Below are 72089 nucleotides of genomic sequence, written 5' to 3'. Positions count from 1 at the left end.
ATGCACCCATTAAGTAAATGACTGTAAAAACTGTTAAATCCCCGTGGATTGATGAGGAATTGGAAAATGATATGGTTGAGAGGAATGAGGCAAAAGGAACGGGAAATAAGACTGGCTGCACAACCGATTGGCAAACATATTGCAAACTGAATAAAAATAAGAAGAAACAACACTATGAAACAAGGATAAATTACATAAAGAATGATAGTAAAAAGCTTTGGAGCACCTTAAATGAAATTTTGGGAAAAAAGGCAAACTCAGCTCCATCATTCATTGAATCAGATGGCTCATTCATCACAAAACCAACTGATATTGCCAACTACTTTAATATTTTTTTCATTGGCAAGATTAGCAAACTTAGGCATGACATGCCAACAACAATTGTATATACATCCAAGTATATCTGACCAAATTATGAAAGACAAGCATTGTAATTTTGAATTCCGTAAAGTGAGGGTGGAAGAGGTAAACAAATGATTGTTGCCTATTAACAGTGACAAGCCACAGGGTCTGACAACTTGGATGGAAAATTGCTGAGGATAATAGCGGACGATATTGCCACTCCTATTTGCCATATTTTCAATTTAAGCCTACTAGAATGTGTGTGCCCCCAGGCTTGAAGGGAAGAAAAGGTAATTCTGCTACCTAAGAATAGTAAAGCCCCCTTTACCTGCTCAAACAGCCGACCAATTAGCCTGTTACCAACCCAAATTGTGTTTGACCAGATACAATGCTAATTTACTGTAAACAAACTGACAACAAACTTTCAGCATGCTCATAGAGAAGGACATTCAACAAGCACAGCACTTACACAAATGACTGATGATTGCCTGAGAGAAATTGATGATAAAAAGATTGTGGGGGCTGTTTTGTTAGACTTCAGTGCGGCTTTTGACATTATCGATCATAGTCTGCTGCTGGAAAAACGTATGTGTTATGGCTTTACATCCCCTGCTATAATGTGGATAAAGAGTTCAAATCAAATCAAATTTTATTGGCCACATGCGCCGAATACAACAGGTGCAGACATTACAGTGAAATGCTTACTTACAGCCCTTAACCAACAGTGCATTTCTTTTTAACAAAAAAAGTAAAAATAAAACAACAAAAAAAGTGTTGAGAAAAAAGGAGCAGAAGTAAAATAAAATAACAGTAGGGAGGCTATATATACAGGGGAGTACCGGTGCAGAGTCAATGTGCGGGGGCACCGGCTAGTTGAGGTAGTTGAAGTAATATGTACATGTGGGTAGAGTTAAAGTGACTATGCATAAATAATTAACAGAGTAGCAGCAGCGTAAAAGGATGGGGTGGGGGGGCAGTGCAAATAGTCCGGGTAGCCATGATTAGCTGTTCAGGAGTCTTATGGCTTGGGGGTAGAAGCAGTTACTTGTCTAACAGAACACAGAGGGTGTCACGCCCTGGCTCTGGGACTCTGTTATGTTGAGCCAGGGTGTGTAGTTTCCATGATTTTGTGTTCTAGGTTCATTATCTAGCTGATGTGTTTTCTATGTTGGCCGGTGTGGTTCTCAATCAGAGGCAACGTGAATCAGCTGTTGATTGTTGTCTCTGATTGGGAACCATACTTAGGCAGCCTGTTTTGCCACAGTGTTTGTGGGATCTTGTTCCGTGTATGGTTAGTGTTTGTAACCAAGGACGTCACGTTATCGTTTTGTTGTTTTGTTCGTTGTGGTGAATTAATAAAAAAGTATGTTCACTCATCACGCTGCGCCTTGGTCCACTGTGTTTGACGATCGTGACAGAAGATCCCACCATAACTGGACCAAGCAGCGTGTCCAGGAGCCAACGCCAGAGGTGAATCTAGCGGATATCCACCTCGACTGGGTCAAGCAGCGTGTCCAGGAGCCAACGCCAGAGAGGACTCTAGCGGATATCCACCTCGACTGGGTCAAGCAGCGTGAGGAGGAGAGAGGTTGGACGTGGGAGCAGAGGGGCGAGAGTCTGGCGAGAGCCATGGAGGCCTGGTCCACGGGGAGGAGAGACGGCCAGAAATTTTTTAGGGGGGGGCTCACGCCGTGGACGACGGGGCAGCAGGAGGTCGGGATAGAGTGGTTCAGCGGGTTGGCAAGGGAGGCCGCCAGGTTACTGGAGTCACTGGTCACCAGGGGGAAGGAGAATGTAGAGGCACGGTGAGAGGTACTGGGGTGTGTTGCCAGTCCGGTCCGGCCCGTTCCTGATCCCCGCGTAGGGCCAGGTGGTGCACATCGTCAGCCCGGTCCGGCTCGTTCTGCTCCCCGCACCAAGCCTGTGGTGCGCGTCGTCAGTCCGGCACAGCCCGTGCCTGGGTCACCGGTGCCTGGTCAGGTACCGGTCAGCTGCTCCACATCGGAGCCTAAGCAATCCGCTCCACCGATGTCCAGTCCAGCTCCAGCCAGCGGGGCCAGACCGGACCCGGGGCGCTACGGGGGGATTGTTGGAGGGTGGTGGTCAAGCCCGGAGCCGGAACCGCCTCCGAGGAGGAATGCCCACCCGGCCCTCCCCTGTTCGGTTTATGTTTGGCGTGGTCGCAGTCCGCGCCTTTGGGGGGGGTACTGTCACGCCCTGGCTCTGGGACTCTGTTATGTTGAGCCAGGGTGTGTAGTTTCCATGATTTTGTGTTCTAGGTTCATTATCTAGCTGATGTGTTTTCTATGTTGGCCGGTGTGGTTCTCAATCAGAGGCAACGTGAATCAGCTGTTGATTGTTGTCTCTGATTGGGAACCATACTTAGGCAGCCTGTTTTGCCACAGTGTTTGTGGGATCTTGTTCCGTGTATGGTTAGTGTTTGTAACCAAGGACGTCACGTTATCGTTTTGTTGTTTTGTTTGTTGTGGTGAATTAATAAAAAAGTATGTTCACTCATCACGCTGCGCCTTGGTCCACTGTGTTTGACGATCGTGACAGAGGGTGTTCTTTAATGGAAGCCTCTCAAATATAATCCAGGTAGAATCAGGAATTCCCCAGGGCAGCTGTCTAGGCCTCTTGCTTTTTTCCATCTTTACTAACGACATGCCACTGGCTTTGAGTAAAGCCATTGTGTCTATGTATGCGGATGACTCAACACTATACACGTCAGCTACTAAAGCAACTGAAATAACTGCAACAAAGAGTTGCAGTTAGTTTCGGAATGGGTGGCAAGGAATAAGTTAGTCCTGAATATTTCCAAAACTAAAAGCATTGTATTTGGGTCAAGTCATTCACTAAACCGTAAACCTCAACTACATCTCGTAATGAATAATGTGGAAATTGAGCAAGTTGAGGTGACTAAACTGCTTGGAGTAACCCTGGATTGTAGACAATAATGTGGAAATTGAGCAAGTTGAGGTGACTAAACTGCTTGGAGTAACCCTGGATTGTAGACTGTCATGGTCAAAGCATATTGATACAACAGTAGCTAAGATGGGGAGAAGTATGTCCATAGTTAAGCGCTGCTCTGCCTTCTTAACACACTATCAACAAGGCAGGTCCTACAGGCTCTAGTTTTGTCGCACCTAGAATACTATTCAGTAGTGTGGTCAGGTGCCACAAAGAGGGATTTGGGGAAATTGCAGTTGGCTCAGAACAGGGCAGCACGGCTGGCCCTTAAAAGTACACGGAGAGCTAACATTAATGACATGCATGTCAGTCCCCAAGTCCAGAACAGACGATGGGAGGCGCACAGTACTACATAGAGCCATGACTACATGGAACTCTATTCCACATCAGGTAACTGATGCAAGTAGTAGAATCAGATTTTAAAAAACAGGTAAAAATACACCTTATGGAACAGCGGGAACTGTGAAGCAACACAAACATAGACACATGCATAGAAACGCACGATAACATATGCACTATACACACGTACACATGGATTTGGTGTTATAGATATGTGGTAGTAGAGTAGAGGCCTGAGGGCATACACTTAATATGTTGTGAAATCTGTTATGAATGTATTGTAATGTTTTTAAAATGTATAACTGCCTTAATTTTGCTGGACCCCAGGAAGAGTAGCTGCTGCCTTGGCAGCAGCTAATGGGGATCCATAATAAACTACAAATACAAAAATACAAATACAAATATGTACAGTACATAGCTACCTCAATTACCTCGTATCCCTGCACATCGACTCGGTACTGGTACTCCCTGTATATAGCCATGCTATTTTCTACTCCCTATATACTGTATATAGCCATGCTATTTTTACTCATTATCTTTGTTTGTTATTCACTTTGTGTTTATTCCTCGTGTCACAGTATTATTATATATATTTTTCATCTTATCTTTAACTCTTCATTGTTGGAAATGGACCCGTAAGTAAGCATTTCACTGTTAGTCTACACATGTTGTCTACGAATCATGTGACAAATAACATTTGATTTGATTTGATTTTGAAGGGACCACAATGGAAATAAGTCCTTGACTTTATTGTGTTATCCCTGACAAGTTATTTTTTTAGTGTGTATATGTATTTTTTTAAACTGTCAAATAAAATCTATCTGTCCAACCCAGCTGTGAATATGGTACAAAGGGTGGTAGAGGGACAGTTTCACACCATTCCATACTGATTACATTTTTTGTCCAGCCTACTCATGAGAGTTCAACCAGTCTGTGAAGGCAGTGTCAGGTGCAACACCTGTAATTTCTCAATTTGTTTGTTAGACAATAACGGATTGCATGGCATGTCCCTTACAAATAAATATCAAAAATCACATGTGAAATAGATGTTTTCACATGTTGAGCTTAAATGTCACATGTGAAACCATATTTTCACATGTATACATTTTGAGTTCACATGTTAACGCCACCTTTTCACATGTGAGAAGAATAACATGTTTTCACCTCACATGTGAATTGCAGTTTCATGTGTGCAATTTGCCATTTCACATTTAAGAAAACTCCACATGGGAAAATCTCACTTTCACATGTGGAATTGCAAGTTCACGTGAAAAACAATCACATGAAAATTAAATTAGCAGTTTCACATGTAAGAAAACTCCAACTGTAAAAATCTCACTTTCACATGTGGAATTGCAGATTCACATGTGGGGTTGAAATAATGTTAATGGATTACGTTCAAATGGCGACATAGTTCTGCTGTCTGAAGGTCACTGCCTGTTAAAGGGGCAATCCTCAGTTACTACATCCATTTTTGGACTTATAAATTAATGATATGTATTGATTCTTGAAGAATATAACGTATAAATGCCTCATGAGCTTAATTCAACTGCCGTACCCCATCAGAACCCAAAACATAATCTTGTTTTACTCCAATGTTTGTCAAGAAAGTAAATATGAACAACCACTAAAACATGGTTAAAACTATAATTTTGATATCATGGATAGTCCTTGCATCCAGCGGAGTCTATAGATTTGAGAGTGATTGCATTTCTCCAGCCCCAGCCCCATCCCTCAGCTTTTTACTGAAACTGTGGCAGGGAATAATAGTTTAAGAGAGCCTGGCCTTTGCTTTCGCCAGTTGCATGTTTTGGCACATTTATTCAAGCAACATAGCACCCTGCATCCCACTGCTAGTTTGCATCTGAAGCTAAGCAGGGCCGGCCCTGGATGGGAGACCAGACGTAGCTGGAAGTGGTGAAAAATAAACATGTTAAAAATAAACATGTGTCCGAAAACCAGATGTGTTTTTTCACATGTTATTTTGTAAGGGTACCACTACCACTACCCTAAAAACTAACTTAGATACATTCACACACTCAATCACTTTTCTGGTAATGTATCCTCCCTCTTTTCTAATTTGACAAATGGTAAACAGAGAGAGAGAAAAGAAGGGGATGCGTTGTAGTAGGAGTGCAACAAGGGCCCTCATCCAGAACAGAAGACTAAAGACTGCGTCCCAAATGACACCCTATTCCCTATATACTGTAGTGCACTACTTTTGACCAGGGCCCATAGTGCACGATATAGGGAATAGGGTGCCATTTGGGACACAGTCTAAGAGCTAAAGTGGTGAAGTGGTGGAAATTGGTCTAGATGCCAGTGATGACTGTATCCTCCGGCATCTCTTCTTTTTACAGTAAACTGGTCTGGACCCCAAAGAGCAAGCAGGAGCAGAGGCAGACGCACAGTGGCCAGACTATTTGGCTCTAAGCTTTATGCTTTTGGTGTACCAGCGGCAAACTTTTCTGGAACCTGGAAGTGTTTTAATAAACCTTTCAATGACTCGTCAATACGTTGGCTCTAACAAAGTGATTGAACTCCAATTCCCATGAGTGTCAAATCAAATCAAAATGTATTTGTCACATACAAGTGTTTAGCAGATGTTATTGTGGGTGTAGCGAAATCCTTGTGCTTCTAGCTCCGACAGTGCAGTAATATCTAACAAGTAATATCTAACAATTTCACAACATATACCCAATACACATAAGTAAGGAATGGAATTTAAGAATATATACATATATGGACAAACAATGACAGAGTGGCATGGACTAAGATACAGTAGAATATTATAGAATACAGTATATACATATGAGATGAGTAATGCAAGATATGTAAACATTATTAAAGTGACTAGTGTTCCATGGCCAGTGATTTCAATAGGCAGCAGCAGCCTCTAATGTGCTAGTGATGGCAATTTAACAGTCTGATGGCCTTGAGATAGAAGCTGTTTTTCATTCTCTCGGTCCCAGCTTTGATGCACCTGTACTGACCTCGCCTTCTGGATGATAGTGGGGTGAACAGGCAGTGGCTCGGGTGGTTGATGTCCTTGATGATCTTTTTGGCCTTCCTGTGACATCGGGTGCTGTAGGTGTCCTGGAGGGCGAGTAGTTTGCCCCCGGTAATGCATTCGGCAGACCACAACACCCTCTAGAGAGCCCTGCGGTTGCGGGCGGTGCAGTTGCCGTACCAGGCGGTGATACAGCCAGACAGGATGCTCTCAATTGTGCATCTGTAAAAGTTTGTAAGGGTTTTAGTTTCCAAGCCACATTTCTTCAGCCTCCTGAGGTTGAAGAGGCTCTGTTGCACCTTCTTCACCACACTGTCTGCGTGGGTGGACCATTTCAGTTTGTCAGTGATGTGTATGCCAAGAAACTTGAAGCTTTTCACCTTCTCCACTGCGGTCCCATCGATGTGGATAGGGGGGTGCACCCTCTGCTGTTTCCTGAAGTCCACGATCATCTCCTTTGTTTTGTTTTGTTGATGTTGAGTGAGAGGTTATTTTCCTGGCATCACACTCCCAGAGCCCTCACCTCCTCCCAGTAGGCTGTCTCGTCTTTGTTGGTAATCAAGCCTACTACTGTTGTGTCGTCTGCAAACTTGATGATTGAGTTGGAGGCGTGCTAGGCCCCGCAGTCATGGGTGAACAGGAAGTACAGGAGGGAGCTGAGCACGCACTAGTGTGGGGCCCCAGTGTTGAGGATCAGCGAAGTGGAGATGTTGTTTCCTACCTTCACCACCTGGGGGCGGCACGTCAGGAAGTCCAGGACCCAGCTGCACAGGGCGGGGTTCAGACCTAGGGCCTCGAGCTTAATGATGAGCTTGGAGGGTACTATGGTGTTGAATGCTGAGCTATAGTCAATGAACAGCATTCTTACATAGGTATTCCTCTTGTCCAGATGGGATAGGGCAGTGTGCAGTGTGATGGCGATTGCATCGTCTGTGGATCTATTGGGGCGGTAAGCAAATTGAAGTGGGTATAGGGTGACAGGTAAGGTAGAGGTGATATGATCCTTGACTAGTCTCTCAAAGCACTTCATGACGACAGAGGTGAGTGCTACGGGGCGATAGTCATTTAGTTCAGTTACCTTTGATTTCTTGGGTACAGGAACAATGGTGGCCATCTTGAAGCATGTGGGGACAGTAGACTGGGATAGGGAGAGATTGAATATGTCCGTAAACACACAAGCCAGATGGTCTGCGCATGCTCTGAGGACGCGGCTAGGGATGCCATCTGGGCCGGCAGCCTTGCTGGGGTTAACATGCTTAAATGTCTTACTCACGTCGGCTACGGAGAAGCTTGTCTGGAAGCGAGACGTTGGTGTTGCACACACACACACACACACACACACACACACACACACACACACACACACACACACACACACACACACACACACACACACACACACACACACACACACACACACACACACACACACACACACACACACACACACACACACAGGCCCTGTTCACACACACAAGCTGCACTAGAGGATCAAACAAAAGCAAGCAATCACAATTAAGTCTGGCGAGTATGTGTGTGCGCTTTTCTCCTCTTTCCCCTCTTGGCATCCCTCATTCTGCCTGTCACATCTGACTTGACATGGCATTTCTTTCCTCTAACACAACTAGCGTGGAGAGTCACTGGCCCAGATTTCTGCTATGCTTGTCATTTCGGCTCTTTGCGTCTAACTGGAGATTTGGGAACTGGTGCGGACGGGTTCTAGAAGTATTTCTTGATATGATAATGGAGTCGCAGGGAGTTATTGTCAGTCAGTCCCCATGTTTCCTATATACAGCAATCTGGTGTTCCTTATGAATCTTTTTGTGTGTTTTCAACAAAGGCTTCCTGAAAGTGCACTGGCAGCAGATACTTTGAAGCCTCCTGGTCCACACACAGCTGTGGCATGGACAAAACCAGTTCAACTCTGTCCAGAGTTGAGAGTCAAGTGTAAATGTTTGCTGTGTGGTTAGGGGCCATTGATATTGTATATTTATCTAGTTGACCACTAAAGCAAACACGTCCTTGAGTAAAGATATCCTACACAGACAGACGTCAAGCCCAAAGTAACCATGGCCCAAAAAATGACCCCAAACACATTTCTTTACTCGTCTTTCTGCACCACAGTCACATGTCCTTTCTGCTAAGACATTTTATTAGGTGGCATGTTTTTATATATCACGGCAGGAGTGGGATATATATCACACAATCAATCAATAAATCAAATGTATTCATAAAGCCCATTTTACATTTTACACTTTTCAAGTGTTATTAGTTGTATGTACGGGATACACATGGTATACATTGTCCAGTTGTCACAACGTCCATTTACAGTCAACTGGTCTGGACCCCAAAGAGCAAGCAGGAGCAGAGGCAGACGCACAGTGGCCAGACTATTTGGCTCTAAGCTTTATGCTTTTGGTGTACTAGAGGCAAACTTTTCTGGAACCTGGAAGTGTTTTAATAAACCTTTCAATGACTCGTCAATACGTTGGCTCTAACAAAGTGATTGAACTCCAATTCCCATGAGCGTCATTGTTGCTAACCACAGTAACCATGGGTGGAATAGCAGGGCTGGTTTTAAGTGTTACAGAAACTTCCTGTTAGCAGTTCATTTACCCTGAACAGACTTCCAAACCCTGGTCCGTGTTGAGCAATAACACAGATGGAGTGCAAACACACACACACGCAAGCATGCACACACACACACACACACACACACACACACACACACACACACACACACACACACACACACACACACACACACACACACAGGCCCTGTTCACTCACACACAACCTGCACTAGAGGATCGAACAAAAGCAAGCAATCACAATTGAGTCTGGCGAGTGTGTGTGTGTGTGTGCGCTTTTCGACAGGGAGCAACTAAACGGGTCTAGAAGGTAAAATGGTCCCCTGGAGAGGTTAGACAAATATCCTGTGAATTAGGGGAAACATCAGTCAACCACTACTCATTATATGGCAAAGATTCATTGTTTCATAAATCTCCTCTCGCTTGGCCTGTGTGGGTAGACTGATCTGAATGACCGTGGATCGGGAGGGAGCAACTGTGAATACAATTACTTGTTAGTTTATATTGTAGCTCTGATTATCACTGAACCGGCAACCATGTACTCCCAAGATGGAGACAGCAACCATAGTGCAATTGTACAATTGTAAACTCTCTGGAACGTGTTCAGTATCCTGACCAAGGGCTAACAATGCCAAACAAAGCTGTCTTATAAGATACCAAGTGTTACCAAGAAGCTAAGGACTCAAGCATGTATCTGTTATACATGTTAGCTAAGATCGACAGATAGCTAGTGTAGCTGTATTGGGTCACTAAAATATCTTGAACTAGCCAGGGGGATACGGAAGGTGGGGGAAGAGGCCTCACACTTGCCCCTCTCAGGCCTCCCCTCAGGCTGGGAATTGGCCATGCTGCTGAGAGGGTAAGACATGGGAAAGGCAGACCAGACCTAGGTCTTCAGTTGACATGGAACACCCCCATGTATGAATTCCTCCAACAGGTGTCTGGCTGGTTAATGGATCGGTAACACTTTCTATGAGGCGCACACACATACCGCCTTAGTTTATTTATAATGCCGTATGATACACTTTTAGTGTATTATAACACAGGGGATGAGAAAGGCAGACCTGGGCTGTGTTGACATGGAACAACCCCCCCTTTATGAATCCTTACCAACAGGTGTCTGGCTAGTCTAGTGGATCCTCTAGTAAAACTAACACTGTACGACCGCAAACGCCACTTCCCCATCAACCTCTCCACACAACCCCCCGGTATCTCACTCTGTACTGGATGTGAATGGGCCCTGGCCGTAGTAATGTGAAAATTCACACTAACTCAGATCTATGGCTCCATCCCTCTTTTTTTCGGCCCCTTTGGCTTTTTGACCATGCCAGCTTTTCCCTGCGGATCGTAAAATAAAAAAACATTCCTTTCATGTTAGTGGGAAAGCTGAGATTGCTTGAGCCTCGGCTTTACTTCAGATCTGAGAAACAGATATCAAGTCAATGCTGGACGTTTTTTTTCCTCTCTAACTCCTTTCTCTCATGCTGTTGTCGAGGCCCCAAATCTCATTGTTGTTCTATGGAAGAGTTGTTTTTCTTCTCTTCTAGACCTTGTTGGTTTGAAATCTCTGGAAAGTGGATCACGAGTGTGTGTGTTTGTGCTGTGCATGACTGCAAGTGTGTGGTGTGTGCATGTGTGCGTGTCAGCATGCATACTGTATGTGCACAGTATACTGCATATGTGGAGTATATTATGGACTCCTATTCCAACCATAGTCCTACTATATGTTACTGGCTGACAGTCAGCTAGGGGTCTGTGCTGTCAGGCTACCCACAGTCAGGAGATTAAACTGTACACGGACCACAGTTTTATTTTCCTCTTTCCCTTTCTTTACTGAACAAACACAGAGCTGCTGTGGTGGTGGATGATGACAGACCTGCTCAGATTACTGCTCAGGCATTCATACACTACCGGTCAAAAGTTTTAGAACACCTACTCATTCAAGGGTTTTTCTTTATTTTTACTATTTTCTACATTGTAGAATAATAGTGAAGACTTCAAAACTATGAAATAACCCATATGGAATCATGTAGTAACCAAAAAAGTGTTAAACAAATCAAAATATATTTTATATTTGAGATTCTTCAAATAGCCACCCTTTGCCTTGATGACATCTTTGCACGCTCTTGGCATTCTCTCAACCAGCTTCACCTGGAATGCTTTTCCACATATGCTGAGCACTTGTTGACTGCTTTTCCTTCACTCTGCAGTCCGACTCATCCCAAACCATCTCAATTTTGTTGAGGTCGGGGGATTTTGGAGGCCAGGTCATCTGATGCAGCACTCCATCACTCTCCTTCTTGGTAAAATAGCCCTTCACAGCCTGGAGGTGTGTTGGGTCATTGTCCTGTTGAAAAACAAATGATAGTTCCACTAAGCCCAAACCAGATGGGATGGCGTATCGCTGCAGAATGCTGTGGTAGCCATGCTGGTTAAGTGTGCCTTGGGTCTTCCATTCCTGTGGTGGTCCTCATGAGAGCCAGTTTCATCATAACGCTTGGTAGTTTTTGCGACTGCAATTGAAGAAACTTTCAAAGTTCTTGAAATTGTCCGTATCGACTGACCTTTATGTCTTAAAGTAATGATGGACGTCCGTTTCTCTTTGCTTGTTTGAGCTGTTCTTGCCATAATATGGACTTGGTATTTTACCAAATAGGGCTGTCTTCTGTATACCCCCTCCTACCTTGTCACAACACAACTGATTGGCTGAAACGCATTAAGAAGGAAATAAATTCCACAAATTAACTTTTAAGAAGGCACACCTGTTAACACTTTTTTGGTTACTACATGATTCCATATGTGTTATTTCATAGTTTTGATGTCTTCACTATTATTCTACAATGTAGAAAATAGTAAAAATAAAGGAAAACCCTTGATTGAGTAGGTGTTCTAATACTTTTGACCGGTAGTGTATATCCAGGGGTGTTCTCTTTGGAAACAGTGATCCCTCTCTCTCTATCTCTCTCTCTTCTCCGGCAACCCCATGTTCTGGGTCAAAATAATACTGTACCTTATACCGTCTCTTCTTAGAGAATGCCTCAACTCATCCTGGTTACTGTAAAGAATTTAAGAGGCAACAGCTGGAGCATTAGGGGACTAGAGCATTATCCCCTCTCCTAAATCATTAGAAATTATACCCCATGTTGTTAAACAGTACAGGTCCCTGTCTTGTCTTGCCTGGTCCACTGTCAGCCAGTCAGTATTCTCTGGGGCTTTGGCTATTAGATTAATGGTTGGAATGGAAAGGAAATAAGATAGTTTGAACATGGACAAACTCAATGCATGATTTGAGCCACACTTACAGTGAGCACCATAATTCATTGGACAGTGACATTTCTTTTGTTATTTTGGTTCTGTACTCTAGCACTTTGAGTTTGAAAGGATACAATGACAATGAGGGTGAAGTGCAGACTGTCATCTTTAATTTGAGGGTATTTTCATACATATCGGATGAACTGTTTAGAAATTATAGAAGCTTTTGTACATGGTCCCCCCTATTTTCGGGCATCAAAAAACATTGGACAGTTTAACATAATGTAGAATAAAGTAATCATTGTTCATATTTGGTCGCATATCCTTTGCATGCAATGACTGCTTGAAGTCTGTGATGCATCGACATCACCAGATGCTGGGTATCTTCCCTGGTGATGCTCTGCCAGGCCTGTACTGCAGCCATCTTCAGTTCCTGCTTGTTTCGGGGACTTATTGCTTTCAGTCTCCTCTTCAGCATGTAAAATGGATGTTCAATTGGATTCAGATCTGGTGATTGACTCGGCCAGGCAAGGATTTTCCACTTTTTGGCCATCAAAAACCCCTTTGTTGCTCTAGCAGTATGTTTAGGGTCATTGTCTTCTTGCATTATGAAGTGCCATCCAATGAGTTTGGAGGCATTTGATTTTATCTGAGCAGATAAAATATTTCTGTAGACTTCAGAATTCATTGTTCTACTTCTGTCTGCAGTCACATCATCGATGAAGACAAGTGAGCCTGTTCCACTGGCAGCCATACAGGCCCAAGCCATAACACCCCCTCCACAATGTTTCACGGACGAGGTGGTATGCTTGGATCATGGGCATTTCTTTTTTTTCTCCACACTTTCGTCTTTCCATCACTCTGGTACATGTTAATCTTTGTCTCATCTGTCCACAATACTTTTTTCCAGAACTCTTAGGGCTCTTTTTAGGTGCTTTTTAGCAAACTGTAATCTCGCCTTTCTGTTCTTCAGGCTTATTAGTGGTTTGCATCTTGTAGTGTACCCTCTGTAGTCCTGCTGGTGTAGTCTTCTACGTATGGTAGACTTTGACACATCTACACCTGCATCCAGGAGAGTGTTTTTGATCTGTTGGGCTGTTGTCAGGGGGGTTTTCTTCTCCATAGAGAGTATTCTCCGGTCATCCACTACAGTGGTCTTCCTCGGTCTACCGGGTCTTTTGACATAATTGAGTTCACCGGTTGTTTTTTTCTTGTTAATGATGAACCAAACTGTTGACTTGGGCATGGCCAGCATTTTTGCAATGTTCCTGATTGATTGATTTTCATTTCTGAGCCTTATGACGGCCAGCTTCATTTGCATCGACACTGCTGTCTTCCTCATGTTGTCACACCCCAACAACAACCTCCAAAGGCAATAGCAAAGTCTAGAATCAATACTATTCGTCAACAGCTCTCCTGCATTCACTAACGACACAAATGAATACACCTGCCTAACAACACACATCTGTGAAGCCAATTTAACAAATACTTGTAGTACCTTAAAATGGGGGGACCATGTACAAAAGGTGCTGTCATTTCTAAACGGTTCTTCCGATATATATGAAAATACCCTCAAATTAAAGCTGACAGTCTGCACTTCACCCTCTTTGTCATTGTATCTTTTCAAACTCAAAGTGCTAGAGTACAGAACCAAAATAACAAAAAAATGGTCACTGTGCAAAGAATTATGGTGCTCACTGTATATACTCCATAGTTGTACCAAGATTGGTCCCATTTCTATTCAAGTCTATTGAGAAAATGGGCTGAAATTCTAAGCACAATAAATTCCATGGAAAATGTTCTAAGTCTCCAAATCTGAACTTTCAAATCATAAACGTATAATAGCAATGTTATTGGTAGTTGAATTGATACTGAGGCATATTATGAGGACACCCGCTACCATGTGTCCCCTTCCCTTCCTCATCCCTCACCCCCATCTGATCACTCCTCGCCTGTTGTCTCTCCTGACCCCAGCCCTCCCTGGGGCTCTATAGAGCACCAACCTCATCACAGGTCACACCAGGAGGGGGTCAGTGAAAGGGAAACTGAAAGGCAAGCTGGTGTGTGTGTGTGTGCTTGATGTCAGTGGGTGGGGGTTGGTTGTAGCTTAGCTGATACAGATACAGTGGTCTGGGGTAGAGGGGGTTGTGAGGGATAGAGAGGGATTTTGTTTGGTTGAGATTTGAGATAAAGTGAGAGCAGTGTGTGTGTGTGTTTTTTGCTTGAGTGTGTGTTTCTCCTAAGGGAGTCATGACTAAACCTGCCAGAGTGTGCCTTGCTATCACGCTGAAAGATAACATCTTAATAAAGCACTACCTGTCTACATAACATCAGAGGCCACTTGTATGTAAATTAGTATTTGTTGTGGTTCAGGGAACAACATGTCACAATGTGGGCCAACCCCAAGTCAACCAACCACCAACCCCCAACACTAAGGTGTACCCGTTTTTCCCCCAATTTTTTTCAAGACAGAGGGTAACATTTAAAAAACAACTGCAATGAAACCTGAATTTCTAGACAGTTATCATGGGTTCCTTATAAAAGTGGAACGAACAGAGAGTCAGGTCAGGGGTTCTTTAGTGCTGTGGTAACTGTGGTAACAATGATAGTGCCTGAATACATGTGTACGTACCACAGCTTTCCTAGAATAAGGAGAATCAACACAGATTGAAGAGATTGAGGCCATGGTTGTGTCCCAAATAGCACCCTATTCCCTATGTAGTGCATAATAAACCATGGTTGTGTCCCATAGGGCTCTGGTCAAAAGTAGTGCACTATATAGGGAATATGGTGCTATTTGGGATGCAGTAAGATAATCAACCCAGATTGAGCAGATTGAAGCCAGATAATAAACCAAGTCAGCTACTGTAACATTACTGTGTGACTCAGAGGTGATGACTCTATCGCATATGGAGCGTAGATTTTCCATTTCCCCTCCATCCATTCATACAAATCTATCTAGCACTGTTCCCCTAATATTTCACTTATTTGCTCCTCTTTTCAGGGGGGCTTAATGACAATACCAGCCATACGGTTTGTGCGACGGGGGCCTGGAGGTATTTTGTTTTTGAACAGGCACGAAGATCTCCGGTTGGTCGTCTCGACAGAAGGACAGACACTCAATGGGAAAGAGGTCTTCCTAAACCTCAATCCTAGTTCAATAAAGGTTAAGACACTCACCACAGTGTAGACCTTGCCGTCCTGGGCTGTGGGGATGAGCACCATCTGAGGCGGGGAAGCAGAGTGAAGGTAGAAGCCCTGGGCCACCACAGTGCTGCCTCCGCTATTGGGGACACAGAGAGAATACCAATAAATAATGACACAGTGTGATCTCTATGGGGAAAATGGCAGTTAGTGATTAGTCACTAGCTGCCTATAGGCCGTTATCAATAAAACGTCACAATAAGGTACAGAGCGTTCGATTTGCCTGCAGAAAACCTAAAACAATTTACAACTGCGTGACATTTTCAAGGGATTGTTAAATAAATGTTAACTATTTGGTTGTACCTCTTGAAAACATAGTCATAACTACAAATGTATTATTATTCCATGCAAAACAATTGCGCACATTTAGCTCAATCATCAGAGTTGTACAGCAAGTAACTGCATGCTTTTCATGATCAGTAAACATCAATTCATCCTGTAACATATGCCACCATTCATTGGATATTTGAGTGATATACAGTAAAATAAAAGTGAACTACTGTATAAGTGACAAGTAGGCTATGAGTGGTTTACGTTAATTTCCCATCCTTTGTGAGATCTGCCTGTCACGACTCCCGCCGAGGCTGCCCCCCCTCCTGGTTCGGGCAGGCTTCGGCGTTCGTCGTCACAGGAGTACTAGCTACTGCCGATCCCATTCTCATCACTCCACTTGTCAATTACACACACCTGGTGCTCATTCCCCTAATTAGTATGTGTATAAGTGTTCCCTCTGTTCCCCTTGTCTTTGTGAGTGATTGTTTTGTTGTGAGAGCGTGTAGCTCGGTTGAGCTACATTTCACTGTGTTATTGCCAAGGTGGATGTTTTCCCTTGTACAGTTTCGTTTGACGCTTGGGGTGTTTGATTTATGCAAATGAGTTAAACTCTGGACTTCTGTATTTTACCTCCTGCGCCTGACTCCTTCTTTCACACCTCGTCACAGGAGCATTTGCCGATATACTGCTAGCTGATAATGTTTACTTTGCAAGCTACTGATATAAACTGTAAAGGTTGGCTAAACATAAGAGGTAAGTAGACCTAATGTACTTTTTTCTCCAACCAACGTAGGCCTACTAATCAAGTTAGCTAACATTATCCCCTTTTCAACATTGTTTTTAAGAGTGTTTAATCACGATTGCTGCTGACAGACATGATAGGCTACATTTATTGATGGATCACTTCAATTTGGCTAACTAGCTAATAACAGGTCACGCCAATGTGGCTAGTTAACAAGCTAGAAGGCTATATCCAAATATTGTTTGATTTGCTTGCCATCTATAGTGGTGATGACAGTAATCCGACTGACAACGTTACTAAGCTGAGGACTTGCCGATGTCAAGCACTTTCCAAAAGCCTAATCTCTGATGAAGCAAGCTAAATGACACGTTGTTTGCTTAGCTAGCTACATGCCAAATGGATAGGCTACCCTCACGTATCTGAAAATACATGATCAATTTATGTTTTCTGATCATAAAAAGCATGCAGTTACTTGATGTATAACTCTGATGATAGATGTGGAATAATCGGAAATGTGTAGTTCTGACTATGCTCTTCAAGAGGTGATGATATTCAAACCAAATAGTTATGACATTTATTTAACAATACCTTGAAAACGGCACGTAGTTGTCAATGGTTTTAGCGGAGTAGGGGGTCTTCTTGCCCCCCAGCAGCCAAATCTATGTGTCCCTCTTCGCCCACTTATCCTTTATGAATGTCTCTCTCACTTTCTCCTCTCCTCTATATACCACACACTGCTACCAGTTCTTTCTCTCTGTGACTTCTCTGTTTTCATAAACTCCCCCTGCAATCTCTCATTCTTTCTCTGACACCTGTATCCTATGGAACCTCTTCCTATGGATAATAATAGTTATCTTTCCCTAGCTGCCTCTGTCAACACCTCCTTATTACACTCCTGTTATTGCTCTATGGCCTGCCTTCCTCCTAACTAACAAACTAACTAACTTATAAGTCATGTAGATGGGTGGCTCCTGGAGTAAGTAGTCATGCTGTACTTCGCTCCGCAGGTAATATGACACATTACATTACAATGGAACGATTTGATTAGTGTAATGTTAGCTAGCTACATAGTTGTCTTTGTATCAAAGATGAAGGTGTAGTATAGAGAAACTATCGAGGTTAGCTGGCCAGCTACATTCGTTCACAGCGATGCCGTTTTTACAAACAAAGTCAACACCGCAGCCATTGCAAGCTAGCCAACACTACCAGCTAGCAGTACTGTAGCAACTAAATATAATATCATTTTAGCCAGCTACATTCGTTCGCAGCGACGCCGTTTTTCAAACAAAGTCAACACCGCAGCCATTGCAAGCTAGCTAACACTATCAGCTAGCAGTACTGTAGCAACTAAATACAATATAATTGTAGTCAATGAGAATTTTGCAACACAAAGCTTCACTTTCTGAACATTCGAGATGTGTAGTCCACTTGTGTAGCTAGCATGACTGACTTTGTCCTAGCTCGCCAACATTTAATTATTTCTGCGTTATGAAAGGAACTAGACACGGACACGAATGATCTGTTTTAGTGTGTTAACACACTATTGGTAGTTTTTGTAACCAAGTATTGGTGCTAAACTGTGTGTTATTGGATCCTAGCATGCTAGTTAGCTATGGCGTCATAGGATACGGTGCCCTGGGCGGTTTTCACGGAAGAATACTGTACCAAGTTAGCTAGCTGAATAAACTAAGTTAGTCTATTCCTAGAAACATTGAACCGCTGTAGTTTACATCAATTATAATTTCTAAAGTGGAAGTTGGGAGAGTTATATTTGAGTGTTTCAGTGAATGGTAAGTGAGGGAGGCCCCGCTCTCTCGCTTTCCCAGATGTTTAGTTAATTTTATTCCGATCTCTTTTGCATTATTGTAGCCTTTTCTGTAGCCTGTCAACTATGTGTCTGTCTATCCCTGTTCTCTCCTCTCTGCACAGGCCATACAAACCGCGTGGCTGCTGCCACTCTAATCTGGTGGTCCCTGCGCGCACGACCCACGTGGAGTTCCAGGTCTCCGGCAGCCTCTGGAACTGCCATTCTGCGGCCAACAAGGCAGAGTTCATCTCAGCCTATGCTACCCTCCAGTCCCTCCACTTCTTGGCTCTGACAGAAACATGGATTACCACAGAAAACACTGCTACTCCTACTGCTCTTTCCTCGTCTGATCATGTGTTCTCGCATACCCCGAAAGCATCTGGTCAGCGCGGCGGTGGCACAGGAATCCTCATCTCTCCCAAGTGGACATTCTCTCTTATCCCCCTGACCCATCTGTCCATCTCCTCATATGAATTCCATGCTGTCACAGTCACTAGCCCATTCAAGCTTAACATCCTTATCATTTATCACCCTCCAGGTTCCCTTGGAGAGTTCATCAATGAGCTTGACGCCTTGATAAGTTTCTTTCCTGAGGATGGCTCACCCCTCACAGTTCTGGGTGACTTTAACCTAACTACGTCTGCCTTTGACTCATTTCTCTCTGCCTCCTTCTTTCCACTCCTTTCCTCTTTTGACCTCACCCTCTCACCGTCCCTCCCTACTCACAAGGCAGGCAATACGCTTGACCTCATCTTTACTAGATGCTGTTCTTCTACTAATCTCACTGCAACTCCCCTCCAAGTCTCTGACCACTACTTTGTATCCTTTTCTCTCTCACTCTCCTCCAACACTACTCACTCTGCCCCTACTCAAATGGTAATGTGCCGTCGCAACCTTCGCTCTCTCTCTCCTGCTACTCTCTCCTCTTCCATCCTATCATCTCTTCCCTCTGCTAAATCCTTCTCCCTCCATTCTCCTGATTCTGCCTCCTCAACCCTCCTCTCCTCCCTTTCTGCATCTTTTGACTCTCTGTCCCCTATCCTCCCGGCCGGCTCGGTCCTCCCCTCCTGCTCCGTGGCTTGACGACTCATTGCGAGCTCACAGAACAGGGCTCCGGGCAGCCGAGCGGAAATGTAGGAAAACTAGACTCCCTGCGGACCTGTCATCTTTTCACTCCCTCCTCTCTACATTTTCTTCCTCTGTTTCTGCTGCTAAAGCCACTTTCTACCACTCTACATTTCAAGCCTCTACCTCTAACCCTAGGAAGCTATTTGCCACCTTCTCCTCCCTGCTGAATCCTCCTCCTCCTCCCCCTCCCTCGTCCCTCTCTGTGGATGACTTCGTCAACCATTTTGAAAAGAAGGTTAACAACATCCAATCCTCATTTATTAAGTCAAATGACACCGCTGGTCCTGCTCACACTGCCCTACCCTATGCTTTGACTTCTTTCTCGCCTCTCTCTCCAGATGAAATCTTGCGACTTGTGACGGCCGGCCGCCCAACAACCTGCCCGCTTGACCCTATCCCCTCCTTTCTTCTGCAGACCATTTCCAGAGACCTTCTCCCTTACCTCACCTCGCTCATCAACTCATCCTTGACTGCTGGCTATGTCCCTTCCGTCTTCAAGAGAGTGAGAGTTGCACCCCTCCTCAAAAAACCTACACTCGATCCCTCCGATGTCAACAACTACAGACCAGTATCCCTTCTTTCTTTTCTCTCAACCTCTTGAGCGTGCCGTCTCTAGCCAACTCTCCTGCTATCTCTCTCAGAATTACCTTCTTGATCCAAACCAGTCAGGTTTCAAGACTGGTCATTCAACTGAGACAGCTCTTCTCTGTGTCATGGAGGCTCTCCACACTGCTAAAGCTAACTCTCTCTCCTCTGCTCTTATCCTTCTAGACATATCTGCTTCCTTTGATACTGTGAACCATCAGATTCTCCTCTCTACCCTCTCCAAGTTGGGCTTCTCCGGCCTGCTCATTCTTGGATTGCGTCCTACCTGACAGGTCGCTCCTACCTGGTGGCGTGGCGAGAATCTGTCTCCGCACCACGTGCTCTCACCACTGGTGTCCCCCAGGGTCAGTTCTAGGCCCTCTCCTATTCTCTCTATACACCAAGTCACTTGGCTCTGTCATATCCTCACATGCTCTCTCCTATCATTGCTACACAGACGACACACAACTAATTTTCTCCTTTCCCCCTTCTGATAACCAGGTGGCGAATCGAATCTCTGCATGTCTGGCAGACATATCAGTGTGGATGTCGGATCACCACCTCAAGCTGAACCTTGGCAAGACGGAGCTGCTCTTTCTCCCGGGTAAGGACTGCCCGCTCCATGATCTCGCCATCATGGTTGACAACACCATTGTGTCCTCCTCCCAGAGTGCAAAGAACCTTGGCGTGACCCTGGACAACACCCTGTTGTTCTCCGCTAACATCAAAGTGGTGGCCCGATCCTGCAGGTTCGTGCTCTACAACATTCGCAGAGTACGACACTACCTTACACAGAAAGCGGCACAGGTCCTAATCCAGGCACTTGTCATCTCCCGTCTGGATTACTGCAACTCGCTGTTGGCTGGGCACCCTGCCTGTGCCATTAAACCCCTACAACTTATCCAGAACGCTGCAGCCCGTCTGGTGTTGAACCTTCCCATGTTCTCTCATGTCACCCCGCTCCTCCGCACACTCCACTGGCTTCCAGTTGAAGCTCGCATCTACTACAAAACCATGGTGCTTGCCTACGGAGCTGTGAGGGGAACGGCACCTCCTTACCTTCAGGCTCTGATCAGACCCTACACCCAAACGAGGGCACTACGTTCATCTACCTGTGGCCTGCAAGGCCCCCTACCTCTACGGAAGCACAGTTCCCGCTCAGCCCAGTCAAAGCTATTCGCTTGTTCCACCCCAATGGTGGAACAAGCTCCCCCAGGACAGCGGAGTCACTGACCACCTTCCGGAGACACTTGAAACCCTACCTCTTTAAGGAATACCTGGAATAGTCTAACAGTAATCCTTCTACACCCCCCCCCCCCAGTGGTGGTTGTCCCACTGGCTATCCTAAGTTGAATGCACCAATTTGTAAGTCGCTCTGGATAAGAGCGTCTGCTAAATGACTTAAATGTTAAATGTAATATAAAGTACCTGATGAAGGATCGTGTGGGCTGGATGCTAGAGATGAGAGGGTCCTCGTTGTAGGTGAAGAGTACAGGAGCCTCCCGGACCACAAAGTCCACCCTCACACACACCGCCTGGAGGGACGGGGCCGACTGGGCAGGGGTCCTGCACATCAGCATAGTACCTGATACACTGGAGAAAGAGACAGAATACACACCGGCATATTAGTGAGAGTGCACACATACATATACACAATTCCTCACATATGGATAATAAACCAGACCGTTTAAATATTGTTCACATATACACACACAAGCATTTTTACTCAAAGCAGAAACATTAGGTACTCACCTCAGGATCTCACAGGTTGTGTTCCCCACAGTGACCTGTCTGGTGTTGCCACTGTCTAAGAAAGAGCCTCTGATGGTGAGCATGGTGCCTCCTGACTTAGGACCAAATGCAGGGAAGATCTCCCTGATTACTGGGTTCTATATGAGAGAGACAGGAGGGGAGTAGAAACCACTTCAAACCCAACAACAACCACAACTACAGTTTATATGCAAATCAGTCAGTTACTGTAAGTAATCAATCTGTCCATCCATCTGACATACTGTACCTACAGTGTATATGACAGTGGGCACCAACTGTAGTCGTGGAGAGCTACAGAGAGATAACCAAAGCCTGCATTTTAGCTCTCCAGGACCAGGGTTAATGACTACTGTCACTGAGTTCATATTGTGATTGTGAGTGGAGACAGCATTCGGTTCTTACCACAAAGGTGAATCCCTGTGTTTGGGCCATCTCCTTGCCACTGTGGACCTTCACCACACTACTAGCCAGAGACGAGTTCACAGGAGACGCCGGAACACACACCAACCTACACACACAGAGATGTGTACACACACACACAGGCACGCACACACACACACAATTCAATAAAACATGATTTATCCCACAAGAGAGGCACAAGAACACCAACAACAAACATTTTGTGCTCACTCTTGTTGGAGTAAGCAAGCAGTTAACCTAATTTGATGATAACTTTACTACGCAGCAGAAAAGCACAAAGAGGCCATCTTTCGGGGGGGGGGGGTTCAATCTTCTATACAATGAGTTGACTATAAGTGGGGGGATGTTTGGTAACAAGGGCTTTTGAGTTAAACGCTGCTATCTGGCATGGCCTCTTGGATTGGAAAGAGTGAAATTTTGTACGCAGCCATTCTCCCATCAATTTAACACTTAGTGAAGTCATGAGTAGAATGCAATGCGATGTAGGAATGCGCCCCGGCACTTGGAGTCCTCATTCTATGGCGCCATTTCCTTAACATTCTTCATTCAACTGTTTAGCCCTCTCACCCTTATCCCAATGCATGATTAAACAGTAAACACTTGCATGCATGCACACACAAACACAACCCCACACCACCCACCCACTGACTCACCCATAAGCATGCACGCACTAACACCCCCCCTCGCCCCTACCCTCCCGCATACACACACACCCCCATCCCAGTCTGTCCTCCCTAACCTGTTGCTGTTGCTCTCTCGTTTCAGTAGTTTACAGGGTGCTCCGGCCACGTCCAGGCTGATGAGTGTGTGGTCAAACCTCTCCGTCTTGTTGAAGCCAAAGTTCCTCCCACACACCGTCACCTTGGTGCCCCCTCCCAGGGGGCCGTTGGATGGGGAGATCTACACAAACACAATAACAACCCTAAGACAACCTTCAAACAACCTCCAAACTATCAGATAACAAAGAAAGAGAAAACCCTGTACTTCTAGTTCCAGGTGATGGTTTTGGCAGTAACAACTAGTATCCAAAAACAAGTGTAAAACCACACACTAGAAACGATAGGCGACCAGACAGACAACCTTTAAACTATCCTTAGACAACCTTTAAACAACAATGGCGTCGCTTACAAGCTCTCCAGTAAAAACATGACTGGCTTGTTCACAGCCAAATCCCACTGTGTCACTGTGTAATGTATCCAGGTTACTGGTGGGATCTTTGTTGCCATACTTGCCAAAAGGGTATATGGCATACAGTATACTGTACAATTAGCTACCGGTAACTGCCAAAATAATGGAAAAACTTGAGTAAATGAGAAATACAAAGTATATTGAAAGCAGGTGCTTCCACACAGGTGTGGTTCCTGAGTTAGTTAAGCAATTAACATCCCATAATGCTTAGGGTCATGTATAAAAATGCAAGGCAGGCCATTATCTTGGACATTATTTTGGCTACCATGGCTATGCCCCCATAGGATGACAATGCGCCCATCCACAGGGCACGAGTGGTCACTGAATGGTTTGATGAGCATGAAAACAATGTAAACCATATGCCATGACCGTCTCAGTCACCAGATCTCAACCAAATTGAACACTTATGGGAGATTCTGGAGCGACGCCTCAGACAGCGTTTTCTACTACCATCAACAGAACACCAAATGATGGAATTTATTGTGGAAGAATGGTGTCACATCCCTCCAATAGTGTTCCAAACATTTGTAGAATCTATGCCAATGTGCATTGAAGCTGTTCTGGCTCGTGGTGGCCCAACGCCCTGTTAAGACACTTTATGTTGGTGTTTCCTTTATTTTGACAGTTATCTGTATGGCCTCAGATGACTCTAGTCACTAGCAGCTTGTCTTTGTTTATGTAGACACTCACAGTATGGCGTATTGCAATAAAGACCAAAACAACAACACAGTCCCAGTGTTTGGGTCAGAGGGAGTGACATAGGGGTTGTTGTGAAATGTTGTGCTTGTGGACAATAAAGCTCTTTGAACTTGAACTGGCTAGTTACCGTGGTAATGACGGGAGGACAGGAGTCTTGGGTCCAGAGGGAGGTTGGGTGACACTGGGCTGACCTGGTGCAGCGGCCGTCACACCAGCCACATCCCATAAACCCTGGCGCCAGCAGGCAGGAACTACACATCCACTGCTGCTCACAGCCAGGACCAATCAGAGGGACCTTGGTGATCTGGGGGCACACACGACAGCCAATCAGAATACAGACTAAACAAAATCAAGTTTGTTTCGTACATAAGAATGCTGTGGGTTTGATTCCTGCATTGGTCACATACAGTAACTATGTGTCACTTTGGATAAAAGCATCTGCTAAGCTAAAATACCTTAACATTACTATTATAATATTATTGTGAGGAGGTGTGAATGACGGAGTCAGGCGCAGGAGGTAAAACACCGAAATCCAAAGTTTATTCAGTGTACACGGATACGCACCAGGTTGTACGCACTCCTGAGATCTAATTTAGTGAAGAAGCGCGCTCCATGCAATGACTCAACCACTGACGGAATGAGGGGGAGAGGATAACTAAATGTAATCGTCTCCTTGTTCAGTGGTCAATAGTAAATGCACGGGCGCAGACCGCCGTCTTTCTTCTTCACAAAAAATTAACTTGAGGAGGCGGGGGAAGTGGAGGGACGTATGTACCCCTGGCGCAGGGACTCGGTGACGTAAGTCTCCATAGCCTCCGTCGCCGCCTGCGACAGGGGATACACATGACTTCTGTGAGGTACAGCGTCTACCCGAAGGTTTATTGCGCAATCCCCCGCCCGATGAGGTGGCAATTTAGTTGCTTTATTCTTGGAGAAAACTTGTGCCAGATCATGGTATTCGGGGGGAATGCGCACGGTGGAGGTTGCACCAACGGAAACACCAAGACACCTACCCTGACACTCTCACGACCACCCCGTGAGAACCCTCTGCGGCCATGAGAAAGTGGGGTTGTGGAGTGCTAGCCACGGAATACCTAACACCACAGGGAAAGCAGGAGACTCAATGATGGAAAAAGTGACCTGCTCACAATGCGTCTCCTGTGTGATCATGGTGACTGGTACCGTGACTTCCTTTATCAACCCGGACCCTAATGGTCAACTATCAAGTGCTCTGATGGGGCGTGGAATGGATAGGGGAACTAATGAAATGCCCTGGCGGCGTGCGAAAGTTTTATCCATAATGTTCCCAGCTGCGCCTGAATCTACTAGCGCCTTACACTTGGGAACTCTCATGTAATCAGGGAAGTATATGGGTATGGTACAGTGCGCAGCAGAGGGCTCTGAACAAGTGTGGGTACTCAATACCTGGGGTGAAGCGAGAGTGCCCTGCCGGCCGCCTCCTGACCCAAAAGAGCGCTGACGACAACGTGTGGTGGAATGTCGCTTCGTGCCATCCAATTGGCACTGGCGCTGTCGTCCTCCGTGCTCTCGGTGCGCAGTACCACCCAGCTCCATGAGCTCTGGATCCGCGTTGGTCGGAGCGGGAACGGGCAGACCTCCTCCAGGACGTCCTCTGGTTGCCAGCAGGTTATCCAGAAGAATGGCCATGTCCACCAGTTCGGTAAAAGATAAACTGGTGTCACGGCAGGCTAGCTCCCGTCGGACGTCCTCCCATAGATGGCACCGGAACTGATTGATCAGGGCCCGCTCGTTCCACCCGGATCCTGCTGCCAGAATTCGGAACTCCAGCGTGAACTCCTGTACTGTCCTCGTCCCCTGCCTCAAGTGGACCAGCTGCTCACCCGCCTCTCGAAAACTACCATTCGGACGCTACAGACGTTTTCGTAAGAAGACCGATTTTCGGGATGTTTAATGGTCTGACAAACACCGCTGTAGCTCGGCCACCTTCCACCGCAGATGAGGAAGGCTGACATAAACGGATGCGGTGAATTGAGACGCAGCAATGCTTAAACTGACGGATTTTGATGGGGATTTTTTTAAATGTTACTTAGATTGACAAAATAATAGATTTAAACACTATTATTTCACACAGAGTGAGTCCATGCTACTTATTATGTGACTTGTTAAGCAAATGTTTACTCCTGAACGTATTTAGTCTTGCCATAACAAAGGCCAATACTTATTGACTCAAGACATTTCAGCTTTTCATTTTTTTTATTAATTTGGAAAAACTTTGGAAAAAAAATAATTCCACTGACATTGTGTGTAGGCCAGTGACAAAAAAATCTAAATTAAATCCATTTTAAATTCAGGCTGTAACACAACAAAATGTGAAAAAAGTAAACGGTTGCGAATACATTCTGAAGGCACTAAATGTACTGTCAGTATCCCGGTAGGTATTTCTCTGATCAATGTGGGCATACGGGAAAACTTTCATTTTGAACTGTTGGCTGGACTGTTGTAGGACATTGACATCAAGCTTTCAGGACATTGTTTCCAACAATCTGTTGGCTCTGGTCCATGTTGAACACTGTGTCTTAGTGCCAGGGGGCTGTTGTTTCCATCAAACCAGTAATGTAAAGAATGTCTGAGTTATGAATATAAAGTGTGTGTGTGTCGATACAGTGTGTGTGTGTGTATGTGTGTGTATGTGTCTTTGAGTGTATCATTACACACTGTGTGTCTTTGTGTGTGTGTGTGTTTCTTCATGTTTTTTGATACCCCCTCCCCTGTGTCTACTGTCTACCCACCTTATTTCCTGTCACCAACAATAGGGAGCCATCCTGGCTGCGCTGAGGGGAGCCGTCGTGGCGCTGGGGGGACAGGAGTGCCACCTCGGGGGACACGGGGTGCGAGTCGTCCAGACGGAAGTCCACATGGGGCGTGCTGCGTTTGGAACGAGAAACCACCACCTGGGAAAGACAGAGGCCAGGCCAGGTCAGTAAAACACAGAGTAAACCATCTAATCTAAAAAAAACACTGGAGATGCCGCACATACTGTAAGTATGTAGAGATAGTGGACCTATATATTTTTAAAGGTCCAATGCAGCCGTTTTTTTTCTAAATATCAAATCATTTCTGGGTAACAATTAAGTACCTTACTGTGATTGTTTTCAATTAAAATGTAAAAAAAATTAACAAACATATCTTCTTGGCAAAGAGCAATTTCGAAAGCAAGAATTTTGCTAGGACTGTCTGGGAGTGGTTTGAGTGGGGAGGGGAAAACTGAAAACTAGCTGTTATTGGCAGAGGTTTGGAACTCTCTTTCTTATTGGTCTATTAACTAATTTATCGCCTGGTGATGTCCCCAGGCAGGCTAAAACTCCAACCCACCAAAACAGGCAGAAATTTCAGGCGGTCTTTTCAAACAGCTCTTAAACTAAAAGGGCATTATCATATTAATTATTTTACAATTTCACAGTATTATTCCAACCTCATAGTGTGCAGATATATATAAAACTTATAATCACGATTTTAACAGCACTGGGCCTTTAAATAATATAATCTTAGATAACTAACAGTCACCAAAATAAAAGCTAGACAGTCAGGGAGCAAAAATGTATCTCAGCTCGATGGAGAAATTTGTTGAATTGCAGGAAATTGGCTTCAAAATGCAAAAATGTCTCTAAACCGCCAAGATAAGGGCCTCTAAACTTTTATCTGAAATTCAGCCACGCCGACAGGCCAACCGCGCCCCTACCACAGCCCCTGCAAAGCCCCCTGCCAAGCCAAACACCTAAGCCCCTTTTTGATCCAGAAAAAAACCTGACATGAACTGGGCATGGGGATTTCGTAGGACCTTTTAGTGCTGAGTCAATGTTCTGTTGTTTCTACTAATCGGTGCTGTACAAGATTGAAGGTTGCAATAGAATAGAATATGGTAACAAAGGGGTAACATCATGGAATCTTGTAGTGTAGACCAGGGTATCTAGTTGTGAGAAGGGACTATTAACACAGTAACACTGAATTATATTTTTTCCCATTGGCATTGTATGGGCCCTGCGGGCCACTCCCACTACTGTGTGCAGGGTAATAATGCTGCTATATTGCGAGTGAGATGACAGATTGGAAGATTAGAGCTAACCACCATGGAGGTGGTGGGAGCTACAGGGAGACGGCGGTACAAAAGACATCGCCCACAGGCAGAGAGCAGCAAGAGAGCACCTTGTCCCTGGACATGTCGGGAGGTGTTTCAGAAGTCTTATTCACACACACACATGCCCACGTAGGCACGCACGCATACACACATGCGTACGCACACACGCATACTAACACACACACACACATAAACACATGCACGTACATACACACTCCTACACACAGATACAGTGCAGCGCACACCTGGAGTTACATTCGTCATCGGTGCTTACGCTGCAATTACAGGCTTGGAACTCAGAACCGGTTGGTTGGGGTGAAACATAACAGCTGTAATAGAGTGTGGTTATGTCCTGGTTGACTTAGGAACACTTTGGTTACATCATCCACTCTATCACCCACCCACCCCTCCTCTCCTTCTATCGCCCCTTATCTCTTCATTGACTATGGCCCTAAGCCAGGTGTGTGACTGCATGGTGTGTACATGCGTGTCAGCTTTGCTCACTTTAAATGACCATTGCATTTCAGTGAGGAGACTGAGGGGGGCTGCTACCCTCTTAAGTCATTTCAGATAGTCAAATGTGGATATTAACGCCTGTTTCCAAGGTCCTTTGTTGACAAGGCACCTTGGAGCATTGAAACACTGAAGCTGAAAACAAATGTCTTCTTTGTGAGAGACTTTAGCCAGTCAATAAACTCCTTTCTCTGAGGGAACACTATTTTCTGCTCCACTCTTCAGCTACAACCAAAGACTGAATGGCCAAGTCTCTTTCTCCAGAGGTAATAGTGGTGTGAATTACAGCTTATTGTATTAGACAGGGGAAGTTAGCCTATAAACACAGCCACTGTGCTATTCCCACAGTGATATTGAACCATAGGGAGAGACTTCCTGAGCCAGAATGGAGAGACCACGGGGACACAGCACAACGTTGTCTTTCTTTCTCTCCGTCTCCTTCCCTCTCTCTTTCTTTCCCTCCCTTGGTGCTAAGAACATTTTTCTCTGGGAACAAAGGGTAAACAGAAAGAAAGGCAGTTGACACAGGCCTTTCCTAGGATTCTAATAAGCTAGAAGCAATCGTTCAACCTTTCAACCTTTCAACCGTTCAACCATGCAACCTCTCTCCCTCCCTCTTTTTTCCATCAGTCTTTCTCGCCATCCCGCTCTCTTTTTTCTACACTCGGTCCCGTCTTTCTCTCTCATGCTACAACTCTTCCATTCTACCAATCTTTCTCTACCTTCCCCTCTTCTCTTAAAGTATTTATCCTTTCTCATGCTCTTTGCCTCTTCATTCTCTCTCTCGCTCTTTCTCTCTCTCTCTGTCTCTCTATATCTCTCTCTCTCTCTCCCCATGGGGTCCTCTGCATCCCTCTCTCACGGCAGCTGGTCGCCTGCTCTCTCCTTCCCAGACCCCCATCCCGAGACAATGAGGTTAGAAATTTCACCAACAAAAAAACATGCCAACAGCTGCGGGCACTCGGTGGAGAGAGAGAGAAATGCTGTGCGAGGGAACGTGTCATCGAAGCTCGGCGCTCACCATTAACGGGCCGTTCGGCTCATAACCCTGCTTCCGCGCAGCTGTCGCCGCCTTTTCCCCCATTCCCATCGTTCCTCCGTGACTTTGTAACACTGTTTTTCTGACCGTACTCATAAAACAGCAGAGAGAGTTTTTGAGACCAAACAGAGCTTCCTTTACAGGGACATGCAAGACAGAGCAACACTCAAAAGCTCTTATCAGTCAGTGTTCCACTTCCACCTGACCTGACTCAACCTAGCCTGGTCCTAGATTTATTTGGACTGTCTTGCCAACTCCTATGGTCATTGTCACACCAATGCATTGTGCACGTACAGTGCATTCGGAAAGTATTCAGAACCCTTGACTTTTTCCACATTTTGTTACGTTACAGCCTTATTCTAAAATTGATTAAATGACATGTTTTCCTCATCAATCTACACACAATACCCCATTATGACAAAGCGAAAACAGTTTTTTTTTAAAAATGTTTGCTAATTAAAAAAATTAATAAACGTATTTAAATAAGTATTCAGACCCTTTGCTATGAGACTCGAAATTGAGCTCAGGTGCATCCTGATTCCATTGATCATCCCTGAGTTGTTTCTACAACTTGATTGGTGTCCACCTGTGGTAAATTCAATTGGTTGGACATGATTTGGAAAGGCACACACCTGTCTATATAAGGTCTCACAGTTGACAGTGCATGACAGAGCAAAACCAAGCCAGGAGGTTGAAGGAATTGTCCGTAGAGCTCAGAGACAGGATTGTGTCGAGGCACAGATCTGGGGAAGGGTACCAAATAACTTCTGCAGCATTGAAGGTCCCCAAGAACACAGTGGCCTCCATCATTCTTAAACGGAAGAAGTTTGGAACCACCAAGACTCTTCCTAGAACTGACCGCCCGGCCAAGCTGAGCAATCAGGGAGGTGACCAAGAACCTGATGGTCACTCTGACAGAGCTCCAGAGTTCCTATGTGGAGACGGGAGAACCTTCCAGAAGGACAACCATCTCTGCAGCACACCACCAATCAGGCCTTTATGGTAGAGTGGCCAGACGGAAACCAGTCCTCAGTAAAAGGCACATGACAGCCTGCTTGGAGTTTGCCAAAATGCATCTAAAGACTCTCAGACCATGAGAAAAAAGATGATCTGGTCTAATGGAACCAAGATTGAACTATTTGGCCTGAATGCGAAGTGTCACGTCTGGAGGAAACCTGGCACCATCCCTACCGTGAAGCATGGTGGTGGCAGCATCATGCTGTGAGGATGTTTTTCAGCGGCAGGGACTGGGAGACTAGTCAGGATCAAGGGAAAGATGAACGGAGCAAAGTACAGAGAGATCCTTGATGAAAACCTGCTCCAGAGCGCTCAGGATCTCAGACTGGGGTGAAGATTCACCTTCCAACAGGACAATGACCTTAAGCACACAACCAAGACAATGCAGGAGTGGCTTCGGGGCAAGTCTCTGAATGTCCTTAAGTGGCCCAGCCAGAGCACGGACTTGAACACGATCTAACATCTCTGGAGAGACCTGAAAATAACTGCAGAGACGCTCCCCATCCAACCTGACAGAGCTTGACAGGATCTGCAGAGAAGAATGGGAGAAACACCCCAAATACAGGTGTGCCAAGCTTGTAGCGTCATACCCAAGAAGACTCAAAGCTGTAATCGCTGCCAAAGGTGCTTCAACAAAGTACAGAGTAAAGGGTCTGTAAATGTTGATTTTCATTTTATTTTTTGCTACAAATTCTGAAAACCTGTTTTGCTTTGTCATTATGGGGTATTGTGTGTAGATTGATGAGGGGAAACAACCATTTAATCAATTTTAGAATAAGGCTGTACCATAACAAAATGTGGAAAAAGTCAAGGGGTCTGAATACTTTCCGAATGCGCTGTAAATGGGGCAGGAGGTTGGCTGATCTGGGACCAGGCTAGACTCAGCCATCTCCTGAGTAAATCCTGTCTCTATAGGAGACAGTGAGACAACTGCTGAGGGCATACAGGTTTACAAACACATGGAAAGCAGAAAGTGAAATCCACTGTTGGCTGTACATGTCATTGATAGGCAAAACCAGCCGTGGTTTGTTTGCTCAAATGGTACATACGGTGGAACACAGCAGGAGGATTTGTGGAAGCATGGCGAGGCAAGGTGAGGGGTCATGTGTTGAACAAATAGGAAGGAAGCCCCCTCCTCCCGGCTGTGGCGTTTCCCAACCTGCCCCTGTACTGGCTGCCACCTGTGTCTCAGCTCCTTGTGTCCCCAAAATGTCTGGTTTCACTGGTCACGTACCAACATCCTGCCCCATTTGCATGCACAATGAGAAAGGGAGACTGTGCTGCCTGGCCACCGCACCGACAGGCAGGGGAGATTAAGTATGTTTTGCAGGTTTGAGCCTTCTGTATACACTCAGGAGCTCAATTGTTTTTTGTTTATGAATAATTCAAAGTTGTTAGGTTTGGTTGCTTCCTCTTCCTTTTTCTTGGGTAAGCAGGTTACGGAACCAACCCTTTACTGTTCATGTAACTTTTTGGACTAAAAGGGCTCATTCATGCTGCCTCCTTTGCATTGAGTGAGTGTGTGATTTCACACTGACTGCTCTCTCTCTCGCGTAAGACTGTTTAAGTAAAGTGTTACAGTTCCCCTCTCTTTGTCAGTACCCCCTGTCGCCCCCCGTCCCCCTACCTGTATGAGGCGTCCGTCTGCGGTGCCCAGGCTGGCCACGGTCTGCTCCTGTGCGGTCGCCACGGCAATGGAGGTGAGCAGAACGTTGCTGAACTGACCGCTGAAGTAGTCTAGTCTGGCCATGGTACTGGTCACCTCCAGACGGTAGCCCTCCTCATGCTTCCCACAGCCAAACGAGTCATCTGACGAACTCTACATGGGGAGGAAAACACATAACATACAACATTAGATATGTGGATCGCCTATACGGTTGCATGAAAGATATAATATACAGCCAGTGTTTTTTAACTTATTACATTCAGAGTGTCTCAACTGATAAAGAGACATTATTATCCTATGAGCCACAGTACTTCCCAAGACCCCCTAACCTCCCCCCATGCCCCTGTTAGATGAGGGTATACGGGAGGGAGAGGGATGGAGGGAGAAGGTTGGAGGGAGAGGGATAGAGAGAGGGAGAGGGAGAACAGGACTCCCCAAGCCCCCTCATCTGCTCTTTCATCGAACCCTGCTCGTAATGGAGAGCTGAGTTGTGGCTGGCACAGAGTGTTTGTGAGTGTGTGTGTGTGTGTGTGTCCATGTGTGTACTAGGAGATCATCACGCATGGCAGGAATTCATGGGAAACACATTGGGAATGCATGCCGGTGCGGCTGCCACGACGTTACACACTCTCACTGCTCTCTCTCTCCTTTTGCCTTTCTCTCTCCCTCTGTCTCCCTCTCTCTAGCTCACCCAAAAAGCATGCAAGGGTCTTCTTCATTAGTAAATAGAGTAAAAGTCCATCCTGTAAGTATGTTTTCGCCTGGCCTATTTTAACTCAGCCACTCTCCAGAACCACTGTCTGGCAATGGCAACCCTGTGCTGGTTGTCACTTGGCCACCCTACTCTCTGCTTTGAAAGTAACCCAAGTCATCATCATTAAACCATTAGAAGAGGTCACCAGTCATTAAAGTGGAGAAAGCTTGGGGTAGGGTGAGTGGGCTGATGTGGTCAAGCTAGACAAGCTCTCAGGTCAAGGACCCCCCCAGTCGGTCAGCAATAGTTTATGAAACCCGAGGCTGGCACACAGGGGCCGTGACTAAACAGGCGGGGCCAGCAACAGAGATTAGGGTGCTGGGTACAGACTACAGAGGGCTGAGTACAGAGTAGACTACAGAAGCAGAGGGTTACTGATTAAGAGATCCAGGCTGGGCCCCTAACACTAACTTCACTTGGCCCTGCCTGGCAGCATCTACTGTTTCACTGTACGCTCCAAAGGGCCCAGACACAACACTCAGTAAGGAACACAGCACCGGCCCAAAACCCAGAGAGAGAGAGAGAGAGAGAGAGAGAGAGAGAGAGAGAGAGAGAGAGAGAGAGAGAGAGAGAGAGAGAGAGAGAGAGAGAGAGAGAGAGAGAGAGAGAGAGAGAGAGAGAGAGAGAGAGAGAGAGAGAGACAGAGACAGAGACAGAGACAGAGACAGAGACAGAGACAGAGAGAGAGAGTGAAAAGAGAGAGAGAAAGTGTATACAATGATGCAGGTCCAGCGGGGAATATATTTTCAAATGATCTTAAAACCCAGTAGGAATTAGCATCAACTCACTCATCACACTGACTGATGGTACCTGTGTATCAGGGAGGGACAGCCAAATAACTAAGCACCCAAAGAGACACTCTCTGTAAATTAAGTACTACATGCGAGGACTATGTCAGGGTGACTTGCTTGTGGTGTGTAACACTTAAATGTCTGGGGCAAATCTCAAAGGAGAGCTTTGAAGCTGAGGAGAACAATGGGAGGGAAATAAATCAAGCAAGCAGCTTTTCTCTAGCAGCCATTGCAGACAAAGTAGAGTAGACCATTATAGGCTAGTTTAGCTCCAAGGGGAAAAGACAGTCCTGGCTGGTAGACAAACAAACAATAGTACAGCTTCAAAGCTACGATATACCTGTATCTATCAGAAGCCAAACCAGGTTGGACTGGCTATAACTAGCTCCAAGGCTATAGCAAGTGTAGAATAGATAAAGAGATAACTACAGAGGGAAATCCAGGGCAAAAAAACGATAATCCTCAAGGCTCAGGCTGGCAAACATCTCTGGATGTACATAGTACCAAAAGCCACAGCTGTATTGCAGAGGGCCAGCGGTGCTGAGCTGTCAGGCTGGAGTTGATTCACTCTAGAAGAACCTCATCTTTCTTTCAGAAGAGAAAAATAATATCTGACGTCTGAAAAGGAGAGAGGACTGAATACTTAGAGTGAAAATAGATCAAGTGGGTAAGATAGAGTGTGTCTGTGTGTGGGTCAGATGACGGACGGACCGTCTTTGATGTGTCCACAGTGTGTGTGTGTGTGTGCGTGCACGCGCATTTGTGAACGTGTGCTGACTTTTGCCCAGAATCTCCAGGCCAACAACTTTGATCGACCATAACTCCCACTGTCCACACCTCTAGATACCAGAGGGGATCTGAGTGGCGCAGAGGTCTAAGGCACTGCATCGCAGCGCTAGAGGCTGGGGCAGGCCGTCATTGTAAATAAGAATTTGTTCTTAACTGACTTGCCTAGTTAAATATATATATTTTTAAATAACAGCCTTACACAAGTAGCCCACATGAGATACAGTTCATAGGGAAGTGGTCCAAAGTCTGGGCCCTCTCTCTCTTACTACTCCCTGAGATTGAGACGTCATCAAGCCAGGATACTATGGAGATTACCACATAACGGCTCCAAAAACAGGTCCAGGGGAGATTATTTTGATAGCAAACAAACAGGGTCCTATGGAGTGTTTGTAAAAGCAGTGCTGACTGATAGGAGGGAGTGAAGAAGAAAGAGAAAGGGTTCTGGAGCATTCCATGGAACTCTGTGAAGGTAACGCTGAGGATCAAGGGAACGTAATTGGACAGCGGAAGGGTGTTTTGACAAGCCGTGTTTGAAGCCCCGTTGCTATTATCCTAGAGACCTAGGGATTTGCTTTGGCACAGTGTCATACAGTCTTGAAGAATAGTCGCGTTGTTGTCATGGCAAACGATTTTCTCTGAGGTAAACTATGTTCTCTACTGCTCTCTCTCTCTCAATTTTTTAAAATCTGATTTGAAATCGAAGGAGACATTTTAAGGCAAAGGAAGGTGAACTCCCAACTGGTTTCTGGTCTCCCAAGTTTTCCCAAGTGAAAGACGTTTATGAAGATGTTTTTGTGCAGTAAAACAGGAGCAGGGGGGATATATGCAGGATATATCAGACACTGTACACCTTTTGCCCCACACTTAACCACCGGCCATTGTCTGCAACACAACGGCCAGGCGATAGAGTTACTATGGCAGCAGCGGCTCAGTGTTGTGTTGAGCTGCTCCGTGGGGCCCGCTGGCGACCCCTGTGAGTGTGAGTGTGTCTACATGAGTGTGTTTGTGTATGTGTGAGGCCTGCCAGAGTCAAGAGGGGTGTGATATCCGTGTGCTGGGTACAGACAAGGTGCAGAGAGAGGCCTAATGTCCTTTTCATACTCTCACTCTGACCCTCGGGGCCAGGCTCCCTTAGAGTAGACACACTAGTGGCTCTAGCGACACACAAAACCACTGGGCTGGGGCTGTGTTACTACTAATAGTAGACACACACCTACACAATCACTTCACTCAGTCAGAAAAATACACTGGGTGCTACTGCTTAGAGTAGGCAGAGACGTGCACACGCACACACACATACACACACACACACACAGGCTTTGTTATTGCTGATCTCTTGAGTGGGGGAGCAAAGCTCTCCACAAAGTCAGCTGGCCTTTTACCAGAATAACACAACTCTGCACTGACTGTAGTTTGTGTGTGTGTGTTTATTAGGGAACACTGTGGTTGGGTTGTAATGGGTGTATATATGAGTCTGGAAGGGGTGTTGATAGGTTGTGTGTGAGTAATTACGCATGTACACTACCAGTCAAAAGTTTGGACACACCTTTATTTTTACAATTTTTTACATTGTAGAATAATAGTGAAGATATCAAAACTATGAAATAACACATATGGGATCATGTAGTAACCAAATAAAGTGTTAAACAAATCACTATATATTTTATATTTGAGATTCTTCAAGTAGCCACCCTTAGACTTGATGACAGCTTTGCACACTCTTGGCATTCTCTCAACCAGCTTCATGAGGTAGTCACCTGGAATGCATTTCAATTAACAGGTGTGCCTTCTTAAATGTTAATTTGTGGAATTTCTTTCCTTCTTAATGTGTTTGAGCCAATCAGTTTTTTAGTGACAAGGTAGGGGGTATACAGAAGATAGCCCTATTTGGTAAAAGACCAAGTCCATATTATGGCAAGAAAAGCTCAAATAAGCAAAGAGAAAAGACAGTCCATCATTACTTTAAGACATGAAGGTCAGTCAATACGGAAACATTTCAAGAACTTTGAAGTTTCTTCAAGTGCAGTAGCAAAAATCATCAAGCGCTATGATGAAACTGGCTCTCATGAGGACCGCCACAGGAATGGAAGACCCAGAGCTACCTCTGCTGCATAGGATAAGTTCATTAGAGTCACCAGCCTCAGAAATTGCATCCCAAATAAATGCTTCACGGAGTTCCAGTAACAGACACATCTCAACATCAACTGTTCAGAGGGGACTGTGTGAATCAGGTCTTCATGGTCGAATTGCTGCAAAGAAACCACTATTAAAGGACACCAATAAGAAGAAGAGACCTGCTTGGGCCAAGAAACACGAGCAATGGACATTAGACAGGTGGAGTCCAAATTGGAGAATTTTGGTTCAAACCGCTGTGTCTTTGTGACCGCATGTGATCTCCGCATGTGTAGTTCCCACCGTAAAGCATGGAGGAGGAGGTGTTATGGTGTGGGGGTGCTTTGCTGGTGACACTGTCTGTGATTTATTTAGAATTCAAGGCACACTTAACCAGCATGGCTATCACAGCATTCTGCAGCAATACGCCATCCCATCTGGTTTGGGCTTAGTGGGGCTATCATTTGTTTTTCAGCAGGACAATGACCCAACACACCTCCAGGCTGTGTAAGGGCTATTTTACCAAGAAGGCGAGTGATGGAGTGCTGCATCAGAAAACCTGGCCTCCACAATCCCCCGACCTCAACCCAATTGAATATATTTTTATTTGTTTAACACTTGGGTTAATACATGATTCCATATGTGTTATTTCATAGTTTTGATGTCTTCGCTATTATTCTACAATGTAAAAAATAGTAAAAAACAAAAAAAACTTGAATGAGTAGGTGTGTCCAAACTTTTGACTGGTACTGTACGTATATGTGTGTTTTTTTTTTGGGGGAGTAGCTTGTGTATATTGCATGCATGTTTCATTAATGTCTACGTGTGAGCATGTGTTGTTAGGGGGGTAGGGACACATAACTCTGTTCTGAGAGTCCCACGGGGGACACCTGGGCTAAGGGAAGGCACGTGTGTGTGTGTGTGTGTGTGTGTCAGGGCAATTAGAGAAGCTGACAATAAGGTTGGATTAGACCCTGGCGCTCTGAGGGCAGCTGGTCTGGGGCGACGCGTGCCCTCTGGATGCCAGGCAGGGTTAGTTGTTAGTGTGTGAGTGTGTGTGTATGGGTTAGGTATGGTGACCCAGGGTGGCATGGGTGCGTTGAGCACGGACAGAGAACAGCTTCACACATCATATAAACAGACGCCAGAGGAACTCAGTCAGGCTGAACAATATTCACCTCTGTTTCTGAGTGTAAACCCACCCCTCTTTGGGAACTAGTGTTTTGGTTCATTAAGGGAGAAAAGTACAGGGTCTACAAGCAGCTGTTGGTGAGAGGGCCCACTCTAAACTTCTCTCTAACCCTCCCTCCCTTTACCCTCCTTTCCTCTTTCCCTTCCTCCCTCCCTCTCTCCAACCCCTCTCCGCCTTCCCGTCAGTCTCTCCCCACTCTCTCACTCCTTAACCTTACCATTGTTTCTTCCTCCCCTCTCTCTCCCTGTCCACACTCTTCTCCACCTCTCACCCTTCCCTTCCCTCTCTCCTCTCATCCCACTCGCTCCCCCTTCTCTCTTTCTTTCTCGCTCTATCTCTTTGTCACTGAGGCAGAACTTGGTGTCCGTGGCTCATTTGAATAGTCAAATTATCTGTCAGTGCAGACCGGGGGGCTGTGGGGGCTTTGTGAATCCTGCTGAGGAACAATGCAGCTACCCCTGGGTACCGCACACTATATAGTCACACACACACACTGGCTGAATGAATGATGAGTGAATGATAACCCAGCACCTCTCTCTCGCTCTCCCTCTCTTTCTCTCTCTCTCTCTCTGGCTCATAATGGAGAATATAAGATGAAGAATGCCGTTACTAAACATTTAATCCTTAAGCTTGACACAGCTACTTTTGGTCTCGTATAGCAAGAGGATTTTATGTTTTTGTGAGAGGAATGTATGGTTTCTCAGAATGTGGAAAAGAAGTGTAGAGAAAACTGTAAGGCCAGATGTACAGTGTAGAGATGTAGAGAGTTTGGGCCAAAGATATTATTTGTGGTCGTACTGTGATGAACTTCTATCCTCAGAGCTGTTGTTCCACCACGTAGCTATGCTCGATCATCTAAACAATGACTGATATCTGATGATGGGAGGGAAACAGGGAACATCATGGACCTATATAACATTCCTCACTAGCCCAAGCCTTTCGCTTTTCTGTGACAGACAGTCCAGCCAGTCCATCCAACATATTTACTGTGGCATGGCAGGCAGCCGCCAGCCTAGCATGTTAATTCAATTAGACCAAACAGACCAACGCAAATGGAGGATAATTTAGTGTTGGGGCAGCGGGACGTGCAGAGTTAGCGCCCATCATTTACCCGCCATGCATTATTAGCATTAGCGCTTATCCACTCCCATTCATTACCAACCACCAACAGACAGAATGGGCTTCGAGGGGGAATCCTTTCTACCATGAACCACCCCCGTCTCCTACTACATTACAGTAATGGACTCTGGTATAAGGAAAAGGAACTGCCCAGAACAGAGTGCACTGGAGAGGAGTTCTCAATGGCCTATGCTCCCTGGTGAGTAATAAGGAAACATATCCAACTTGGAGTAGGGAACATGCACGATTCCAAAGGAGCGTAACTCCTTTTCAAAGATCCAAGATCAAAACTGACATGCTTTAAAGCCCATTCCTGCCAAACTAAACGGAATTCCTGGTTCTCAGTCAGTAGTAGTCTGGACTAATCAATTCCACCCGGCCAGCGAGCAGCAAAATATTTGGCTTTGTCTTTTTAGTGATGATTTCACGGTGAGTGAAGTGAAAAGTCTGAAAGTCTGCTCCTTCCTTCAGGCCATCACGCTACCACTTGTATGGTGTGTTTAGGGCTCTCAGTGTGTGTGAGTGTGTCTGTCTGTCTGGGTCTCTCTCACTCCCACTTTTTATTTTTTGAAGGGCCAATGCAGAGCAAAGGGAGAAGGATTTTCAACACACTGAACCATTAAGACCTTAGCTAACTGTATATGAGACAAGGTGGGGAAACACAGAAGGACCACAGCTCCGGCAGCAGTTCCAACAGTAGGCACTTTAAGATGAGCCAGATAACCAAGGGTTGTAAACAGGGTCAGGAAACTATACACTGGGTCTGACAGCGTTGCTTATCAGTCTACATTGATGCAGGGCCTGGGGAGCACTGGGGAGCAGCAATATTCTGTGTGCACGCCTAATTTATTTATCTTAAAGGCCTAGTGCACTAAAAAACATGTTTCCCCTGTGTTTTATATATATTCCACACTATGAGGTTGGAATAATACTGTGAAATTGTAAAAATTATGATAATGCACTTTTAGTGTAAGAGCTGTTTGAAAATAACGCCTGAAATTTCAGGCTGTTTTGGTGGGATGGAGTTTTGGCCTTCCATGGTGACATCACCATGCAATACATTAGTTAATAGACCAATAGGAAAGAGAGTTTGAAACCTCTCTGCCAATAACAGCTAAGAAAAACATTATGCTCCCCACTCAGACCACTACCAGACAGTCCTAGCAAAATTCTTGCTTGAGAAATTGCTCTCTGCTAAGAAGCTATTTTTGTTTCTATTTGACCATTTTAATTGAAGACAATCACAGACAGTAAGGTACTTAATTGTTACCCAGAAATGATTTAATATTGAGATAAAAATGTCTGCATTGGACCTTTAAAGTATTATTTTTGCCCAGCATCTGTTATCTTATCTTAAGTATGGGATGTGCATATCACCTTTGTTTTCTTCATTGACACTGGATCTGAACATAGCTAGGCCTCCTCCTCTTTCTGCTCTGCCCCTCTTCCATAGGGGAGGGTTTGGCCGGGGGGGCTTTACTTGGCTCATCGCACTCTAGCGAACTAAGGGGCCTAGCCCGAACCATAAAAAACAGCCCCAGACCATTATTCCTCCTCCACCAAACTTTACAGTTGGCACTATGCATTCTCCTGGCATCCGCCAAACCCAGATTCGTCCGTCGGACTGCCAGATGGTGAAGTGTGATTCATCACTCCAGAGAATGCGTTTCCACTGCTCCAGAGTCCAATTGTGGCAAGCTTTACACCACTCCAGCCGACACTTGGCATTGTGCATGGTGATCTTAGGCTTGTGTGCGGCTGCTCGGCCATGGAAACCCATTTCATGAAGCTCCCGATGAACAGTTATTGTGCTGACGTTGCGTCCAGAGGCAGTTTGGAACTCGGTAGTGAGTGTTGCAACAGAGGACAGACAATTTGTACACGCTGCGCGCTTAAGCACTCAGCAGTCCCGTTCTGTGAGCTTGTGTGGCCTACCAGTTCGCGGCTGAGCCATTGTTGCTCCTAGATGTTTCCACTTCACAATAACAGCACTTACAGTTGACCGGGGCAGCTCTAGCAGGGCAGAAATGTGATGAACTGACTTGTTGGAAAGGTGGCATCCTATGACGGTGCCACTTTGAAAGTCACTGAGCTCTTCAGTAAGGCCATTCTACTGCCAATGTTTGTCTATGGAGATTGCATGGTTGTGTACCCCTGTCAGCAAGGAGTGTGGCTGAAATAGCAGAATCCACTCATTTGAAGGGGTGTCCAAATACTTTTGTATATATAGTGTACTTGGTGTTTAACGAGAACGCAGCAACAAAAAAAAAACTTAGCATACATGTCATATTCTGATGCATTTCAAGACAACTTGCAGGTGGTGGTGGCTTTTTGTAATTGTTTTGTAACTATTTCTGTGCCAGCTAAATACCATATGTCTGTAAAACAAGAAACACACAACAAAAGGCAAACTAACAATAGCCCCAGTCCAGAGGAATGGGCAGCAGTGCTACAATGCATCATTGTACTGCCTTTTCACACTAATAAACTCCTGGAAGTTGGCATCTCCACACACACACACACACACACACACACACACACACCCACACACAGATTATGTGAGAATAATTCATGATGATCTAAATACTGTACATCTGGTTGGTTTCTCCAGGACACAGATCCAGGAACACTGTTAATGCTGATCTAGGATCAGTTTTGCCTTGAATCATAATGAATAAGGGGGGACGTGATCCTAAATCAGCACTCCTCTGGGACCCTTTGTGAATACCGGCCCAGTACTGTTAATGCCAGAGGAGAAATCTTCATACAGGATAGGTTTTTGTATTTGACTGTACATTTATTATAGCAACATGTGTGTAATGCATCACCTTCTTACTCTTCTTATGAATAATGACTGAACATTGTCCCAGTCCCGGTATGACGACTGCCCCAAAAAATCTAAAGGGTTCATTGTCGGAGACTATTGTCGGATACATCGAAACAGTAATTGCTGATTGAGTTAGGAAACAAACATGAAAAATGCTAATTTGGTCTTCCTTTAAAAACAAAAATACAAAAGCCTCTGGTTGTTCTTGGAACTTTAAAAACAAAATCTTTCTCTTTTGACACAATCCCTTAAGCACAAAGACTAAGTTATCTTGGCATAGTCCATTAGATGCATGGCCAAACACTGGGCTTTCTGACCGTAAAATTCACCATTCAATTCCAAGAAAAACAGCTCAGGCTCTCTCAGGTGTGAGCTTGTCCTCCCTTCCTTTTCCCTCTATCGACTGCAATAGGACTCAGCCAGAGATCACCAATCCCCAGTGGGGTGGATAACATCAAAGCCTCCTGCCCCAATCTGAATGGTGTCCTGGGGAATTGGCTAGATAGCCTCGCTCTCTGTTTGTTGGTGCATTGTATGGGAGCGCGACAGGGTGATAAAAACCACACAAGCGTTGAGAGGATAGGGATTGAGAGGTTGGAGTAGGAGGGTGGGGGGGGTGTTTCTATTCTATCCCCTCCATACTTGAGTACACATTCAGACACAATCTCTTGGCTCCATTGTGTGTGGCTTAGTATAGCTTAATGGAATGGCTGGGGGTTTAGCGTCAGCTGAGGCCAGAGTCAGACCATGCCTTGGCCCGGAAGGACTTTAAATCCCCTTCCATTTCATCAAGTCATCCTAACCAAGGTTTAGATGTATTCAAGGTTAATCTAAACCTAACCCTGAAACATACATTCAAAAGTCAGAGTTTGGCAGTGAGTAGGGGACGAGGTCGAGGTGAGGGCACTGGTCAGGAGGGTGGCTCGTGTATGTGCGTGCATGCTGAAAGATGAGTGTGTCCACATAGCTCCTATTCCACCAGGAAGCAGGATATCGCTGTGTGGAGGTAGAGGAGGAGAAGAAAAGGAGTAGGGGGAAGTGACTGATTAGAAAACAGCTCTGGGGCCTTGACTCATAACTAAGCTCAACTGAGCAAAGCTCCTCTACTCCACATCACACACTAAACAAGTGTATCATGTGAAGCCTTAGGGACTATTGGCAAAGACCTCTTAGAAGCAGTGAAGTAGCAAAGTGTTTGAAGAATCCCTGCTTAGATGTGTGGATGACAAAATGGAAGATATGTGATTTGAGGAGAATCTATATAATTTGTAACGGCATGTCGAAAAGAGAAATTGACATGCCACAGCCTTGACGAGGACAGGAGAGGTGCGCAGCAGAGATCAGTGTTAGGGCTAAGGCAATTCTAGTATGTGCTTTCCCTCTGGGAGACAGACAGGTTGCAAGCAGAGGGAGACGTTTCTACTAGTTACTGCTCTTAGATAAGGTAAGGTGTGCACACAACATCAACCTCACAAACATCAAGCAGCACACACACATACTACGCAATGTCGTTTTTTTCCCAAACAAGTCACAGAGAACTGGGACTGGAGACCCCTCACTAATGATTAAATTAATGCCAAATATAAACTAACATTTACCACAGAAAACAACCTGATTATTACCAGGAAATACCTGGAACCTGAACTGAGAAAACACACCAGCCCAGGAGAATTTCTAACAAACAGCAAACACACCAGCCCTAGCAAATTTTGAACAAACATCCAGAGGCGGCTCGCCTATTAGGGCGTTAGGGGCGGCGGCCCATTTGTGATTGGTCAAAAAAAAGACATTATATGGATTATGTTTTAAATGCTCATAAAAGTGCGGTAAATGTGTAAATTTGCCTGTTTCAACAATATATTGTTAAAAACAAGCTGTTCAGTTACTTACAACTCTGCCCTCAGTGACTGCCAACATTGTGCGAACATTGCTTGGATTGTGTTGCCAGCTATTTTCTATGAGGGGGAACAGCCCCAATGAAGTCGCAGGATTTCATAGCATAAATTATAACAGCACAAAGTAAATAGACCATCCTGGGGCGCTCAAATGTGCGTCCATTCAGTCAGAACTTCTGGGTCTGCTCTAGTCTCCTCCTCCCAATAAGTATTTCGCGCCAGACGGCTTACTTCTGCAGGTGAGACTACAGTAGATCTGCTCTATCAGGTACAGATGGCGCTAAAGCAAAAACAAATTGTAATTAACTTAATCATAACAAATAAATAATCATAACAGTCATAGGAGCCTGGGACCTGATAAACCGGACAACTACATCCAACAAGAGTTGAAGGACAGAGGTATACACTAGCTAGAACCTTCTCATCACGGATCTGGTAGAACAAAAGAGCATGGGCAATTTGATTGTTTGCCCCTAATGTTGTTTATCAGGTTCTATTGTAGGTGACAGGGCGACATGTTGTTTGGACTAAAACAGCATTAAACCGGGTGCATCACAAAGCATGATCAAATGAATTAGCCAGGTGCAGTAATTTTGAGAAACATTGAGAAATAGATTGGTCGATTTTTTGGTCAAACTAACCAGTTATCTACCTTTGATAAGCAGCTTGCTAGCTATAGCTAGCTGGTAGCTTGCTAGCTAGTTAGCGCCCATACCAATTTCAAGTATTTCTAAACTCATATCTGACTAACTCTGAAATATGAAATTATTTCAGAATGAACGTTAACTGGCTAGCGCATCATACTTCGTGACATTATGTTAGCTAGCTATCCCCAGTTAGATAATGTGTTTTCACTTATTGCATCTGTATGCTTGTTGCATTGTTGTTTGTTCGTGAGCTGGCTGCTCATACTAAATAGTATAATCTAATCTGTTCAAAACAGTGGCAGCATGTGCAGCAGTGGTCATTCGGTTTTTGACATGCAAAAGGGAAATAGGTGTATTTATGCTGTTGTTCAAATGCACAGATCACTTTATATATATTCTCAAAGAAACGACTTGGCATCATATTTCTGTCATGCTGCTTTGTTGACAACTCCAACCATCTCGCACCCCGGGTATTCACCAAACAGCGGCCACCGCTGCAAACAGAAAACACACCCGCCTTGGAGAATTTCTTAAATAAACAGCTTTTTAAACATATCTGTTTTCATTAATTGAGAATCAAAGTCCAGTTTGATAATGTCATCATCGATTGACCAAAAGGGCAATCTTATTTAATCACGTCTCAGAATATTGACGCACTGCTCTTCTCTGTAAATTGCACAGTTAGTTTTATTCAATGCAAGTTAATAAGCCTACAGCCAGGTAAAGTAAGTAAGGTTTCCCCATACTTTCTATGGAGCAAGGACTTAGTACATCATATGAAATACAGTTAGTGAACTGTGCCATAATGACATAGCGTCTATATTTAGTTTCTATTCTTTTATTCTGTATTTCTATTCTATTTATTCTATACTACCCCACAGACAGGTGTTGAAGACAGTCAGTCAGCAGCTGGATGTCAGGTGGCCAGCGTGCCAGTCAGTCAGTCAGTCTCTGGTGCCTGGTGGTATCTAGCTGCTCTGGCTCAGCCTCTCCTCACGCATGGAGCCTGTCTGGGCACGGACAATTCATGACACACTGTACTGGGCTGAGCTCATACTGGGATGGACTCACTAAGCTGAGGGGGTGGAGGGGCCTGAGAGTGTATGCAGCTGCAGGGTCTCTCACCCAACTCTTACCACATATTCATAGGGGCTAGGCTGGTGAGTGTGTGTGGTGTGGTGGGGGGATTTGTGAAACAGATGCATGTTGAGGAAAACAACCACAAAATCTCAAGCTAATCCTCACGTAGTTCTTGACTTATCTGATACCTTTCTCTGTTCCTCCTATCGCTTCTACATGCACACTCACACACGCACCAGGCACATACACCTACCCTACCTTATCAAAACCCAAGATTGTGAGATTTTTAAGGATTTGAACAGGACAGGGCAGGAACATTCCCGTATTTCATTATTTTGTTCATTTCACCAGTGAAGTGATGTTGAGCCTTTCCCTCCCACCAGGTGAGCTGTGACCTGAACCACTGGGGCATATTCAGTACTTAAAATTGAAAACATTTTGCAACAAAAACTAGAGGTTCTTATTGCTATGAAGCCCCTAAATAAGATCTGGTACAACCAATTACCTTCAGAAGTCACATAATTAGTTAAATAAAGTCCACCTGTTTGCAATCTAAGTGTCACATGATCTGTCACATGATCTCAGTATATATACACCTGTTCTGAAAGGCCCCAGAGTCTGCAACACCACTAAGCAAGGGGCACCACCAAGAAAGCGGCACCATGAAGACCAAGGAGCTCTCCAAACAGGTCAGGGACAAAGTTGTGGAGAAGTACAGATCAGGGTTAGGTTATAAAAAAAGATCCCAAACTTTGAACATCCCACGGAGCACCATTAAATCATTTTTTTTAAATGGAAAGAATATGGCACCACAACAAACCTGCCAAGAGAGGGCCACCCACCAAAACTCACGGACCAGGCAAGGAGGGCATTAATCAGAGAGGCATCAAATAGACCAAAGATAACCCTGAAGGAGCTGCAAAGCTCCACTGTGGAGATTGGAGTATCTGTCCATAGGACCACTTTAAGCCGTACACTCCACAGAGCTGGGCTTTACGGAAGAGTGGCCAGAAAATAAGAGTGCTTAAAGAAATAATTAAGCAAACACGTTTGGTGTTCACCAAAAGCCATGTGGGAGACTTCCCAAACATAGGGAAGAAGGTACTCTGGTCAGATGAGACTAGAATTGAGCTTTTTGGCCATCAAGGAAAATGCTATGTCTGGTGCAAACCCACACCTCTCATCACCCCGAGAACACCATCCCCACAGTGACGCATGGTGGTGGCAGCATCATGCTGTTGGGATGTTTTTCATTGGCAGGGACTGAGAAACTGGTCAGAATTGAAGGAATGATGGATGGCGCTAAATACAGGGAAATTCTTGAGGGAAATCTGTTTCAGTCTTCCAGAGATTTGAGACTGGGACGGAGGTACACCTTCCAGCAGGACAATGACCCTAAGCATACTGCTAAAGCAACACTCGAGTGGTTTAAGGGGAAACATTTAAATGTCTTGGAATGGCCTAGTCAAAGCCCAGACCTCAATCCAATTGAGAATCTGTGATATGACTTAAAGATTGCTGTACACCAGCGGAACCCATCCAACTTGAAGGAGCTGGAGCCGTTTTGCCTTGAAGAATGGGCAAAAATCCCAGTGGCTAGATGTGCCAAGCTTATAGAGACATACCCCAAGAGACTTGCAGCTGTAATTGCTGCAAAAGGTGGCTATACAAAGTATTGACTTTGGGGGGTTGAATAGTTATGCATGCTGAAGTTCTCCGTTTTTTTGTCTTATTTCTTGTTTGTTTCACAAGAAATAATATTTAGCATCTTCAAAGTGGTAGGCATGTTGTGTAAATGAAATGATACAACCCCCCCAAAAAAATCAATTTTAATTCCAGGTTGTAAGGCAGGACAAATGCCAAGGGGGGTGAATACTTTCGCAAGCCACTGTAGCTAGCTATGTGTGTGGAAAACATTTATTTACAGGTAAGACATTTCACTTGTTTAGTATAGTCAGTTTGTAACTCCATTCACTACTTGTAGCTGTTTGTTTGTGCTGTTGGTCTTGGCTAGCTTAATGTTCTGGTCATTAGCTAGCTAGCACTCACTCATGTGGCTGCTAGCACCGTCATGAAAAGGGGTATGAGGGAAGCCCTACAATATAAAAAATTTCTAAGTAGTGAGAATGCTCGGGAGCAGGCAATGTTGAAAAGTAATCTTTAGAGATATTGTACTTCTCTTAAATGTAGTTTTGTAATGGACTAAAACAAGCAGACAACAAGAAAAAGGCTAAGTTTTTGCTGTGAGCCAATGGGGTAACCTAGGTAACCACAAGTTGTTTTTCCTACAGGCGGGCAGGGCCGCAACGTTCTATCTAACACCGACTGGGAGTATTGGCTGCATTGTTTGAATGGAATGTTGGCTTATTGGCAGTTAATTAAAAAATATTATGGAATCATTTCTCTACAACTGTCTGGCTAGCTAGCTAACACATGTATAGTCTGAGTACCAGTCTCTTTAGCTAACATTCCACTCCTTGCCACTCCAGACTGGCCTTTTGGCAATCTCAACGTTCAATATGTGCTGGATTTATGGCGAGTTGCTCATTGGTTGTTGAATGAAATAACATTAATATTTTCCATGAACAGGCTAGACAATAGAACGAGTCAAAATTCACCCAAGGCTGAAAAACAGCAATAGAATGTTGGCTAAGCTGGAACACTAGCGCGAGCCCATAGCAAATTAATTGAATCGAACATTAGCAGAGCATCTTCTGACTGGAGTGATGCTTAGAATTCCATTTAGCCTAAATGGCACAAAAAAAGGTATCCCTTTTTATTTTACCACTACAATCTGTTTTTAGGACGAAACTGAAAAATAACAACTTGTGTAGAAAGTAAACATCCGCACCTCAATGGTGCCAAGTGTGCTTATGTCTGCATAACGAAAAAGTAGGAAATAAATGGCAATTTCTGACTATTTCTGGTCTAGCGATCGATGACAATGGAGTACGCTGCCCAGCCTTACATAATTAGGAAGAGGAGATTATCCTGATGAAAATGGTGTTCTACTTGAAAAAATCTAAATATAACCATTGTGAGATATTTGGCGAAATATACCAGCATGCCTCTCCATAGGAAACAATGGGGGGAGCTCAGTGTTCCAAGGGCAAAAAGTATTTTGGGGCTAGTGTTTGATGACAACAGAGTACGCTGCCCAGCCTTACATAATTAGAAAGAGGAGATTCTCATGATTAAAATGGTGTCCGACTTCAAGAAATCATAATATACACATTGCGAGATATTTGGCGAAATAGACAAACATACCTATGTTTCCCCTATAGGAAACAATGGGACGACCTCAGAGTTCCATGAGTCATTTTTTGTTGTTGTTGACGTTTTAACTACCAGCGATTGGTTCAACATGGGCAGGTCTCATTGCCAACAATAGCGAAGCAGGCATTGTGACGTAGAACAATAGGCTGGGAATAGAACGTTCGGAAGGCGAGTTGGTGCCGCGGTGCTCAATAGAACTAATAGGAGCTGGCAGGGTGAAAAATGCCCTAAAATAAGGCCCTTTTGTGATTACTTCAAAACTATGGCAAGCAGCTGGGAAATATGGTAATATTATGAAACTGGGTTCCACGGCAGATGCAATGAACTAGTTTTTATCCGAAAAAAGCATTGTTAAAAAAGTAGTGTCCAGCCTACCATGAAAACGTGGAGCATCGAAAATAGAATTAGAATTTATAACAAAGTCTAAGACATTTTTGGGTTGGAATTGCACTATGTATTACGTTTGAAAATTTAGAGGTGAGGTAGCAACTTTGAACAGACTGGTTTTGTCTGGACAAACAAAAACTGGTTGCTTAGCAACCGGATACCAACGTGTTCTGTGGAGAGAAAAAAGTTCAAAAATGTACATGATTGTAGTGATTGGAGGATAGCTGTGCGGGTGTTCGAATGAGGATTAAATCCTCTGTTATCCTCAAGCACATTAATGATAGAATGTTCATACTTGAAGACGAAAGGCCAGTCTCTTTGGCACATGACATGGAGTACAGGGAGTGGATTAGCTAAAGAGACTGGTACCCAGGCTAACAAACATACAGTTCAGATAAATTCTTCAAATGCATTATTTTACACAATATCTTATCACAACACTGGCAAACAATGGTTGACCAACTCCCTGACCAAAATGGCTGACCTTTATGCCATCATTAGAAGGTTAATGTCCATTCTAGTATTCTAATTCCAAATTCTGTGTGGAAACAGTGCGTGACATCTCAAACAGCAGCAGTAGTCCTTACTGTAGCACTCACTCAACTGTTGAATGGACACTTTTTTAAAGTATATAGTGATGTGTTGAATGCTGGATATATAAGGACATATATCCTTGTTGCATTTCATAATCAGAAATTATTATTTATTTTATTTATTAATTTGTTCTTAAAGCCACCATTTAAAACCTGTTCATTTAAACAGTACTGCTAATTACAATGACTGTCAATCAAAAGCCTTTTCCATTGGAATTATATTACATACGTACAATCAATCAGGCTTCAGATTCAATTTAAATGCAATCAGCGTCGGGTGGGTTTTCACAGATCAATGGTAATCGAATAATAATTTTGACCTTAAATGTGTACGTTTGTTATTTTTAGAGTCTCTCTCTCTCTCTCTCTCTCTCTCTCTCTCTCTCTCTCTCTCTCTCTCTCTCTCTCTCTCTCTCTCTCTCTCTCTCTCTCTCTCTCTCTCTCTCTCTCTCTCTCTCTCTCTCTCTCTCTCTCTCTCTCTCTCTCTCTCTCTCTCTCTCTCTCTCTCTCTCTCTCTCTCTCTCTCTCTCTCTCTCTCTCTCTCTCTCTCTCTCTCTCTCTCTCTCTCTCTCTCTCTCTCTCTCTCTCTCTCTCTCTCTCTCTCTCTCTCTCTCTCTCTCTCTCTCTCTCTCTCTCTCTCTCTCTCTCTCTCTCTCTCTCTCTCTCTCTCTCTCTCTCTCTCTCTCTCTCTCTCTCTCTCTCTCTCTCTCTCTCTCTCTCTCTCTCTCTCTCTCTCTCTCTCTCTCTCTCTCTCTCTCTCATATATATGATAATGGTCACAGAGCCTGTTGGTGACATTCCAAGTCCTTACCATCTCTCACTCCCTTCCATTACCCAACAAAATGTTTTGTTTTACTAATAACATTGTCAAGCCAAAATCTGCTGTCTAATCCAATCAATAGTTTTAAGAGGCTCTTTGAACTTTGTGTGTATAAGTCTATTGAGGGGACAAGTTATTAGTCTTTCATTAGTATTCTAAATGATTTGTGTTTCTGGTAACTAACAAACGGCCCCCATGAGACCCATAATAAGCCTGCAGTGAGAGAGGCAATGAGCAGCTACTGAAAAGAGACTGTCTCTAGCCTATAGCACATGAACAAGATGACAGAGACACCATTATATCATTTATCATATCTGGCTCCCTACACTACTAGGGCACGTCCTAAATGGCACCCTATGCCGTACATAGTCCACTACTTTTGACCAGAGCCCTATGGGCCCATAGCCAGGAGTTAAGAGGATTGGTGGAGTTGACAACCACCACTTACATCATCAAACATGCTCTTACATCGGCTCACTTCTCCAACCCTCCTTTAAGTTCCTATTCCAGGTCAACTACAGGAGTTGGGTTGACCAGATTATAAAAAGAATGTAAAGTGCGCTAAACATGCCTCTTTCATACGTTTACAACTTTTTACTGTTTTATGGCCTGGATTATCTGGTTCTCTTACTATGCGATAAGAGAGAGGGCCTACTTGCCATATGCCACTGAATATGACCCATACATTCATTAGACAACCACTGGAATGACATCCTTCTTCAGGCTTTTAAAACAAAAACAGGGCAAGAGATTGGGACAGTTGGTCAGTTATTGTACGTTCAAACTCATTACTTCCAAGTTCTTTACTGCCTTTCCTGAGTTTAAAAAATGTGGTGCTTTATAGTTTAAATGACTTGTTGTTTTGACTCGAAAGCACAAAGGAATATGTTTTAATGACTGTTAAAGTCATCCATAAAAAGAGAAACCCTGATAGCATTTACCTGTCGCGTAACGTTAAAAGCTCTTTTGGCTGAAGTAAATCAACACAACATTTGATAATCGACTAGATGGATTCAACTGTATGACATTGTCTGAAGCAGATACAGCCACAAAACCAAAATATTTGAAATAGCAGATTTTAGTGCGACTAGCCTCTATATAGCTCTCTCAGCATGATGCATGTTTGAGAGTGTTCAGAGTCGGTGAAAGAGAGCAGGAGAGACCGTGCACCACTAAACCCAAAACAATAATAATGGGCTTTCTGACACGCAACAGCTGCCAAGAAAGATGATGTAGGCTATAAAAACCTAGCCTACTTACTTCTGACTGTGGAATTATTAAAAGGTGTTACACATTATTACACATTATACATGTAGAGGCCCCTGCACCTCAAGGCATCTGATGTCACTCTCTTGTCTGTCAAGTAGTGTATTTAGTCAAGGAAAAATATACTCTGAGAAGATTGTGCACATGCCATCATGTTGTGTGCATAAATAATAGACCTATGGCTTTCAATCATTTTTAAAGAATCATTAATCATTCCAATGAGACATATACTGTATACTGAACAAAAATATAAAACGCAACATGTAAAGTGTTGGTCCCATGTTTCATGAGCTTGAAATTAAATATCCCAGAAATGTCCCATACGCACAAAAAGCTTATTTCTCTCAAATGTTGTGCACAAATTTGTTTATTTCCCTGTTAGTGATCATTTTTCCTTTGCCAAGATAATCCATCCACCTGACAGGTGTGGCATATCAAGAAGCTGATTAAACAGCATGATCATTACACAGGTGCACCTTGTGCTGGGGACAATAAAAGGCCACTCTAAAATGTGCAGTTTTGTCACACAACACAATGCCACAGATGTCTCAAGTTTTGAGGGAGTGTGCAATTGGCATGCTGACTGCAGGAATGTTCACCAGAGCTGTTGCCAGATAATAGAATGTTCATTTCTCTACCATAAGCCGCCTCCAACTTCATTTTTGAGAATTTGGCTGGCAGTAAGTCCAATTGGCCTCACAACCGCAGACCACGTGTAACCACGCCAGCCCAGGACCTGCACATTCAGCTTCTTACATTTACATTTACATTTTAGTCATTTAGCAGACGCTCTTATCCAGAGCGACTTACATTCTTCACCTGCAGGATTGTCTGAGACCAGCTGATGAAACTGTGGGTCTGCTCAACCGAAGAATTTCTGCACAAACTTGTCAGAAACCGTTTCAGGGAAGCTCCTCTGCATGCTCGTCGTCCTCACCAGGGTCTTGACCTGACTGCAGTTTGGCGTCATAAACGACATCAGTGGGCAAATGCTCACCTTCGATGGCCACTGGCATGCTGGAGAAGTGTGCTCTTCACGGATGAATCCTGGTTTCAACTGTACCGGGCAGATGGCGTTGTGTGGGCAAGCAGTTTGCTGATGTCATCGTTGTGAACAGAGTGCCCCATGGTGGCGGAGGGTTTATGGTATGGGCAGGCATAAGCTACGGACAACGAACACAATTGCATTTTATCGATGGCAATTTAAATGCACAGAGATACCGTGACGAGATCCTGAGGCCCATTGTCTTGCCATTCATCTGCCGCCATCACCTTATGTTTTAGCATGATAATGCACGGCCCCATGTCACAAGGATATGTCCACAATTCCTGGAAGCTGAAAATGTCCCAGTTCTTCCATTGCCTGCATACTCACCAGACATGTCACCCGTTGAGAATGTTTGAGATTCTCTGGATCGACGTGTACGACAGCGTGTTCCACTTCCCGACAATATTCAGCAACTTCGCACAGCCATTGAAGAGGAGTGGGACAACGTTCCACAGGCCACAATCAACAGCCTGATCAACTCTATATGAAGGAGATGTGTCGCACTGCATGAGGCAAATGGTGGTCACACCAGATACTGACTGGATTGCTGATCCACGCCCCTACTTTTTTTTAAGGTATCTGTGACCAATCTCTATTCCCAGTCATGTGAAATCCATAGATTAGGGACAAATTTATTTATTTCAATTTACTGATTTCCTTATATGAACTGTAATTCAGTCAAATTTTTTAAATGGATGCATGTTGCGTTTATATATTTTCTTCCAGTGTAGAATAGAATAAATATATAACTTTAGAAGTAGCTTGATTTGTACTGTTTTTGATTGACTTAATGCTATATCTAGACTAACACAGTTTTCCCTTTCCCACAGATGGAGTCAGATGTAGGTGGGCATGTAGAGGGAGAGCAGAGAGATAACATTGACCCTCACCAGTCCAGAGTTCTGATTCTCTATTTTAAGACACTTGGGGGTATCACAGAAAAATAGATACAATCCTTGTGATGGAGAGAATGGAGAGGAAATGGGGGAACCTCATGCAAAACTATTTTCGAGAGAGATCGAGATTCTCATTAGATGCCTCTGCTCTGACGTGTATAGGGATGGGATCATCTTCCTCCCAGCAGCTGCTGAGTCCCTGTTATTCTACCACAGATTCATCACGGCTCGCTAAGAGTCAGAAATGCATTCTATGATTCCATTTCCCCCCTCTGCATTCTTCCCTGCAGCCCCCTCCCCTGCTCTCGTCCCTCTGTATCTCTACTGTAGCTACATAATCGTTAAAACCTATTAACATCCTTATTCGGTGGGAGTGCACCTGAGTTATATACTGACGTAACGTTACATGGTAACCAGACTTATATGTTAAGTGATGATTAAGTCAGACCTACCTGGGTTCAAATACTACTTGAAATCTTTAGAATATACTGTACATTGAGTGTTTGCTTTAGCAATGATTCTAAATTGTATTTGAACCCAGGTATTGATGAAGTCAAGGGAGGGTTCTTAGTGCTGCTACATATATTGACAGGACTATTGACAGGACCTCTGGAGAGGTCGTCAGCAGTTAAACGCATGCCACTTTTGATCAGATGATTTAACTGATTGATCCCATCAATGATGATGGTTGGATGGAGAAGACAGAGAAGAGAAGAGGCATGAGGCCAGTGAGGCCAGACAGTTGACTCCCTCCCATAATGATTTATCATTGATACAGTCTTGAATTTACTGAATTATCGTGCTTCGCTAACTCTCCTTAATCCATGCTTAATTCATGTCAACTACATACCATATTTACTGCAATAGCTAATTCTCTAACGCTAACATCTCGAAAATAATAACCTAATAACCATAATACCCTTGAAGAGTACTCTCACTACATCTACAGTGCAGTCTATTCTATAACATAACTTTTATAGTAAATTGTTGTTCAGTTCTTACCCCGTTGTAGCAGCGCTTCTCCTCAGAGCCGGTGAAGTGGTATGGCTGCTTGGTGTGGCACTTCTGGATGAAGTCCTTGAAGAAGTTGTTGACATCTGCCAGTGAGATGACGCAGACGGCCGAGCTTGTACTGGGTTCCGGGGAGTCTGGCTTGGACCGGGCAAAGGTAGCGAACAGCACGTCCTCTCCTTCCTTCAGCCCCATCTCCTGCCTCAGCTCGCGGCCCGCCTTGGCCACATGGGCTGCCTGGAGGACATTAAATACCTCGATGCTGGCCGAGCGCCGCCGCCTCCTCCTCTCTGTCAGGATGCACTCAAATGGCATCTCCACATAGCGCCGCAGCTCCGGGTCCGTGCCGCACATGCGGACAATACGGGTGTGGTAGACCTGCGAGCTGGGGCCCTCGCGCTGTACGGTGAGGAAGTAGGCGTGGTATCCGCTCTGGAAGGAATAGACATACTGGAGGTGGTGGTTGCCGCGGAGGGCCGGGGCCAGATTCATGTAGGACTGGTCGGAGAAGTAGCGGAAGCCATCTTGGGTTTCTTTCATCTGACGCACTGAGATGGTGTGGTGTTGTGGCTGCTGGGCCTGGGGGCTAGAGATCATCCGGGATGGGCCTCCAGGGATCTCAGAGTTTCCTACGAAGAAACGCACCACGCCTCCGCTCTCCACGTTGAGCACACGGGACCCCAGGGGGCTAGTCACGCAGTCGGGGCAGCCCTGCCGTCCTCCATTATCTGTCTTGGGTGAATACATGCACTGTACCTCCCCATCCACCTTGTTTCTCTCCTCCAGCAGGTGGCGACGGCAGACACCGGCGTCCGCTGAGCCGCAACTGAACAGCTCATCGTCATAGTAAAGCTCTACCAGCAGGGCCATGTTATAGTTGTCCACCACAGCATTGGTCTTGCCACAGGCTCCATCCTGACAACTAGGACCACACCGCCTTCTGACACCGCCTTCAGACACAGGCCCGGTCCGGTACTCCGACAGCTTGGTCAGGTTCTCTGACAGCGCGTAGATCCGGTTCACGGCACCAATGTAGACGGTCCCCTCGAAGGTCACCAGGTTCTGAATGGCGGAGTTGGCCTCAAAGTTGGGCAGGTCATAGGTCACAGAGAGGTTGAGCTTGGAGTTCTCAGCTGGTTCATTACATTGACCCATCACCACGGACCCAGAGAAACACAGAGCCCAGCGGATGATCACGATGTGAGCGGCGTCCAACCAGCAGATATTCTTCATCCTGTTCCAAAAAAAAGTTAAAAAATGAGTTAAAAAATTAGGAATTACTTATTCAGAACATTCACTAACACAAAGAAAACACCATCCATTTTTTAAATGTCTGCCTCGATTGCTCTCACTTGATCAGACAGAGCTGTGTGGAGAAAAAGGAGCATTCTCTTGCTAAAAATAGGGACCATTAGAAAAACAAGAGAGAGGGACACAATTGCTTGTCAGCTCACCACACAAATTGAACAGTGTGTTGGGGTTTAAATCCATGGTTTACTCACTCCACCACAGCAGTGAAAACACTGTTGCTGAATGCTGATATGATTTGGGAGCATTATAGAGCCCCACTTCAATATCAAACACATCAGCACTTCTACTATGACTCGTTATTATTGTGAACAAGCCAATCAGTGACACTCATGAGGGACTGGAGTACTGCTGCTGATGTGCTGACCGAGGGACAATAAAGTTGTAAGCTATTGAAGTAGCGTGCTGCTGTGCTGACCGAGCACCACCAAACACTACTGAGCACCGCTTCTGTGATTCCAAATTCCATCCACAGCGCGACCCAACATGGTGAATCATGGTGGAGTCGTGGACACAGCAGCCCTCCCTCTCTGCAGGGCGATGCAACCAACCAACCACGGAGCTAAGTTTAGACAATGTCTCCAAGGGAGTGGTAGATAGAACTCAATTAAAACAACGCAGGGGGACTGTGAGTGGTGCGCTGTATAAAATGATAAATTGTTGGTGCAGGCCACTTAAATGGCAATCCACTGGGGAATGCTTTTAGGGTCTGTCAGAGTGTCAGAGAAAGAGGGAGTGTGGAAGAGAGAGAGAGAGAGAGAGAGAGAGAGAGAGAGAGAGAGAGAGAGAGAGAGAGAGAGAGAGAGAGAGAGAGAGAGAGAGAGAGAGAGAGAGAGAGAGAGAGATTTTAGATCCCATGCATCAAATCATTTGCCAGTATGATCCATATCAGGACAATCTGAGATGGTGGTTCAGCACATTTTTTACAAGTCGTGGGAAGGCAACATAAACTGCAGAACAGAACCTCTCAGCTTTCACTTAATATCCTCAAGAGTATTCTTTTTATTTAACAATAGCTTATCTTGTCAATTCTCAGAAAACCTAATAAATGTAACAGGTATAGGAAGTTATGTAGTTGATATTTTCAGACAATTGATCCATCTCATTATCATATAAAATGGTTGATTCCCCAGTCATCATGCAGACATAATGGGCTATGGAAATTATGTTTCTATTATATAATGAATGATACAGTATGTGCTTAATTACAGCAAACAAGTTATTGATTAACCCTCTGGGATTTCTTTAGGATATTAACTGCCCTAAAACATAGAATTGTTACAAGCTTGTAAAAAATTAAACAATAATAACGTTTTATTGTCACATACACCAGATAGGTGCAGTGAAATATGTTGTTTTACATGGTCAGCTATAGTAGTACAGCTGCCCTGGAGCAAATTAAAATCTAAATAAATCAGGGGAGAGCAAAATGCAATTAACATGGACCATCACCAGTCCAGAGTGGATGGGAGCCAAAGTTGCAGGTGTGCATTCTGGTCAAGTGACTAGTTTGTTTTTTACTTAAAAGTATGAGTAAGAGTGAGGAACAAAAACACATTTTCTTGACTCCACATTCTACCACGCACCTGCTCCAGTCCCGATACAATTCATCCCCTATAGGAGGTGTTATTGCAAGGAACAATGACTTATCCTAAGTAAATACAGCTTTGAGAAACAGAATCTTTGAGGATATATTGTGATTTAAAGAGAGGGAAATGACTCATGGGAGAAATTGCTCTGTGAGGGAAACACGCGGAACTTTCTGTGAGACTATTCTGGAGATTTTGGTTAGTGTATGCTATAAATTCTTACCATATACTGCATGTATTGCAAAACTTACGCTATTTGGACAATCTTATCTTCTTTAATCAATAATTCAGTATTCAGTATTCAGTAATGGCCATTGTGCGCAATTGTTTTGCATGGAATAATCGGACATTTGTAGGTCTGACTATGCTCTTCAAGAGGTGATGATATTCCTACCAAATAGTTAACATTTATTTAACAATCCCTTGAAAACGGCACGCAGTTGTCAATGGTTTTAGCGGAGCTGTGGGTCTCCTTGCCCCAAAGAAGGTCAATCGAACGCTCTACACCTTATTGCGACGTTTTATTGAAAACGACCTATAGAGCATTGACCATCGTTTCGTGGATGAGTCATAGGCTACACGCTCATTCAAAGTAAAGCAAACATAAATAATATAACGGCAAAAATATAACTTACCTGTCAGTTAGGCAAATATCTCAGTTATGTTTGGGTTTCTTCTTTCAAATCATAGTAGCCTACAAAACTCAGGATTCCTCACTCATGCATCAACTTTTGACGGCTAAAGAACAAATTAATGCGCAAAAGATTTGTTGACTTTGAATACTCAGTCAGACCTTTTCCCTTTCTTTTCACAAAGAACACAACTGTTTTCCCGTTTCTCAGACACAGTTCGACTCTTTCTGAATCCGGTTCACAAGCTGCGGACCTGTGTGACTCAGGAGTTGGATGTGTAGGTCACACACACTGGCATTCAAACCCCCTGCGTATTTTTGTCCCCGTTAGTGCACAGCGCTCCTCCTCCTCTCGACTACTTTAATGCGGGAGGTCGGAAGGCGAAAGGGAGTAGACTCAGGTGAGTTTACAGGTTTCATCGAACTTTTCTTAGTATTGTTCAGTCTTTAGCTTAGTCCCCACAGTGTATGTTAATTAATAATTATCTTTGTCATAACAAGTCAATAAAATTACCTATAACTCGCTATAGAAGCACATTTCCTTTACACTAGAAAGATTATTCAACATTCCACCTGACTTTCCCCAAGAAAGACCACTGACTCAGTCTATTCTCAATGATTGGTTGTCAAGTTAAAAAGGCTCCCTTAGCCATACATAAAGAGGTAGGTTCTGGCAACAGCTCTGGTGGACATTCCTGCAGTCAGCCTGCCAATTGCAAACGCCTTCAAAACTTGAGACATCTGTAGCATTGTGTTGTGTGACAAAACTGCACATTTTAGAGTGGCCTTTTATTGTCCCCAGCACAAGGTGCACCTGTGTAATGATCATGCTGTTTAATCAGCTCATTGATATGCCACACCTGTCAGGTGGATGGATTATCTTGGCAAATGAGAAATGCTCACTAACAGGGATGTAAAGAAATGTGTGCACAACATTTGAGAGAAATATGCTTTTGTGTGTATGGAACTTTTCTGGGATCTTTTATTTCGGCTCATGAAACATGGGACCAACACTTTACATGTTGTGTTTATATTTTTGTTCAGTATATATACACACAGTACAAATATTTTTTAAAGTGACTGGAATGGCACAATAAAGTTGGGGACTTATTTCCATTGTTGTCCCTACTTTGTTTTACATAAATAGATTTACGATTACAGAGATACAGACACATTACAGAGATACAGACACATTACATAGATACAGACCCATTACAGAGATACAGACACATTACATAGATACAGACACATTACATATATACAGACCCATTACATAGATACAGACCCATTACATAGATACAGACACATTACATAGATACAGACACATTACAGAGATACAGACCCATTACAGAGATACAGACCCATTACATAGATACAGACACATTACATAGATACAGACACATTACACATATACAGACACATTACAGAGATACAGACACATTACAGAGATACAGACAAAAAAAGGTTATACTGTTCACACAGCCAGCTTTTGACATTCTTTAAAAAAATGGCTTTGAGTTGCTGTGGTAGTTTGTTCCACTCAACAGCGCCGGTAAATAAACATGTGTTCTTACCAGATAGACTCTTATGTTTAAAACAGTGAATATTAGAGTCTCTGGCTCTGATAGTATGCTGGTGGACATCTTTAACAAATGAAAAATAGTTGGATAGGTATCTGGGGGCTGAGTCCGTGATAATTCTGTGGACCAGACTAAGTTGAGTTATTACTACTATTTTATCACAGAGCTTTTGCACCATTTTTCAAATGACATTTTCACTGCAGCCTAGAGTAGAATTTTGTACTCACTAGAAAACATTAATGCAATTATTCATCGAATTGTGGTGTTGTAGGCTAGTCTAGGTAGGATAATTGTATTGTCCCTAAACAAGGTCAATAGGGGCGCTTTTTGAGCTGAGTGTCTCATGTTTTCACTGTTCTTTCATGCGCAATGATGCACCTGGCCTCTTCGCTGCCTATCAGCCAGTCCTATTTGTTCTTGTGGATTCATATTGAAAATTGATGCAGTTTTGAATGGTTTTATGTGTGGTATGATTGCTAGTTAGCCTATTGCAGATCTGTACAAACTATCCACCTACCACTATTGTCACTATGAATGGTGGATAGAGGGCAGAATAGACAGTTAGACTGGTATACTATATTGACCTGTGGTATAGTTAGCACATGGAAAAGCATAGTGTATAAGGGAAGTACTAAAACACCTTTATATTGGGGAGGCACATTCAAGCAGATGAGGAAATGTGGCTAGGATGGAAGAAATTATACAGTAAAACCTGCAGAAGAATGAATTCAAACCAGGGATAAAACACACTACCCTCCCCTGTGCCCAATAAAACACCACACAACCATCCCCTATTTTGGACTCCCCACCACCCCAGTACATTTTGAACTGATCCTAACCCAGCTGAGTGTGTCACCTATGAATCACAGTGGACAGCACAATAATCCCTTTTTCCCACTTCCTGAAACCAGGCTATTGGAGTGAAAGGGAGTTGGAAATCAAGATAATAGTGTAAAGTTGGAGAGCATAAAGTGAATAGGCACGCTGGTGTTTTGATTAGTCGGTAGGAGACTATTCACTTTCTACAGTGACTGCGATGTAATTTTTGACTTCTGAGGGAGGTAGACTTCTTTGAGATTGTTGAGTGAGGTGGAACAAGTGACAACAGTAAGTGAGAACAAGTAACATAAGTGCCCTTCATAGACTTCATTCTAGTGATTGGTGAATGTTACATGTGAATCAGGTGCCATGTGTTTGGGCGATGTACACCCTTACCATAGTAACCCACTTGGCAGCAGTGGTTGTATTAATCTGCCACAAGAGCCATTATCTGGTTGTAGCTTATTTGAGAGTGTTCTGTTCAAGTGCACATACAGTGGGGAAAAAAAGTATTTAGTCAGCCACCAATTGTGCAAGTTCTCCCACTTAAAAAGATGAGAGAGGCCTGAAATTTTCATCATAGGTACACGTCAACTATGACAGACAAAATGAAAAAAAAAATTCCAGAAAATCACATTGTAGGATTTTTAATGAATTTATTTGTAAATTATGGTGGAAAATAAGTATTTGGTCAATAACAAAAGTTTCTCAATACTTTGTTATATACCCTTTGTTGGCAATGACACAGGTCAAACGTTTTCTTTAAGTCTTCACAAGGTTTTCACACACTGTTGCTAGTATTTTGGCCCATTCCTCCATGCAGATCTCCTGTAGAGCAGTGATGATTTGGGGCTGTCGCTGGGCAACACGGACTTTCAACTCCCTCCAAATATATTCTATGGGGTTGAGATCTGGAGACTGGCTAGGCCACTCCAGGACCTTATAATGCTTCTTACGAAGCCACTCCTTCGTTGCCCGGGCGGTGTGTTTGGGATCATTGTCATGCTGAAAGACCCAGCCACGTTTCATCTTCAATGCCCTTGCTGATGGAAGGAGGTTTTCACTCAAAATCTCACGATACATGGCCCCATTCATTCTTTCCTTTACACGGATCAGTCGTCCTGATCCCTTTGCAGAAAAAACAGCCCCAAAGCATGATGTTTCCACCCCCATGCTTCACAGTAGGTATGGTGTACTTTGGATGCAACTCAGCATTCTTTGTCCTCCAAACACGACGAGTTGAGTTTTTACCAAAAAGTTATATTTTGGTTTCATCTGACCATATGACATTCTCCCAATCCTCTTCTGGATCATCCAAATGCACTCTAGCAAACTTCAGACGGGCCTGGACATGTACTGGCTTAAGCAGGGGGACACGTCTTTCACTGCAGGATTTGAGTCCCTGGCGGCGTAGTGTGTTACTGATGGTAGGCTTTGTTACTTTGGTCCCAGCTCTTTGCAGGTCATTCACTAGGTCCCCCCGTGTGGTTCTGGGATTTTTGCTCACCGTTCTTGTGATCATTTTGACCCCACGGGGTGAGATCTTGCGTGGAGCCCCAGATCGAGGGAGATTATCAGTGGTCTTGTATGTCTTCCATTTCCTAATAATTGCTCCCACAGTTGATTTCTTCAAACCAAGCTGCTTACCTATTGCAGATTCAGTCTTCCCAGCCTGGTGCAGGTCTACAATTTTGTTTCTGGTGTCCTTTGACAGCTCTTTGGTCTTGGCCATAGTGGAGTTTGGAGTGTGACTGTTTGAGGTTGTGGACAGGTGTCTTTTATACTGATTACAAGTTCAAACAGGTGCCATTAATACAGGTAACAGTGGAGGACAGAGGAGCCTCTTAAAGAAGAAGTTACAGGTCTGTGAGAGCCAGAAATCTTGCTTGTTTGTAGGTGACCAAATACTTATTTTCCCCAATAATTCGCAAATAAATTCATTAAAAATCCTACAATGTGATTTTCAGGATTTTTTTTCCTCAATTTGTCTGTCATAGTTGACGTGTACCTATGATGAAAATTACAGGCCTCTCTCATCTTTTTAAGTGGGAGAACTTGCACAATTGGTGGCTGACTAAATACTTTTTTTCCCCACTGTACATCATGCTAATGTATCTGTGAGTCAAAGCTCTATCCTTATTCTGTCAACAACAGTTACGTAGTGTAGAAAATCCTCGTCTACTACTCCTCCTTTGTTGGTTTTATGGTGCATGTCTCATGTCTGTTTGCTGTGTTTTACAGTACCTCAGGGTATGTACAGTATGTCTGATGCAGTAATCAAGGGGTGTGTCTGCTCTGACAGGTGTGTGTGTGTGTGTGTGTGTGTGTGTGTGTGTGTGTGTGTGTGTGTGTGTCATGAAGGGCGGAGGTGGTGGCTTGTGGCTCCTGTTGCGATGGTGGACTCCAACTGGGGCACTTTTCCTGAACAGCAACTGAGGAGGAAAAGTTCAGTTGGGTGGTGGTCGGTGTGGTCAACGTCACATCTTCACACTGTAATCACTGTGTTGTTGGTATGTGGAAAACTCACGGTGTGACACACTCTACAAGAATGATCTTCATCCACTACTACACCACAGGTCTGATAAACAAAGATATTTGTAGTGCCGTCCATGTTTGTATAGCCATCCTGTATGTATAGCAATGATCCGATTTCCACAGATTTTATGGGTATGACATAAACATTTTACGTTCAGTGAACATAATGTGTCCCAAATGTAATCCTGACCAGTGTAGGCTTGACTGTTCCATGAATGTTCTATAACTGTTGTTGCCATCTAGTGGAGAAGAGTTTGAACAACCAGGCACTGTTTCCTCCTGGAATATGAACAGAGATTGGGGCAGTTAGAATAAACAGAATCTAATGAACGACAAGCAGAAAATGAGAAAGGCAAAACAAAATCATGGGAAGAAATAAGCAGAGAGAGTGTGACTTACTTGACTGAATCCTCTGAGCCACCATGGCCCTCCATCTCACTCTTTTCTGAGGATTTTACCTCACAGAGATCCCCACCGTCAAGAGGAAGAGAGTGGACCAGTAATAATCCTCATCTCCTCAATCTTAATTTAGCAGTCACAAAGTCATCCATCAGCGGTAACTAACTAAGTCCAGTAGAGATACTGTATTTATCACCTGGCAGGTTAATAGAAACCTGAGGTAACTGCTGACCAGGGAGATCTATCCTCAATTCTGCTACTGTAAACTCTGATTGATGATTGACCCATTAGTGGCCCTGACCCTGCTGCGGCCTGAGCTGGGCTGGGGGGGATCGCTCCATAAGTTGATCACTGTAACAGACAGACAGACAGACAGTGATTTAGTGATCCCCTCTCCTCTCAATCAATCAGCCACTAACCACATATCCTCAATGACTTGGATGGAGATGGAGGCCTGTAGGCCAGTGATCGATAATAATAAAGCACCTTGGCAATAAAAACACAATGTTTGGTTGGTAACAACAAGAGAGACATAAATGTGTCATATCACAAGATGGAGGTCAGAGGAAGAGTACATTGTGTCAAGATGAGTGAGGGTCAGGTGGATGTACTCTGTCTCAGAGACAGTCTGTTTGTAGCGTCATAAGCGTGGTCGTAATAAAATAGGAAATCAAAAGACTGTGAGATAACGGCATCTGTGAGTGAAAAAGTGTAAATCAATAAGACTCTGGCACCCTCTAATCTCTCCTTGTGTGGCCATCATCTGATGAAATCTCATTGTCGTTGTTCATATTTGCGGCACAGCGTCTGTAATAATAAAAGTAATATGAAACAAAATGGTATCATCTGTGGAATATTGGAAACATGAACTGAATCCAAATTCAGAAAGGCATACTATAACATTTAGCTGTGGCTAGATAAATCCTCACTTAGCGTTACAATAAAACCTTCTCATAAACCTTTCTTGAATTTGTTTCAGGGGGAGCAATAGATCCAGATTCCCATTGTCAAAACAACCGTCCCAAAATAAAACATTTACTACAATATGTTGAATTTGACGTTTTTCTCTAGGGAAATGTTTACAGGTTTTCTTGAAGAGCTCTTAAAAATCCAGTTGGCTTGTTTACCCGAGGAAACGGATACAAAACAAGTCACGCTCAAGTGGAGCCAAGTTCTTCAGACTCAGAGCAGCTCTAGTACTATTCTACTGACTCACTCGCCCATCTGGGAGAAGTCAGGTTATGGTTCGGATTACAGGGCGGCTAGAGGGGACTGGGCACCACCGTAACAATTCAGGACCTGCCTGCCATGAGAATTTTTATATTTGTACCCCCCTTCTCGTAAGAAATGACTATGGTATGGAACATCTTCCTCCTTCCTGTCTGGCTTCTCTCCCCAAGCTGTGGATTAACAACATGTATTTTATAGAGAGGAGGACTGTTCTGTTTAATGGATGACAAATCAAGACGTACAATTAAACATGTGGACATCAGTACTTCTCTGAATTTATATCTTTTTTGACTCATTTTCCACCAGGCAGTAACATTGTGTTGTCAAAAAGACAACAACAAAGCAGTCAAAACTGGAAAGCTTACAGACAGATAGCCATGAGAGAGGATGACTGGTGGTGTGAAGAGGAGAAACCCGGTGTGCTACAGGGAACATCTGTAAGGGGTGTAGTTCATAGACACTGGGGCTGGAGGAGATGGCCCACTGCCAGTCTTCCTGTGTGATGTCAGTTTCATTACCATCATCACTATTCATGGTGGATCAAGCCAAGATTTCTAGACTGGATTGTTCCCCCAAAAAGCATGGGTCCAAGACCTGTTCTCCCTGACCCATTTTAGAGGTGGAGAAGAGAGGAAGAGAAAAAGAGAGCGAAAAAGAGAGAGAATAAAATGGAAACAGGTCTATTTCACATTGCCATCATTGGATGAATCAAATCAAATCAAATCAAATTGTATTTGTCACGTGTCGAATACAACAGGTTCACCTTACAGTGAAATGCTTACTTACAAGCCCTTAACCAACAATGCCGTTTTAAGAAAAATAGGTGTTAAGTAAAAAATTGTTAAGAAAAATAGAAAAATAACAAATAATTAAAAAGCAGCAGTAAAATAACAGTAGCGAGGCTATATACAGGGGGTACCGGTACAGAGTCAATGTGCGGGGCACAGGTTAGTCGAGGTAATTGAGGTAATATGTACATGTAGGTAGAGCTAAAGTGACTATGCATAGATAATAAACAGAGAGTAGCAGCAGCATAAAAAGAGGATCTGAGGACCCATGCCAAGTCTCCTGAGGGCGAATAGGCTTTGTCGTGCCCTCTTCACCACTGTTATGGTGTGTTTGGACCATGATTGTTTGTTGGTGATGTGGACACCAAGGAACTTGAAGCTCTCAACCTGCTCCACTACAGCCCCGTTGATGAGAATGGGGGCGTGCTCGGTCCTCCTTTTCCTGTAGTCCACAATCATCTCCTTTGTCTTGATCACGTTGAGGGAGAGGTTGTTATCCTGGTACCACACGGCCAGGTCTCTGACCTCCTCCCTATAGGCTGTCTCATCATTGTCGGTGATCAGACCTAACACTGTTGTGTCGTCGGCAAACTTAATGGTGGTGTTGGAGTCGTGCTTGGCCAAGCAGTCATGGGTGAACAGGGAGTACAGGAGGGGACTGAGCACGCACCCCTGAGGGGCCCCCGTGTTGAGGATCAGTGTGGCAGATGTGTTGTTATCTACCCTTATCACCTGGGGTTGGCCCGTCAGGAAGTCCAGGATCCAGTTGCAGAGGGAGGTGTTTAGTCCCAGGGTCCTTAGCTTAGTGGTGAGCTTTGAGGGCACTATGGTGTTGAACGCTGAGCTGTAGTAAATGAATAGCATTCTCACGTACAGTGAGGGAAAAAAGTATTTGATCCCCTGCTGATTTTGTAAGTTTGCCCACTGACAAAGACATGATCAGTCTATAATTTTAATGGTAGGTTTCTTTGAACAGTGAGAGACAGAATAACAACAAAAAAATCCAGAAAAACGCATGTCAAAAATGTTATAAATTGATTTGCATTTTAATGAGGGAAATAAGTATTTGACCCCTCTGCAAAACATGACTTAGTACTTGCTGGCAAAACCCTTTTTGGCAATCACAGAGGTCAGACGTTTCTTGTAGTTGGCCACCAGGTTTGCACACATCTCAGGAGAGATTTTGTCCCACTCCTCTTTGCAGATCTTCTCCAAGTCATTAAGGTTTCGAGGCTGACATTTGGCAACTCGAACCTTCCGCTCCCTCCACAGATTTTCTATGGGATTAAGGTCTGGAGACTGGCTAGGTCACTCCAGGACCTTAATGTGCTTCTTCTTGAGCCACTCCTTTGTTGCCTTGGCCGTGTGTTTTGTGTCATTGTCATGCTGGAATACCCATCCACGACCCATTTTCAATGCCCTGGCTGATTTGACGGTACATGGCGCCGTCCATCGTCCCTTTGATGCGGTGAAGTTGTCCTGTCCCCTTAGCAGAAAAACACCCCCAAAGCATAATGTTTCCACCTCCATGTTTGACGGTGGGGATGGTGTTCTTGGGGTCATAGGCAGCATTCCTCCTCCTCCAAACACGGCGAGTTGAGTTGATGCCAAAGAGCTCGATTTTGGTCTCATCTGACCACAACACTTTCACCCAGTTCTCCTCTGAATCATTCAGATGTTCATTGGCAAACTTCAGACGGGCCTGTATATGTGCTTTCTTGAGCAGGGGGACCTTGCGGGCACTGCAGGATTTCAGTCCTTCACGGGGTAGTGTGTTACCAATTGTTTTCTTGCTGACTATGGTCCCAGCTGCCTTGAGATCATTGACAAGATCCTCCCGTGTACATTTTTACATTTACATTTTAGTCATTTAGTAGACGCTCTTATCCAGAGCGACTTACAGGAGCAATTAGGGTTAAGTGCCTTGCTCAAGGGCACATTTACGTCATTTAGCAGACGCTCTAGTCCAGAGCGACTCACAAATTGGTGCATTCACCCTATAGCCAGTGGAAAAACCACTTCACAATTTTTTTTTGTAGAAGGATTACTTTATCCTATCCCAGGTAATCCTTAAAGAGGTGGGGTTTCAAATGTCTCCGGAAGGTGGTGAGTGACTCCGCTGTCCTGGCGTCGTGAGGGAGCTTGTTCCACCATTGGGGTGCCAGAGCAGCGAACAGTTTTGACTGGGCTGAGCGGGAACTATGCTTCCGCAGAGGAAGGGAGCCAGCAGGCCAGAGGTGGATGAACGCAATGCCCTCGTTTGGGTGTAGGGACTGATCAGAGCCCGAAGGTACAGAGGTGCCGTTCCCCTCACTGCTCCATAGGCAAGCACCATGGTCTTGTAACGGATGCGAGCTTCAACTGGAAGCCAGTGGAGTGTGCGGAGGAGGGGGGTGACGTGAGAGAACTTGGGAAGGTTGAACACCAGACGGGCTGCGGCATTCTGGATGAGTTGTAGGGGTTTAATGGCACAGGCAGGGAGGCCAGCCAACAGCGAGTTGCAGTAGTCCAGACGGGAGATGACAAGTGCCTGGATTAGGACCTGTGCCGCTTCCTGTGTAAGGCAGGGTCGTACTCTCCGAATGTTGTAGAGCATGAACCTGCAGGAGCGGGTCACCGCCTTGATGTTAGCGGAGAACGACAGGGTGTTGTCCAGGGTCACGCCAAGGCTCTTCGCACTCTGGGAGGAGGACACAACGGAGTTGTCAACCGTGATGGCGAGATCATGGAACGGGCAGTCCTTCCCCGGGAGGAAGAGCAGCTCCGTCTTGCCAGGGTTCAGCTTGAGGTGGTGATCCGTCATCCATACTGATATGTCTGCCAGACATGCAGAGATGCGATTCGCCACCTGGTTATCAGAAGGGGGAAAGGAGAAGATTAGTTGTGTATCGTCAGCGTAGCAATGATAGGAGAGGCCATGTGAGGATATGACAGAGCCAAGTGACTTGGTGTATAGGGAGAAAAGGAGAGGGCCTAGAACTGAGCCCTGGGGGACACCAGTGGTGAGAGCACGTGGTGCGGAGACAGCTTCTCGCCACGCCACTTGGTAGGAGCGACCGGTCAGGTAGGACGCAATCCAGGAGTGAGCCGCGCCGGAGATGCCCAGCTCGGAGAGGGTGGAGAGGAGGATATGATGGTTCACAGTATCAAAGGCAGCAGACAGGTCTAGAAGGACAAGAGCAGAGGAGAGAGAGTTAGCTTTAGCAGTGCGGAGAGCCTCCGTGACACAGAGAAGAGCAGTCTCAGTTGAATGACCAGTCCTGAAACCTGACTGGTTTGGATCAAGAAGGTCATTCTGAGAGAGATAACAAGAGAGTTGGCTAAAGACGGCACGCTCAATAGTTTTGGAAAGAAAAGAAAGAAGGGATACTGGTCTGTAGTTGTTGACATCAGTGGGATCGAGTGTTGGTTTTTTGAGAAGGGGAGCAACTCTCGCTCTCTTGAAGACGGAAGGGACATGGCCAGCGGTCAAGGATGAGTTGATCAGCGAGGTGAGGTAGGGGAGAAGGTCACCGGAGATGGTCTGGAGAAGAGAGGAGGGGGATGGGGTCAAGCGGGCAGGTTGTTGGGCGGCCTGCAGTCACAAGTTGCAGGATTTTATCTGGAGAGAGAGGGAGAAAGAAGTCAAAGCATAGGGTAGGGCAGTGTGAGTAGGACCAGCAGTGTCATTAGACTTAACAAACGAGGATCGGATGTCGTCAACCTTCTTTTCAAAGTGGTTGACGAAGTCATCCACAGAGAGAGAGGAGGGGGGGGGATTCAGCAGGGAGGAAAAAGTGGCAAAGAGCTTCCTAGGGTTAGAGGCAGATGCTTGGAATTTAGAGTGGTAGAAAGTGGCCTTAGCAGCAGAAACAGATGAAGAAAATGTAGAGAGGAGGGAGTGAAAAGATGCCAGGTCGGCAGGGAGTTTAGTTTTCTTCCATTTCCGCTCCGCTGCCCGGAGCTCTGTTCTGTGAGCTCGCAATGAGTCATCAAGCCACGGAGCTGGAGGGGAGGACCGAGCCGGCCGGGAGGATAGGGGACACAGAGAGTCAAAGGATGCAGAAAGGGAGGAGAGGAGGGTTGAGGAGGCAGAATCAGGAGATTGGAGGGAGAAGGATTGAGCAGAGGGAAGAGATGATAGGATGGAAGAGGAGAGAGTAGTGGGAGAGAGAGAGCGAAGGTTGCGGCGGCGCATTACCATCTGTGTAGGGGCAGAGTGAGTAGTGTGGGAGGAGAGCGAGAGAGAAAAGGAAACAAAGTAGTGGTCGGAGACATGGAGGGGAGTTGCAGTGAGATTAGTAGAAGAGCAGCATCTAGTAAAGATGAGGTCAAGCGTATTGCCTGCCTTGTGAGTAGGGGGGGACGGTGAGAGGGTGAGGTCAAAAGAGGAGAGGAGTGGAAAGAAGGAGGCAGAGAGAAACGAGTCAAATGTAGACATAGGGAGGTTGAAATCCCCCAAAACTGTGAGGGGTGAGCCATCCTCAGGAAAGGAACTTATCAAGGCGTCAAGCTCATTGATGAACTCTCCAAGGGAACCTGGAGGCGATAGATGACAAGGATATTAAGCTTAAATGGGCTAGTGACTGTGACAGCATGGAATTCAAATGAGGAGATAGACAGATGGGTTAGGGGGAAAAATTGAGAATGTCCACTTGGGAGAGATGAGGATTCCTGTGCCACCACCCCTCTGACCAGATGCTCTCGGGGTATGCGAGAACACATGGTCAGACGAGGAGAGAGCAGTAGGAGTAGCAGTGTTTTCAGTGGTAATCCATGTTTCCGTCAGCGCCAGGAAGTCGAGGGACTGGAGGTTAGCATAGGCTGGGATGAAGTCAGCTTTGTTGGCAGCAGAACGGCAGTTCCAGAGGCTGCCTGAGACCTGGAACTCCAGGTGTGGGGTGCGTGCAGGGACCACCAGGTTAGAGAGGCAGCAGCCACGCGGTGTGGGGGCGTTTGTGTAGCCTGTGCAGAGAGGAGAGAACAGGGATAGGCAGAGGCATAGTTGACAGGCTGTAGCAAATGGCTACAATAATGCAGAGGAGATCGGAATGAAATGAGCTAAACATCAGGGAGAGGAGAGAGCAGGGCCCTCTCACCAAAAAACTTCTACCTCAGAAACTATAAATTGTTTCACTGAAACACCCGAACAAAAACTCTACCAACTTCCACCTTTAGAAATCAGAATTGTTGTGAACCACAGCGGTTCAATGTTTAAAGGAATAGACTCAACCCACTTTATTCAGCTAGCTAACTATGACACCATAGCTAACTAGCATGCTAGCATCCAATAACACACCGCGTTTCGCACCAACACTTGGTCACAACAAACCACCAATAGTGTGTTAACACACTAAGCAGATAATTCGTGTCCGTGTCTAGTTCCTATCATAACGCAGCAATAATTAAACGTTGGCTAGCTAGCACAGATATATTGTATTTTAGCTACTACAGTACAGTTAACTGGTCGTGTTGGCTAGCTAGCAATGGCCACTGTGTTGACTTTGTTTGAAGAACGGCTAGCTAGCTAGCTTCGTGCTACCCCCGGCACCGCCGAAAAACAATGCCAACCTACAGTAACTACCCACAACAGCCCACGATGCCTAGCTATGACTCCATAGCTAACTAGCATGCTAGCATCCAATAACACACAGTTTAGCACCAATACTTGGTTACAACAAACTACCAAGAGTGTGTTAACACACTAAACAGATAATTCGTGTCCGTGTCTAGTTCCTTTCATAACGCAGCAAAAATTAAACGTTGGCTAGCTAGCACATTAACATTGGAAACAACTCTCCACCGTTGCACTAAACAGATAATTACCAATAAACGTTACCAGTAGCTACCCGCTAGCTAGCTAGCATACCAAGAGTGTGTTAACACACTAAACTGATTCCTCACCGTTCTCATGATCATTGCAACTCCACGAGGTGAGATGTTGCATGGAGCCCCAGGCCGAGGGAGATTGAGAGGTCTTTTGGTTTCTTCCATTTGCGAATAATCGCACCAACTGTTGTCACCTTCTCACCAAGCTGCTTGGCGATGGTCTTGTA

At 44.7% G+C, this 72089-nt stretch overlaps 1 protein-coding gene across 1 annotated transcript; it reads right to left on the bottom strand.

Moving 5' to 3' along the window:
* Positions 1-15136: 15136 nt before the first annotated feature.
* On the bottom strand, positions 15137-59008 carry LOC121531537 (hepatocyte growth factor receptor-like; the record flags this gene model as incomplete). The annotated part of the gene is made up of 11 exons (XM_045213648.1): positions 58708-59008; positions 55167-56409; positions 32634-32825; positions 27092-27253; positions 24448-24624; positions 23173-23333; positions 22416-22521; positions 21996-22132; positions 21672-21836; positions 15685-15787; positions 15137-15146 (listed from the first exon to the last, which is right to left on the bottom strand). Coding segments are annotated over exons 2-11 (2455 nt in total), but the record flags the coding sequence as incomplete, so codon positions are not given.
* Between the last annotated feature and the right edge of the window lie 13081 nt (positions 59009-72089).

Source organism: Coregonus clupeaformis, unplaced genomic scaffold, assembly GCF_020615455.1.
Source record: "Coregonus clupeaformis isolate EN_2021a unplaced genomic scaffold, ASM2061545v1 scaf0135, whole genome shotgun sequence".
NCBI classification, from domain to species: Eukaryota; Metazoa; Chordata; class Actinopteri; order Salmoniformes; family Salmonidae; genus Coregonus; species Coregonus clupeaformis.
Note: the sequence above shows the minus strand (reverse complement) of the source record. Positions and strands in the feature narration are given on the sequence as shown.